This window comes from Myotis yumanensis, unplaced genomic scaffold (genome assembly GCF_028538775.1).
Source record: "Myotis yumanensis isolate MYYU_CA2020_CCGP unplaced genomic scaffold, mMyoYum1.0.hap1 SCAF_10, whole genome shotgun sequence".
Taxonomy (NCBI): domain Eukaryota; kingdom Metazoa; phylum Chordata; class Mammalia; order Chiroptera; family Vespertilionidae; genus Myotis; species Myotis yumanensis.
In genome coordinates this window covers 7,721,017-7,787,601 of record NW_027223761.1, presented here as the reverse complement: position 1 = coordinate 7,787,601, position 66,585 = coordinate 7,721,017, and the positions used below count along the sequence as shown (strand labels likewise).

The 66,585-nt window shown below is 56.8% G+C and overlaps 3 protein-coding genes and 1 pseudogene across 4 annotated transcripts in view; 3 read left to right on the top strand and 1 right to left on the bottom strand.

Annotated features, from left to right (window-relative positions):
• The first annotated feature begins 22,453 nt into the window (after positions 1–22,453).
• Positions 22,454–23,005, top strand: LOC139017677 (ferritin light chain pseudogene; annotated as a pseudogene).
• A 4,385-nt stretch (positions 23,006–27,390) lies between these two features.
• Positions 27,391–31,047, top strand: FGF19 (fibroblast growth factor 19). Its single transcript, XM_070426287.1, has 3 exons — positions 27,391–27,631; positions 28,039–28,142; positions 30,733–31,047. The coding sequence occupies exons 1-3, from the start codon at positions 27,391–27,393 to the stop codon at positions 31,045–31,047; spliced, it is 660 nt and encodes a 219-aa protein (XP_070282388.1).
• A 16,717-nt stretch (positions 31,048–47,764) lies between these two features.
• On the top strand, positions 47,765–55,321 carry LTO1 (LTO1 maturation factor of ABCE1). The gene is made up of 5 exons (XM_070427709.1): positions 47,765–47,928; positions 49,230–49,335; positions 50,357–50,427; positions 53,696–53,813; positions 54,009–55,321. Exons 1-5 carry the CDS (start codon positions 47,879–47,881, stop codon positions 54,075–54,077), a joined length of 414 nt encoding a protein of 137 aa, XP_070283810.1. The 5' UTR covers positions 47,765–47,878; the 3' UTR covers positions 54,078–55,321.
• A 4,349-nt stretch (positions 55,322–59,670) lies between these two features.
• CCND1 (cyclin D1) overlaps positions 59,671–66,585 on the bottom strand; it is a 10,961-nt gene continuing 4,046 nt past the window's right edge. For both annotated transcript variants that reach the window (XM_070427707.1, XM_070427708.1), the window contains exons 4-5: positions 64,378–64,526; positions 59,671–62,727 (exon numbers count right to left, since the gene is read on the bottom strand). In XM_070427707.1, coding sequence (XP_070283808.1) covers positions 62,563–62,727; positions 64,378–64,526 — 314 coding nt within the window. In that variant the 3' untranslated portion in view covers positions 59,671–62,562. The remainder of the gene's footprint in view (positions 62,728–64,377; positions 64,527–66,585) is intronic.

The following is a 66,585-nucleotide window of genomic DNA, read 5'->3' as shown; positions in this document are numbered from 1 at the left end:
GGAACTCTGCTCCTCCGCCGCGTGACCTGCCGTGGTCCACGGGACAGGAGCCCACGCGATGCCAGCACGGGCCTGGGCAGCGGCCGGAGCTTGCTGTTTCCTGCTGCTCCTGGGAACCAGTGGCTTCACCAGGAAGCCCAGGCAGGCCTGCGCGAGAGTGAGACACATGCTCCAGCTATGCCGGCCCTGTCCTGACAGCTTGCCCACTGCCAGACACCCACGCGTGGCAGTGAGGCCACCTTCGGTCATCGTCCAGGGAAGTGCACAGGCGTCTACACAGAGGCCGGGCCGCGGAAGCCTGTCTTTCTCCCTGTTGGGGGTGTCCTGGAACACAGTGACACTTCCCAGGGAGGCTCCTGGCCTCTTCCCAGCCACTTGACACCAGCCCCGGAGGCTGTGGGTTCCCAGAGAGGGGCAAATAGTGCCCTAGAAAACCCTGGAGCCCACAAGCCCCTGGCTCTTTGAAACCGGCTCCCAGCCGGCCTGATTTGTACTTCAGAGCTAATGTGATTAGGGGCACGTTTGTCGCCACAATATGCTAATGGCTCACACAGCCCCCATCACCCTTCCTGGTGCTGCCCAGGGTGACCAGAGCCCAGAGCCCAGCCCGGCCGCCATCCCCAGAGCACAGGACTTTGCTGAGATCCTTGCTTTGGGGGCATCTGGAGGGACCCTGCTGCCCCATGAGGTGGGCGCAGTGGCCACCTCATGTCACAGGTGAGAAAAGTCAGGTCAAAGGCAAGCTTCCTGTGTGAGCTCACCCAGCAGGTGGAGGGGGCACCCTGAGCCCCAAGTCCCTGTAAGCTTAGACGCTCTTAGGCACCTTCTCCCAGGGAGAGGCCGTCCAGGGACGATCAGGAGGCTCACATGTGTTTGGGCCTCATCGTCAGTGGTCACGTCAAAGAGAGGCCAAAGGTGGCGTGTGAGGTCCTGGGCTGCTGTGACGGATGAGGACACACTCAGTGGCTTAAGACAATAGACCTTTATCCTCTCCCAGGTATGGAGGCCAGAGTCTGAGATCAAGGTGCAGGCAGGCCGCGCTCCCCCCAAGGCTCCAGGGAGGAGTCCTTCTGCCTCTTCCAGCTTCTGGGGGCTCCAGGTGGTCCTGGGTGGTGGCCCCATCCCTCCAACCTCTGCCCCGTCGTCACCTGGCCTTCTCCGTGCTGTCTGCTTCTGTTTCTGGACCCTGTCTTCTCTTACCAGGACACCATCATTAGATTTAAGGTCCATTCTAAATCCAAAATGAGCTCATCTCGATAGCCTTACTTTCGCCACATCTGCAAAGACTTTCTTTCCACATAAGGTTTCACTCACAGGGACCAGGGGTCAGGACTTGGACAGATCTTTTGGGGGGCACCGTGGAATCCATTACAGGTGGGGAGGAGCAAGCCCATCCCCAGCTTGGCCAGTCTGGCTGGGCTGAGAGCCACCCTCCTGGACTCTGACCCCATCCAGTGCCACAGCCCAGACACCAGCCGATGGGGGAGCAAGCCCAGGAGGGGCAGGGTGAGCCCCTAAAGCAGAGACGGAATTTGGAGGAAGGACGGTCTTGCCAGCTATGGTCACTCAGCCCACAAGGTCCCTGCCACCTCCCCAGCCTCACCTCCCACCCTATTTGCCTGAACATGCCAAACCAACCAGCCCCAGGGCCTTTGCACTCGCTCTCCCTCAGCCTGGAGTGTTGCCCTGTATCTTCACAGGCGGGCTCCTTTATAGCCCCGACCCCAGCAAAATCTCCCTCCCACAGCCCGGCCTTGGTACCTTCCCAGCCCCTATTAGCAACCAAAAACATCAAGGTCACGTCTATTGCGTGTCCCCCACACGCTGAGCCCCTGAGAGCAGGTCTTTGTCCGTCTAGTCTGTCTCCGTCACCCTAGCGCCTAGAAGAGCGTCCGTATGCGGCAGGGACGGAACGATGCTTGTTTCTTTTCGAATGTTCGTTCTGGAATGTGACGATAGCTGACATACCATGCTCCGTGAGTTTCAGGTGTACCACACAGGGATCTGACATTTATGTCCTGAAGAAGTGGCCACCACGAGAAGTCTAGTCCCACCTGCCACCGTGCCAAGTCACACGATACTGTCCACTGTGTTCCCTATGCCGTACATTGCGTCCCGTGCTGTACATCTTAGGCTGACTTTTTAGGTTACAAATATGTACCCCTTAATCCCCTTGGCCTTTTTGCCCATCCCCCATGGCCCAACCCTCTGTGGCCACTGTCAGCTTGTAGCTAGGAGTCTGTTTGCTTTGTTCATTGGTTTAGTTTTCCAGATTCCACATCTAACGATACAGTATTTGTCTTTCTCGGACTTATGTCCCTGAGCACGATACCCTCTAGGTCCTTCCACAAACGTCAGTCTCACTCCCCTCTATGGCTGAGTCACAGGCCATTGCATAGATGCGCCCCCGCTTCATCCACTCGTCTATGGATGGACGCGTACGTAGGTGCTTCCATAGCTTGGCTGTGGTAAGTAACACTGCCCTGAACATAGGGGCGCGTGTATCTTTTCAAATTAGTGTTTTTGTGAGCAGCGGCCGGCCTGGGTTCCTCCACAGCCCTGAAGGTCTGCTTGCAGGCAGCAATCCGAGAGGGCCCCGCACTCCCAGACCCTCCTCTCTGCCCTGAGACACAGGGGCCATTTGGGGACCTGAGTATCCTGGCCCCCTGCAGGCTTGTTCCAGCCGGGTCTAACGGAGCCAGGTAGAGCCCTAGGAGGGCCCAGCCCCCTCCACACCTGGGGACAGGATCAGCCTGGCTGCTTGCTGGAACCTGTGCCACCGGACTTGGAGCCTTTTGGTGAGAAATGTGCATTTTGGTGGGCAAAATGGTTTCAGGAAATCTCGACCCATTCATGTGCAAATGCTGGGCTTCTGGGTCCTCAGCAGCTGGGGCTTTGACGAGCAAGGGTCGGTGGAAGTGAGGGGCTAAGGGACCTGAGGCCGCTCAGGGGCCAGGAGTCAAGGCCAGGCAGACACTCGGGCTGGGAGTCCAGAGGGCCCTGGGCCGCAGCCCCTTCCCCGTGGAGCCCTCCCTGCTGGGTGTGGGGATGAGGCTGCCACAGGCCCTGCCTCTGGCCCCTGTCATGCTAGACCTCTGTCCACACCCACTCCAGGCGGGGGGCTCCTGCCGAAAGAGCAGGGAGTCAGGACCCTGGCCAGTCAGCCCACCTCCCGGGCCTCAGTTTCCTCATCTGTAAAATGGTTGCTTCTGTTTGTTTCTGGCCCTGAAAGTTGCAGAATTTTAGGGCCGCCATCTGGTGCATAACACAGAATCCTTGAATACTCCCAGTGACGGGGCATTCACTCTTGAGACCGGACGGGCTGCATTCATGAGAAAGCGGGGAGAGCAAGGCTGTGCAGACATTTCCTGCTGCCCAGGATATGCTGGGCACTGCGGCAGTTTGGGGGGCAGACAACAAACAAAACAAATGAAACGCCATGCCTCGGGGAAGGCGAGGAGGAAGATGAGGAAGGAGGCAGGAGGGCCATGGGCATGCCGGGTGCGGGCAGGATGGGAGCTGCAGTTTTCCTCGAGTGGTGGAGAAAGGCCTTGCCGAGAAGAAAGTGGCCTTTGAGCACTGATGTGCGGGCGGAAGCCAGCGAGTGGACGCGTGAGGGTGTGTCAGCCAGGGGCCCGGCTGGGGCAGAGGCCAGCAGGCCGGACTGGAAGAGTAGGGAGGCCGTGGCTGCAGGAGCGGGTGAGGGAGGAGCAGGTGAGGCGGCAAAGGGCCTTGGGGGCCGTGGCAGGACGTGGGCTTTTACTGCGAGTGAAGTGGGGGCCATCGGGCAGTTTGGGGCGTTGCAGGAGCCGCTGTGACCTGCACTGTCAGGGGCCCACTCTGGCCGCTGGGCTGAGACCAGGCCACCCTGGGACATCACCCAGGCAGCAGGTGGGTGCCCGGACCGAGGGGAGCCGGCGCGGGGAAGAGGGCCGACCGGCTGGGCAGGGAGCTAGTGCTTTTCAGGCACCGGCCTGGCCCAGCTCACAGGGAAGGCCAGGTCGCCTCCGTGTCCTTCCCTTTGGTGACCACTGCCCTTCGTTTGTTTTTCTCCTTTTCAATGAATGATTTATTTTCCGGTTTATAAAATGCACCCACCACACTTGCTCATGAGCTCACAGACCCAAAGGAAGAATGTCAGGAATTTCCTAGCAGGAGGGGGGGCAATCTCCCTCCCTCCCCCCCACCCCCCAGCCAGGCATCTCTGCCGGCCCCCTCACCCCTGCCAGGCCAGCGCCCACAGGCCCCGAGCCAGTGACAGCCCTGCGGGGCCCCACAGGCCCATGGGAGCAGATTCCAGGTCCAAAGAGCCACCCTCGCCCCCGCCGCGGCATCCCGGAAAGGTCCCCTGCTCGCTCCTGTGGGCCGGCCGCTGGCAAGCTGGGGACAGCACGGATGCCCAGCCTTCGGGGCGCTGGGGCTCAGGGCCCACAGAACGAGACCCAACAAGAGGGAGATGCAGGCAGAGGCTGGAGAGGGTCTGCCCAGCGCTGCTGTGCAGTCTTGGACAAATCACTTAATCCCTCTGTTCTGTTCCCCATCCAGCTGCAAAACAGCACTTAGGAGGCCGGGCTGGGAGCCTTAATTACCCGGCTTGCAAAGGCCTCCCAACAGATGAAAGCGCCTATTGAAGTACAAAGTGTGTCTCCAGTGACAATCTCAGGCCCTGGCAGGAGTGGAAGCGGGGCAAGGGGAAGGGAGAGGCCCAGGTCATCTGGCCCGAACACTGACTGGGCACGCTCCCCTGGCCGGGGCGGGGTCTCTCGGCGGCAGGCCCTGAGGCCGCCCCTCTCCTGTCCTCCTCGCTGCTCCCACTGGGCAACACCGAGTCCCTGCAGCTTTCCCCGCAGGCCGTCCTAGGGCAAAGCTGCGGGAACTGAGCAGATGTTGGCGGACGCCTGCCTTGGCCTGGCACTCAGGGCTCTGGCACAAGGCCCCAGCCGGCCTGGGCCCTCTGTCCTGGATCAGGGCCCCCTCCATGTCGGCTCTTCTCCTGCCCAGATGTCCCTCTTCTCTCCTCCCTCCTCGTTCCTGCTCATCCTCCAGGGCCTGGTTCTGGGTGCTCGGGACCCCCTTCCCGGGCACATCAGCGCCGGCATTCCCTCCCCCACTCTGGGGTTCTCAGAATTTAAGTCCCTGGAGCCCACCAACTGCAGAAACGGGGCTGGATCCCCCGACTGCTGACCCGCCCATGCCCCCACCAAGCATCTTTCTACCCAGAAGCAACCCGTTCCCTCTGTGGGGAACACCCAAACTTCCCTCCTCACCTCTCTGCCCCTCGCTCCAGCCCAGGCCCCCAGACACTGCACTTGGCATCCTGAAATGCCTGCTGACATGACTCACCCCCTGGTGGCAATGGCCCCCATCCCGTCCCTCAGTCAGCACCAGGGGGAGGGGACCCTTCCCAGGCCTCCACAGCAGCCATCTAGAAAGGACCGCAGTTCTGGGTATGACCAGGGCTGCCCAGGAAGACTCTGCACAGAGGGCCCTCCCCGCCCCGATCCCAGGGGCCCTGACCAGGCCAGCCTCCCCCCTCCAGGCCCCCAGCCTGTGCCCTGAAGCAATGCGGCCTCTCCAGGTGGCCTCCAAAGGTGCCAGTGCCAGCCCAGACCCCCAGGCTGAACCGAGGTCCCCGAGAGGAGAGGATGTGCCCCTGTCACCAGGGCCATCCTTGTCTCCTCAAGGTGCCCGTCACCCAGGGGGCGCCGTAGGGACTGAGTGTGAACTGGAACAGCCTTCCCCGAGAGCACGGTGATGGTGCGAGAAGAAGCGTGTGCCCGTCCTCCACTCACCCTCCAGGCCGGTAGCCTGAAGGAAGGACTGGGGCCACCCACTGTCTCGCTCACACTAGAGGAAGCGTGGAATGGGCAGTTACTGTAGAAATAGTCTGGCAGCTCCTCAATAGGTTAAACAGAGTTACCATAGGACAGCAATTCCGCTCCTGGGTATATGCCCCAAAGAACCAAAAACGTAAGTTCACAACAAAAACCTGGACACAAATGTTCGTCCAGCACTAGTCACAGTAATAAAAACAACACAAAACAACCCAAATCCCAGAACGAGGAATGAATAAACGTATGTGGCCCGTCCATGCAGCGGAATGCTATGCTGCCATAAAAAAATGAATGAAAGCCGTGACTGGTTTGGCTCAGGGATAGAGTGTCGGCCTGTGGACTGAAAGGTCCCAGGTTCGATTCCAGTCAAGGGCATGTACCTTAGTTGCGGGCACATCCCCAGTGGGACGTGTGCAGGAGGCAGCTGATCGATGTTTCTCTCTCATCGATGTTTCTAACTCTCTATTCCTCTCCCTTCCTCTCTGCAAAAAATCAATAAAATATATAAAAATAAAATAAAATAAATAAAAAATGAATGAAGCTTGGACACATGCTACAGTGTGGATGAGCCCTGAAAACACTCTGCTGTGTAAAGGAAGCCCCACAAAAGGCTGCATAGTGTGTGATTCCATGTATACGAAATGTCCAGAACAGGAAAATCCGTAGACACAGAAAGCAGATTGGTAGCTGCCAGGAGCTTGGGGGACAAGGAGTGACTTGATTCCAGAAAATGTTCTGGAATTAAATAGTGGTGATGGTTGCACAATATTGTGTACGTTCTAAATACCACTGAACTGTGCGTTTTAAAATGGTTAAATCTTATGTTGCATGTATTTGCCACAATAAGAAAAACTGTTACACTCAGCCACCCCAGTGCCCACCAGGGGGGATGCTTAAATAACACGGAGTTCACATTTTGTGCCATTAAAAATGATGCAGAAAGATGCTCCCAAGATAGTAAGCAAAAAAAAGCAGGTTGTCAAAGGTTGGACTAGAAAGGTGTTTGAAAAATGTAAGTGTACTAGTATGTGACATGTACAGAAGTTGTGGAAGGCTAGACCCCACAGTGCCAACTGAGTATCTCTCAGTGATGGACGAGGGAGGGTGTGTGTGTGTGTGGCTGTGGGTGCACACATTCGTTCTCGGTTATTTCTAAAATGTCCACAACGGGAGAGATCAACCAAAGGCTTGTATACATGCATATCAGCATAACCAATGGACACAGACTCTAGGGGGGTGAGGGCATGAGCAGGGAGGTGGGGAGGCAATGGGGGTATAAGGACGCACATGTAATACCTTAATCCAGTGGTTCTCAACCTTCCTAATGCCGAGACCCTTTAATACAGTTCCTCATGTTGTGGTGACCCCCCACCATAAAATTATTTCGGTTGCTACTTCATAACTGTAATTTTGCTACTGTTATGAATCGTCATGTAAATATCTGATATGCAGGATGTATTGTCATTGTTACAAATTGAACATAATTAAAGCATAGTGATTAATCACAAAAACAATATGTAATATATATGTGTTTTCCGATGGTCTTAGGCGACCCCTGTGAAAGGGTCGTTCAACCCCCAAAGGGGTCGCGACCCACAGGTTGAGAACCGCTGCCTTAATCAATAAAGAAGATTTTTAAAAAGTGAAAAAAATAAAATAAAAATCTCTACATATAAAGAGCCAGGGTCCGTAACGTTCAAAATGACCAAATGGACAATCAAATGCCAGGCTGCGTGTGCAGCAGGCTTGGGTTGGTGGGGACTGGCGAGCGTGTTGAACTGCTGACTTCTCAGTCCTTCCCCCCACAGCTCCCACAGGTGCCGCAGTGACCCAGCACTGACTGCTGAGGGGGCTATGGGCCCCGGGACGCCACAACACTGCGGTGGGAGGGGGCTGTGGGCCCCGGCTAGCCAGGGCATGGTGGAATTCTGGGTCTTGCACAATCGGGGGCATGGCTGGCCTTCAAACCCGACCCTGGCAGGAGGGAAGAGGGAGCCCCATTCCTCGCAGAATTGGCTGTTGGATAGCTTGCTGTCAGTGGCCTGCCAGCCAGAAATCCCATTCACTTGCACCCTGGACCCCGGCGATCAAACAGGCAGAGGCAATTAGGGGTGATCAGGCTGGCAGGGGAGAGCAGTTAGGGGCGATCAGGCAGAGGCAGTTAGGGGCGATCAGACAGGCAGGCAGAGAGGTTAGGGGCAATCAGGCAGGCAGGCAGGTGAGTGGTTAGGAGCCAGCGGTCCCAGATTGAGAGAGGGATGTGGGATCTGGCCTAAACCGGCAGTCAGACATCCCCCAAGTGGTCCCTGATTGGAAAGGGGTGCAGTCTGGGCTGAGGGACCTCACCACCCCGTGCACGAATTTCATGCACCGGGCCACTAGTAAATAAATAAAATGCCCACAGCAAACTTTTGTCACCAGAAAACATTTTGGAGATGGAAAAGAAAGAAAGCAGCAAGATTTCTCTAAAGCCCCACCAGCCCATCACGGAATAGGGAAGTGTGGAGAGTCAGCACAAGCCAGCCCTCCTCCCAGGCCCTGTGGGCAATAAGTGAGGACAGGGTGGTCAGGGAAGCCCCTCCCCAGTCCAACTGACCCATGCATCTCCCAGCCACTGTCCCTTCCTGCCCAGGACAGCCAGAGGCCAAGGAGGGATTTGGAAGAAGCAGGGAGGGAAAGGTATTCCAGGGCCAGGAAAGACGAATGACTTTCCTCTGTGGACCAGTGGTATAGCATCCATTCATTCACTCATCCATCCATTCATTTGTTCACTCATCCATCCATTCACTCACTCATCCATCCATTCATTCATTCACTCACTCATCCATCCATTCACTCACTCACTCACTCATCCATTCATTCACTCATTCATTCATTCATTCATTCACTCACTCACTCATGCCTCTGTTGGGCCTAACAGTGCTGAGTGCCTGCTCAGGCCCCATGTGAGGGTCTGGGAAGCCCAGGAGGCTGGTTGAGGCAGAGAGGATGCAGGAATGGAAGGGGAGGATGGGAGGCCCGCTTCAGCCCTTTGCACCAGCCCCCATTCCCTCCAAATGCCGGGCAGTGTTCTGACCTCCTTGAAGGCAGTGGAGCTCGGGTCTGCCTGCCTGGACTGAGAGGGGATGGTGGCTGCATCCCCTCAGAGGGAGCCCTGGGCGTTCACCCAGGGAGAGGCTGGGTCTCCTCCAAACCAGCCACATTCTGCTCCCCAAACAGCATGGAGAACACCCCAGGCCCATTGGTGCCCTTGCAGTGGACTTGACTTTAATTTGTTAAATCGACAAGTGATGAAGCCCTACTGTGTGCCAGGCCCAGGGCTTGGTGCTGGGGCTTCACATAAAAGTCACACACGGGTCCTGCTAGGAGCTCCCGGTCTGATGGTGTTTTTTGGGAAAGACTTCTAAGAAACCAGATACAACCCTGGCCGGTGTTTCTCAATGGTTAGAGCAGGTTCAATTCCCGGACAAGGGTATGAATGTGGGTTTCAGGTTCAATCCCTGGCCTAGTCAGGGCATGTGCAGGAGGCAGCCAATCAATGTGTCTCTCTTACATCAGTGTTTCTCCCTCTCTCAGCCCCCCCCCCCTTTCTCTCTCAAACCAATCAATACATTAAATTTTTTTCTTTTAAAGAAACCAGATACAGGTAATATGCATAAAATGTACATTATTCTCCAACCCCAAACCTCCTTTGGTGCCCAACAAAACAAGTTCCACACACCCCGGTGGAATGGAGCCCTGTTGTGTTCACCAACTCCCTGTCCCACCTGCCCCCCCTCACTCACTACCCTCCAGACACACTGCCCTTTCAGGCTGGTTCTCCAATGCTCCAACCTCTTCTACCCCAGGGCCTTTGCACTTGCTGTTCCCATCACCTGACACATAGTAGATGCTTTATAAGCATTTGTTGAATTCATGAGTGATTAGAAAAATGGGGGTTGCTGATCCCCCAATTACTGCCTGAACTCCTGCAGTGGGGACCTTATCAGGTGGCTCTCTGGGCTTGACTGTGGGTTGTTGTTTTTTTAACTGTTGTGAGAACCTGCAGTAATCGCTGGGCTCAGCACTAATCCTGAATTAATGAGGCAACACTGGTTCTTTGGTGTTAATATTCTCTGAAGTTCCACTCGGAGAAAAACAAAAAGAAAGACACACACCCCCCTCGCCCTCCCACCCACCAAAGCAAGGCACAAGTGAGCATCCCAAAGTTTGGGGTGAATCAAAACCAAAGAAAAAAGCAGAGCCTGGCCCCGAAGTTTGGCCGGGCCGCCTTTGAGGGCCAGCTGTGCCCGGCGCGTTTGTAGTGCGGTGTGCAGCCTGCCAGATGTTCCCGGGACGACTGCCACTTCAAACGCTCCACTCAGCCCATTACCTGCGCAGCCTTTGTGTATTTCAAAGGAGAAGCCAGTTGAACTTTCCCTGTAATCATTAGGGCCCAACGTGCCTTTCGTGGACCATTAGGGAACACTGCAAGGAGACTCCCCGATCATTACCAGGTTTTGATGGCCTCGGAGCCCACCTGGAGAGGCCGCCGGCAGCCACCTGGAGTGCGAGCTTACAGCACCCTCTCTGGGGAAGGCCAGGCCCCCACCCAGCCGCAGCGTGGACGGGCAGCGCAGAGGTTCCCCTGATCTTGTGCATGGGCATGGGGTCCCGCTCCCGGGGCAAGAAGCCCGACTCTTCCACCTGCTGGCTGGACACCGGGGGCAGGTCCCTGAGCCAGGCCGTCTCACAAATGTAGGTTCAACTAATACTAGAACCCAGCTTGCAGGTTTGCTGGGAAGTGCCGGCATTTATGATAACAATACAGCAAACAAATATGTAGATGGTTGAATAGCGTCCATTCCCGCCCCCCCCCTCCGCCCCCCCCGCCCCTCCATGCATGTCCTAGATTAGGATGAGCCTGAACTCCAATGGCAGTGTCCTTACAAGAGACAGAGAGAAGACACAGAGGTAAGTCCATGTGCCGATGGAGGCTGGAGGGATGTGGCCACAGCCTGGCAGCTCCTGGAGCCCCAGGAGATGGAAGAGGCAGGAAGGACCCGCCCCAGAGCCTTTGGAGGGAGCATGGCCCCATGACACTGATTTCAGGCTCTGCCCTCCAGAACAGGGAGAGAACACACCCTGGTTTTTAAGCCTCCAAGTTTGCAGTAGTTTGACAGGGTAGCCCTGGGAAACAAATAAAAACTGTGAGTTATTGTTATTGTGGTTGTTTTTACGCTAAGGCATTCTCTGTGCAACTGTATGTCTCACCAGACACCCAAGCCTGCATCGGCAATGGCCTCTGTGGATGGGCAGTGAGGAAGGAGGGGCGGAGCCTAAGGGACAGAGATTTCGGAGTTGACAGGTCTGGGTTTGCAGTGTAGCTCCGTGCCTCTGCCCGGCTGTGGGCCTTTGACAAGTCACTACTCCTCTCTGAACCGCAGTCTCTTCATCTATGAAATGGGGACCATTATATTCACCTCCGGGGCCTCCGTGATGATGACACTATATCAGGATGTAAGTAAAGCATTCTGCACGTAGTAGGTGTTCAGTCAATAGAAAGGGTGTCTATTAGTTATTTATGCTGCAGGGCAAACTATCCCAAGGCTGTCTACCGTTCACAGTGAACAGGAGCTCTGCGTTGGAATATGGGAGAAGCTGAGCTGTTTCTGGCTCCAGGCCTCTTGAGAAGTGGGAGCCAAGCCATTGGCTGGGGCTGCGGTCTCATCTGAAGACTTGTCTGTGGCTGGGGGCTGTGCCTCCGAGGTGGTTTGCTCACCTGGCTGTTGGCTGTGAACCTTTCCGTGGGGCTATTTGGGTGGCCTCACAACATGGCGCCCACTTCCTCCAGAGTGTGTGGTCCGAGAGAGAACAAGGCGGGAGCAGCCGTGCCTTGAGAGTCATACACGGTCCCTCCTGCCACATTTTGCTGGTCACTCAGGTTAATGTGCTCCGATGTGGAAGGAGACAACACAAGGCCACAGATCTCAGGAAATGGGGTCATTGGGGACCATCTTGGAGGCTGGCTACCATGGTGCCTAAGAAGACCAAGATGTTCTTGGGATCACTGGACACTAAGAGGCTTCACTCTGCAGAATTGCCTTTCAGTCCAGCCTCCTGACGCTGGGCTGCAATTTTGTCTAACTCTCCTCCATATCTCGATGTGTCTCCCCCATAGGGCCACGCAAGGCCAGCATTTCCCTCCCCTTTTCCTAGGGTCATGGAGCTCATTATTGCAGGACTGCTGGCCCACGGCCCTAGTCAGCAGGCATCCGGGAGGCCTTACCCCTTCTCATGGGAGCTCGGCCTAAAGATTGGAGCTGCACCAGGCTCAGGGCCCTAAGATCGGAGACATTCCCGGGGCACCGGGCAGGCCTGAAGGCCCGACAGCAGCGCCACTGGAGTGTCCGTGTGCGTGCATGGTATGCACACGTGCATGCAGTCAACGTGTGCGCAGGTGCCAGTGTGCACGTGGGATTGATACATAGGCAACCAGAACTCGAGTTCCATGTGACCCAGGCCTGGCCAACCATGTGTCCCATTCCTCTGGCCACATGATTGGTTTAGAGATGACACGTGACCCGAGTTTGTCCAATCAGGGGGAACCCCGGGACTTGGAATGGTTTGTCACATAGTGAGAGACCACTGGAATGTCAGCCAGCCCGTGCACACCCCAAAAGTTTGGTCAAGAAATCAAAGAAGCTGTGATTTTGTCCTGCCCTGGACACCCTCCCCCTCCCACTGGTCAACTACACCGGCCTGATCCCCGTGAGCGCTGCCCCTGGTCGCTGCCCTGCCCCTGGACGCTGAGCCTGGGCCCACGAGGTTCACCTCCAAGGAGGGAGACCTGAGAGGGCCCCCAGCATGTGCCCCAGCCCAGGGGTCCCCAAACAGAGGCCTTTCCTCCCCAGACATCCCAACGGGAGGAAAAGGAAGTGGCTCTAGGGAAACCCCGGGAAAAGGCCCGGGAAAGAAGCAGAGCCCTGGGCGGCGAGAAGGGAGAATTTCTCCTGCAAAAGGTCACCGTCTTGTGCATTCCGGCCCTGCGCTTGCAGCCGCCAGGGAATCTATGAAAGTGCTCATTCTTCTTCCCGGCCCCACCCCAACAGTCCCGGCCGCAGTGGAGGGTGGACTCCAGGCCTGGGGAGAGGCCCAGCCTTCCTTTCTCTTCCTTTTCCCAATGGGCTTTGATGTTTGTTCAGAGTTCAGTGGGCACCAAGGCCAGGGTGTCACTCTCCGGAGAACGTCTCAGAGGGTCCACTGGTCCCCTGCCCCGGAGCCTGGAGGGGGTGGGGACCCATGGACGGGGCCCGGACACGCCCTGTCCTCCACTGAAGTCAGGGCTCCTCCCAGCGCTCAGATGACCTGCCTGGGAGGTGGCCCTGCTTCTGACACGTCTGGTCAACCCCCCATTCCCCCCCCCCCAACATACACACTCACACTCTTCACAGCCTCTTCTCACACTCTGCTCCCCATTCCCTTTGGAGCTGAGAAGATAGGGAGATGCTTGGGCTGTCAGATCCGGCCAGCGAGCCATGAGCCCGAGTCCCTGGACGACTCCGAGGCTGACACCCCCGGCACACACCTGGCACACATTCTCATGGTCTCGTGGTGGAGTACCCCTGACTCCAAGACCCTGCTCCAAGACCAGGTAGCTTCCATTCCCTCTCAGGTGACCTGGGCAGGTCCTCTCACTTCTCAGAGCCTCCGTTTCCTTATCTGTGAAGTGGGCACAAATTACTGTTGCTAAGAAGATTCAGAAGACACACCCCGGGCTCCAATTAGCAGGCATCTCACCCGGAGAGCCACAGAGGCCACCAGTCCCTTTCAGCCCCCCCCCCTTCCCCCCCCCCCCCTCCCCTGTCACAGGTGTCTGACACTCCAGCCTTCATTTACCCTAGAAAGTTTACTGCTGCCTGCAGGGGCTCCGGCCTGCCCTAACGGACACGGCCTGGGGGGTGGGGGTGGGGGTGGGAGGCCTGTCCTTTGAAGAGGGTCTTTATGGTAATTGATGGTAATGGTGAGTGGCCTTGGGGGGGCAGGGAGGAAGCCCCCCAGGGGATAACTGAATTAGCCTAGAAAACAAATGACTTTCAGCCAAAACACATTCAAGCACAGAGCAAAGGATAAGACCTCGGGGGTCAGCAGGGCTGAAGGGTCCACCCTGTCCCCAAGTGCTTGGGACACAGGCTGAGCACAGGCAGTGATGGGGGCGGGAGGGGGGGGGCTGGGGAGGTGGGCCCTGGGCCAAGTCCCAGCGGTGTTTTCCTGGCCGAGCTGTGGTTCAAGTGTTGACTGAGGGGTCCTCTCTATGGATGGGGATGGGCTGAGGGTGTTCCTCTCTGTGTGGATGTAGATGTTTCCAGAACACTCAGGCCCAGCCCTGGGCGGGGCTCTGACCCCTGGATGGTGACAGGAGAGCAATGAACCTCAATGGTTGTGTCACAAAAAGGGCAACTAACTCACCCTGGTCTTAGCGGTGGAAGTCCTCTGTCCTGGGGACCCCTCTGCCCCCAGATAGTTGGTCACCCGAGACAAAGTCACACAGCTACAGAGTGGCAGAGCTGGGGCAGGTCTGCTCCCTCTAAAACCAAGCCTACCTCTCCCCTGCTTTCATTCACTCACTCACTCACTCACTCGTTCATTCACTCAGGAGGCACCAGTGCACACACTGTGTGCACAGCCCGGTGCCAGGCTAGGCCAGATGGGTCAGCACCACGTGGCTCCTGCCCCCGGGACCCCGATGTGGGCAGGAGGGCCCGAGTGGCCCCAGCTGAGTCCGTGACCAGCTCTGACACGGCACTTCGGCTCTGCTTCATCTGTCTCTCCGGCTCATCTTCTGCTCCTCTGACTCTCAAATGGTCCCTTAATTGGCCATTTGGCCCCTAAATTAGGGGCGATTAGGATCAACCCCCAAGCAGCATTTCAGATGGCAGCCAGGGGTCTGAAGCCTCTTGTTGGGTCCCAGAGTCCTTCGAGTTGGTCACATAAAGGTCAGCCCTCTGGCCTGGCACGGGTGCCTGGGCAACCTCTGACCTTTGGCTCTTAAACGTGCCCCTGGCGATCAGACCCGAGACCCCGGTACTGACAGCGGGGTCGTCAGGGTGTGCGATGCAATGTGCAGGGGGCCCGCAGGAGCCTGCAGCTTCCAGAACTTCCCACGTGGCCAGCAGCCTGCTGGGTACCGTTTCCGTTTGCACCCCTGCAAACGGCAGCCCCGCATACAGACACCCATCTATGCACGTGCCCCACCATGGCCACGGCGCCCTCTGCCATGGGCGTGCAGCTCCGCTGGCAGGAGCCGCCGCTCCCCAGCTACTTAGACCTGGACAAGTTTGCCAACCCCTCCACACCTCAGTCTCCTTGTCTGAAAAACAAGGGCAGCCCCAGTGCCCCCAGTTCTGTCGTGTGGGAGAGTTCTCTCCCCACCCCTAGGCCGGCGACACAGCGGCTGGCGAGGCCGCGTGGCTCAGGGAGCTGCCAGCCACCATCGCTCTCACAGTCCTGTCGTGAGGTCACAGGCCCCGCTGAGGATCTGATGAAAGTGACGAGCGTGCACACACACGAGTGAACAATCGAGCACTAGGCCGGGCAGGTCTGCCTCGTAGAGCCAGGCGGGTGGTGCCCAGAACAAGGGGTGCTGCTGAAGCCCCCCCACCACGGAGCAGGGCTAGGGGTGCCTTTGCTTCCATTGCTGCTGGCTGTGGTGGAGGAGGGGGCCTTGGGTTCCAAGCCCCGCTCAGCCACAGCGTGGATATAGCCTTGGGTGAGCCAGGCTGGCTCTCTGGGCTTCATTTTCCCCCTCAGAACACGAGCTGGCAAGGCTCCCTCTACGGCTGAGCCGGCAGGACGGCCAACACGCAGCGCACCCAGGTGTCGGACAGCGCCCGGTGTTTCTGTCCACTCAACAGGCAGGCAGGGCAGGTGTCAGCGGTGCCTGCTCCGTTACCTCGGCAACAACAACAACAAAATGCTCCTGCTGGCTCCCCACACCTGGGAGGGCAGGTGCTTGATGTGGGCTCTGATGTGTGAATCGAAACCCCTTTGCTGCGGCCTCAGGAGCTGGCTCGAGCACCCAGGAAGGGCCCACCCTGCAGGTTCCGGGCCACAGCTCTCAGTCCTGCAGCACCTCAGGGCCCTCCCAGAGCCGAGATGAGAGCCATCCCTGTGGAATGCTACACCTCTGAGAGTTGCAGCCCCCAGTGAACTGGCCGCCATTGTTCCCGGCCTCCCAGCTGCCTCTCACCTGGGGCAATTTATGGGGTCACGAACCATCTCGAGGGTGCAATTCCCTGCCCTGGCACCAATTGGCCCCAAAGTGCTTTACAACCTGCTTATAGCACCAAGGATGGGAGCAGGCCCCCCAGGGACGGCTGAAGCCCTGGTGGCCCACCATTTGGCACCCAGGTGGGGGCAGGCAGGGACGCCCAGGTCCTGCCACCTGGAGCCCCAGCCCAGCCAGGCCACAGGCCACACTGGCTCCTTCCTCCTGCCTAGAGTTTTGTTCAGGCTCTAAAGGTGTGAAAAGCGGGTAATAAAAACTGCTTTTCAAAACTGTTGTGAGCATTCAATTAGATGACAGATGTCGAGTGCTCCGTGAATGGTTATGATTTTATTAACATGAAAGTGGAAATTACACAGGATCTCACCTTCCAGAGACAAGACTGCTGCTGGGTGGAGCCTCCCTGGGAGTGTGCGCCTCCCCGCTCTGTGGAAAAGAGCGCAGTCTCACCAATGATTTTACAGCAAAGACCTGCAGGCCCCACAGCCCGGCAGCAGACAGCCCTCCGGCCCGGGACCGCCGCCTCTCCCAGCGGAACCACCACTCTGACTTGCTCAACCTGCCTGAAGAATGCCGCTAAGCCTCTCTCTGCGTCTCGCCTTTCCCCCGTTCCTCACGGTCGTGGAATTTGTTCGTGTCGATGTGTGAACTTCCTGGTCACCCACTTTTCTCTGCTGTCTAATATTCCACGGTGTGAATGTGTTCCGGTTCCTTCCGTCATGCCCTGGCCGAAGGACACTGCCCATTCCGGTTTGGGGCTACAGGACACAGGGGGCTCAGAACAGATCCGTCACGAGGGGACGTCTGCTCCGCAGTGGAAATGGGAGTCTTGGCCTCACCCGCTGCTTCTTCAACTCTCTCCGTGGCGGGAGGGAGAGCCGGGCTGGGGGACACACAAGGCAGATTACCCCCGGGTCCTTGGGGACGCTGGGCTAGCCTGGAGCTCAGCCAAGCTTCCCTGTCTCCTTCTTCATCATCCCCCCCCCCCCCCCACACACACACACTTCATTCCTGCCGCCAGTATTTACTGAGCCACTACAGTGTGTCCACTGAGCACGGCGCCATGTGCTGGAGAAACAGGAGTGTTCAGGGGGCAAGGTCCCTGGCCCTGAGTCGTGTGCAGGGGAAGCACACAGAGTGAGCGAACACACAAATAAAGGCCTCGCTTCCGCTGTGCTGGGACCAGACGGCTCTTCTGGCGTCTGTCCCCTCCCCTCCCCACCCCGGGGTTGAGCCCCGCTACCTAGACAGGACCCTTCCCGCACTTCCTTAGGGTCAGAGGAACTGCCCTCTGGGATGGGGCGCCTCCTGCCTGGCCGCCTGCCTGCCCGCGGCTGCCTGGGCCACTGTGTCGTGGCCAAGGAGGCTTTTCACTCTTCAAATGCTTGGGCAGCTCCCATGGTGCCTTCTCCCGGGGGCTCCATGAAATTCTCAGAGACCCGTCAACCCTGGCGGGTGCAGCCGCAGCTCTTTGATTTACAGGACAGATGTTTGTCAGCTCACACTCGGAGGGGCCCGGGAAGGAGGGCGGCATTGAATAAGAATCAGGGTGTCAGCGTCCAAAAGGTGGCATTTCTCCGCTCTAATTCCTTGACGCCCAATATGGCTCAGAGCTGGGCTGTTAATGGGCAGGGGACAAATTGGGGGCTGCCACCTGTGGTTCTTCCAAGGGGAGGGAGGGAGACCGCCTTCACGGTTCAGGGACCGCGGGAAAGCGCGCGTGCTCCCGGGCCTGACATTGACCTGCTGGCGATGCTCCCTGGCCGCTGAGCCTCAGTTTCCCAGTTTGGGAAAGAAGGCCGCTCGGGGCAGTAGATGCAATGGTGCGTGCACACGCCCTGCTCGTTTCTAGGCCTGGCTCCCAGCCACCCAGCAGGGCCATTGCCCGGCTGGCGGTGCCCTGCCTGAGGGGTTCATCCTTGATGCTGGTGCTTCTGGGAGGAGGCCTGGGAGAGGGCCTGGGAGACACTGGGCCTCAGAAGCTTTGCTGATCAGTTTCCTGGTCTGTGAGTCGGAGGCCCAGCACAAGACTACTGTGCACAGCTCCACAGATCCTGGGCAGCCCTGTCTAGGTAACGGGGACTTACCCAAGGGTGGGGTGGGGAGGGGACAGATGCCAGAAGGGGCAGGTGCTGTGCGCTGGACAAAGGGGACCTGGGCAGTTGAAGAGAAGGGGAGAGAGGGAGGAGTGAGAGGAGGAACAGGGGCCGGGAGCGCCCTCCACCTCTTCTGCTGAGGGCCGGCTGATGTCCCTGTGCCTCAGTCTCCCCATCTGTAGAATGGAGCTGTGTACCCATAGATCCAGCACAGTCTGGGTCCTATAGACGGTGAGGAAATGGTCTAGAGCAGTTCTGGATGGGGCTTCAGAGAGAGGTCCCTCCTTGTCCCAGGCTAACCTCAGTGAGAGGTCTTGGTCGGGGTTAAGAGGACGCACCTTCCAGAGGTGCCCAGACCCTGTTGGCCTGGCTCACCCAGGGGCCCGGGAGCCTCCAGCCATTGCTGGAGCCCCTCGGTTCTCACACCACCCTCTGCAGCCAACCTCTCCCATTTCCTAGACAAGGAACCTGGGTCAAGCGCTTGGAAGGAACCTCCAGCCCCCTTGCTCTGAGGCAGGGGTGGTGAGAAACCCTAACCGGAACTGAGCTGGAGCATATGTTTAAACAAAAGTGCCTCTGGTGTCCGCTGACCTGCCGGGAAGGCTGGGCTGGAGGCCTCGGAGGCCAGGGACAGGTTTCCTGTCCTCCCTCCTCCTTCCCTCTCTCTCCTCTCTCCTTTGTCAGTTACAGGGCTGTGCTGGGTACAGTAGTGACCAAGACCTCCACACCCCGCCATGGAGCTTACAGACACCAGGCCCAGGGGGTTTGAACAAATTGCATGTCATCACTTTACGGCCGCCGTAATAAGTGCGACAAAGGAGGCCACGTCCTCTCAGCCCTCCCATTTACTCACCCGTGAGAGGGCGACAGGTGTGCTGGGAGTGAAGCCGGCTGAACCACCACGCTTACAAGGGGGACCTCGCTCGCTATCTTGCTGGAGTCACCACGGGGACTCAGATGATCCCTCTGGTCTTTCTTCTTTCTTTTTTTTCTTTCTTTCTGTCTTTCTTCTTGTCTTTCTTTCTTTTTAAAAATATAATGTAATGATTGAGGCTTATGACTTGAATTTCGACAGAACTGGGTTCAAATCCAGTTGATTAGCTTTGTGACTCTGGGCCAGGCAGTCACTGAGCCTTGCTTTCCCCATCTAAAAGGGGGCTGTGTGCCCTAACCGGTTTGGCTCAGTGGATAAAAGGGGGCTGTGAAATTGAGCGTGCTTACACACGCACTGCTGGGCACGGAAGAGGGCTTTGTAAGTGTCAGCCTCCCCCCTTCCATCATCGTCATCATCACGGTCCTGCCGGCACAGTGCCGGGCACACATCAAGCACTCAGCTCCCCGCGCTGGCCCAGCCTGCCTCAGGGCCGCCGGTCCTCCGAGGGCAGAAAGAGAAGATGCCCTGTGGAGCGGTGATTGTTTTGGAGAAAGGAAGTCACTCTGTGTACCAAGTTGGAAGGACAGTCAGCTGTGGCTGTGACTTCCCACAGCAGGGCAGGTTTCTGGTGGGGACAGGGGTCGGCAGTCACAGGCCAGGGGCTCCAGTACCTTCCAATTTCAATATTTTAATTCTACAGCTTTTAGCGAAGTCACTGTTAGCGCCATTCATGTTTTCTCATTGAGCTATTTTTGTTTTCCTTGACTAGGCCACACGGGCCGGTCAAAATAGTTCCCATCAGAACACACTGCTGTTCTGATGACGGACATCAGTCGGAAAAGAGAATTCACTTCACAGCCAGGTTGGCGGCACCTGTTATGACACTCGACTGGCCCAGAGAGTCTGAGGAAGTCCAGCGGCCCTCAGAATAGGCGGGGAACAGGGCAGTTTCCTGAATTCGGGAGAAAGGTGCACATCCTGCCCCGGGCCCGCATGTAGACCAGACCCACCTGGAGAAGAGGCCATGGGGGCCAGAGATTCCCGCTCTGAGAGTAGACAGGTGTGAGAGTGGACAGGTGAGAGAGTGGACAGGTGTGAGAGTGGACAGGTGAGAGAGTGGACAGGTGAGAGAGTGGGCAGGTGAGAGTGGACAAGTGTGAGAGTGGACAGGTGAGAGTGGACAGGTGTGAGAGTGGACAGGTGAGAGAGTGGACAGGTGAGAGTGGACAGGTGAAAGAGTGAACAGGTGAGAGAGTGGACAGGTGAGAGAGTGGACAGGCGTGAGTGTGGACTGGTGAGAGAGTGGACAGGTGTGAGAGTGGACAGGTGAGAGAGTGGACAGGTGAGAGAGTGGACAGGCGTGAGTGTGGACTGGTGAGAGAGTGGACAGGTGAGAGAGTGGACAGGTGAGAGAGTGGACAGGTGAGAGTGGACAGGTGTGAGAGTCGACAGGTGAGAGAGTGGACAGGTGTGAGAGTGGACAGGTGAGAGAGTGGACAGGTGAGAGAGTGGACAGGTGAGAGAGTGGACAGGTGAGAGTGGACAGGTGAAAGAGTGAACAGGTGAGAGAGTGGACAGGTGAGAGAGTGGACAGGCGTGAGTGTGGACTGGTGAGAGAGTGGACAGGTGAGAGAGTGGACAGGTGAGAGAGTGGACAGGTGAGAGTGGACAGGTGTGAGAGTGGACAGGCGTGAGTGTGGACTGGTGAGAGAGTGGACAGGTGTGAGAGTGGACAGGTGAGAGAGTGGACAGGTGAGAGAGTGGACAGGCGTGAGTGTGGACTGGTGAGAGAGTGGACAGGTGAGAGAGTGGACAGGTGAGAGAGTGGACAGGTGAGAGTGGACAGGTGTGAGAGTCGACAGGTGAGAGAGTGGACAGGTGTGAGAGTGGACAGGTGAGAGAGTGGACAGGTGAGAGTGGACAGGTGAAAGAGTGAACAGGTGAGAGAGTGGACAGGTGAGAGAGTGGACAGGCGTGAGTGTGGACTGGTGAGAGAGTGGACAGGTGAGAGAGTGGACAGGTGAGAGAGTGGACAGGTGAGAGTGGACAGGTGTGAGAGTGGACAGGTGAGAGTGGACAGGTGTGAGAGTGGACAGGTGAGAGAGTGGACAGGTGAGAGAGTGGACAAGTGTGAGAGTGGACGGGTGTGAGAGTGGACAGGTATGAGAGTGGACAGGTGAGAGAGTGGACAGGTGAGAGTGGACAGGTGTGAGAGTGGACAGGTGAGGGAGTGGACAGGTGAGAGAGTGGACAGGTGTGAGAGTGGGCAGGTAAGAGAGTGGACAGGTATGAGAGTGGACAGGTGTGAGAGTGGACAGGTGAGAGAGTGGACAAGTGAGAGAGTGGGCAGGTGAGAGTGGACAGGTGAGAGTGGACAGGTGAGAGAGTGGGCAGGTAAGAGAGTGGACAGGTGAGAGTGGACAGGTGAGAGTGGACAGGTGAGAGAGTGGACATGTGTGAGAGTGGACAGGTGAGAGAGTGGACAGGTGAGAGTGGACAGGTGAGAGAGTGGACAGGTGAGAGTGGACAGGTGAGAGAGTGGACAGGTGTGAGAGGCGTCTCCACGGGTATCTTCCCGGTGTGATGTGGGAGGGGACACTCTTAAGTGCCCAGCACTAGGGGGCAGACTGTCTACCCTAGAACCCCACTCAAATCTGCTGGTGTCCAGTGTGCCTTCGGAGGGCATTTCGTGCCATGGGAAATGTGTACAGCTATGTGGGGAGGGCGGTATAATTTGAATGTTTTTATTTTTTTAAGATACTTTTTTAAAACCTGAGAAAGAAATCTACCTAAACAGAAACTGGCTCATAATGTGGCCATGATATTCCAAGTTTTACCATTGTTTTTGTTCTGCTTCTCTGGGTTTTTCCAATTTTCTACCCTTGAAACAGTACCACTGTTGCAATGACAATGCCCAAAATCAACTTTATTGAGGTGTGATTGGAAATACAATTCACCCTGATGTTAACGGTACCCCTCAATGAGTTTGGACAAATGTCAGGGCCTGTTTATTCATCACCCCAAACAAAATACAGAGCATCCCCCTGTCCCCAGAGAGCACCCTTTGGGCCTTTCGAGATTCCCAACCCCATCCCCGGCCTCAGCCACCACCCATCAGCTTTCTGGCACCATACATTAGAGGTGTCTTTCTCTAGAGCTGCCATTGCATCTTAAAAAATAAAAATAAGGCAGTGCACTCAGAGGGCCCGGATCTGTCTCTGCTTCAACAGTGTTTGGACGGAACAGACCCAGGGACACCCCTCCTCCCAACCTCAGACCACTCTCCTGCATCTCAACCAGTCACCACCTTCAGAACCACCTCCGGGACCAGCCAACACACCATTTTGGTTTTTTTCCTACCTTAACTCCTTATTGCAGAACAACCATGAGCTCCCAAATTCATCCCAATTATTCCACCGAGGTGGAGGCTGCGGTCAACCGCCTGGCCAACCTGCATCTGCGCGCCTCCTACACCCACCTCTCTCTGGGCTCCTATTTCGACTGCGACGATGTGGCTCTGGAGGGCGCGGGCCACTCCTGCCACAAGATGGCGGAGAAGAAGCGCAAGGGCACTGAGCATCTCTTAAAGTTGCAAAACAAGTGTGGCGGCTGCATTCTCTTCCAGGACGCGCAGAAACCTTCCCAAGATGAGTGGGCAAAACTCAGGACGCCATGGAGGCTGCCCTGGCCTTGGAGAGGAACCTGAACCAGGCCCTTTCGGAGCTGCATGCCCTGGGTTCTACCCGTGCAGACCCTCATCTCTGCGACTTCCTGGAGAACCACTTCCTGGGTGAGGAGGTGAAACTGATCGAGAAGATGGATGACACCTGACTCACATCCGCAGGCTGGCCGGCCCCGGGCTGGGCCGGGTGAGTATTTCTTGGAAAGGCTCCCCCTCAAGCTCAACCAGGAGCCTTTGGAGCCCAGAGGTCTTTGAGGGGCCCCTCTGCATCCCCTGGTGTCTCTGGCTTTTACCTGAGCCTCTTCCCGAAACTACTAGCCATTCTTTTAACCACCCTAGAGCCCTCTCCCATGCATTGGACCAAATGAAACAATAAACAATAAAGTTTTTTGCAGCAATAAAAATAAAAAGTGTGGCAAAGATGGCCTTTAAATGAATAACAATAGCTACTCCTGCCGAAACCGGTTTGGCTCAGTGGATGGAGCGTCGGCCTGCGGACTGAAAGGTCCCAGGTTCGATTCCGGTCAAGGGCATGTACCTGGGTTGCGGGCACATCCCCAGTGGGAGATGTGCAGGAGGCAGCTGATCGATGTTTCTCTCTCATCGATGTTTCTATCTCTCTCCCTTCCTCTCTGTAAAAAATCAATAAAATATATTAAAAAAAAAAAAAAAACAATAGCTACTCCTCTGCTATACATCTCAGTATGCCAGGTGGTTCCTATATAATTGATCTCTTACCGTGGCCGGTGTGGCTCAGTTGATTGAGTGTTGTCCTGCGCACTGAAAGGTTGCTGGTTGGTCGGGGCGCATGCCCAGGTCGTGGGCTCAATCCCTGGTAGGGGGGGTGCAGGAGGCAGCCGATCCATGTTCCCTCTCACATCAATGTTTCTCTCTCTCCCTCTCCCTTCCCCTCTCTCTAAAAAACAATTTAAAAAAAAAAGAGAGAGAAAGGAGATGTGACCTGTTTAAGACAAAGTTTGACCTTTCCATTGATAACCTTTTCTAATTCTCACGTTAACCCTGAGAATTAGGTGCCTTTTTTGCTCTTTTACAAATAAGGAAATGGAGGCTCAGAGGAATGGTCCCTTTCCCACTCTGCCACGGCCCCTACTGTGTCCAGGCCAGTGGACAGCTTGTCCCCTCCCCCGAGACTCCACAGGCCTTGCTGTCCCAGTTCGCTATGGCAGTTCTCCTTTTTCTGATGAAGGTTTTCACCAGCACCCAGAGGCTCCTGCAGTTACAAAGCACTTCTCAACCATGGGTGGGGCAGGGGGCAGGGGGCAGGGGAGGGGTGTGGGGAAGTGCTTAAGAAGGCGCGTTTGATACTGTGATGCAAATGTCTAACCATAAAGTGAGAAGAAAAGCAATTATTTCCCTAATGCCAAGACTGGAAATGAAGCTGAACAACGGTTTCTTCACCGCGGGGACGTGGGTTAGAAACAATGACAGCCTCATTTGCCACCATCCCTAGGAGCAACCCCGACAAAGTTGGTTGAAGGAGGGCGGCCCCAAGTAAAGGGTCCAGGGCCATTAGAAAGAGCCCAGCGAACATCAAATCCAGAACAAAGCCACCAAGCCCAGCCCTTCTGGCCATCTCTGCCTGAGAGATGGGGCCGTGCCTGGTCTGACGGGGCATCTGGGATCACCAGGACCTGGCTGGCCTTGCCCATTCCACTCAATTAATGAAATCTCACCAGGTGAGTCAGCTAGCTCAGCCACCAGGACCAAATCAAGTGCAGCCTGGAAAGAGAAAAACCAGCCCAACCCAGCACCCTGGGGGCTGCAGGGGGCTGTGTGCTTTGAGAGGCTTGGGAAACTGGCCCTCACCTTCAACTTGGCAGCTCTCACCTGGACAGCCTTAGCCGCAGCGCCCCCTGCTGGCTAGCCACGCCTTGTCTCTGCCCTTCTTGACTTGAACCACGTGGACCAGGGGCGCCAACAATCCCACGCAGACTCCGCCCCGCAGCCCACAGGGCTGCAAACCCGTGCTGGTGCCTCGGCCTCCGTTTCCTCTCACGTAGCACAGATTGAGCCTCTAAGCCAGCGGTTCTCAACCTGTGGGTCGCGACCCCTTTGGCGGTCGAACGACCCTTTCACAGGGGTCGCCGAAGACCATCCTGCATATCAGATATTTACATGACGATTCATAACAGTAGCAACCTTACAGTTATGAAGTAGCAACGAAAATAATTTTATGGTTGGGTCACAACATGAGGAACTGTATTTAAAGGGCCAGAAGGTTGAGAACCACTGCAACTCTGAGCACTGCTGTGACTGTGAAATGCCTGGCACTCCAGACAGAGCTTCCGGGGACAGCCATCACTCTTCGTGAACCACACTCCGGGCACCTCATGTCCACTCTCCCATATGACCACAGCACAAGGCCGAACGCAGGCACGAGGAGGCCACGGGCCCAGCAGGTCCATGACCTGCCCAGGGGGAGGATCTGTGCCGCACAGGGTCTGACCCCAGAGCCCAAGGGAGCCCACAAGGCCTCCCCCAGAGGCCGCATGGCCTGGATTTACAAGCCCATCCGCCTGAGTTCAAATAACAGGTCCACCACTTAACATGGAGTGCATCCTGGGGCCACTCTCCCACTTTTCTAGGGCTCCCATCTGTTCAATGAGGGGCGGTGGGAGGGACAAGGTGTCATGGAGGGTACTTGTGGAGGGTTAAGCCTGTAAACACCCATAAAGTGCTTGTAACAGAATAGGAGGCTGCCTCCTCTGCCATCTTCCTGAGCTCCCAGATCAGGCCTGGGGGGGCGGAGGGCGGGGGGCGGGGCCCTCTTTTCCCACCACCGCGGGGGAGGGGCCGCAGGTGGGGGTGGAGCCAGAGGCTGGCGTCCCCCACCTCTCCCAGCCCGATAGGGGCACGTCCCCCGTGCAGACCTTGACATCCTCCCCAGGCCCCGCATTTATCCAAGATCTTTAAAAACGAAAGCTGCAGGGGAGGGTAATTAACTTTAATAGGAGCCGCCTTCGATTTAAAGCCACAGGGGGGAAGTAATTAGATTTAACAGAAGCCGAGGCTTTCTGAACCGAGACACCCGGCGTGGGGGTCCCCGCTCCAGAACGCCTTGGAGATGATGTCTTCTTTTGTAAAGACTTTGCCGGTGACATTTTCGGCGTGCTCCGTCATTAACGCCAGTCACCGACCGGGGTGTGAACGTGGCCTTGGCTCATTGAAATTCATTAGGCCTGGCACCGGGTTCCTTTCCGGAGTCCCCGCCGTTTGCCCTCCCCTCGCCTTTGCGCCGAGCGAGTGTAGCTCTTCCCCCAAACCAGCCTCCAGGGCCCCACACCCAGGAGTTGGGGGTGGAGAAGGGCTGGAGGAAAAATGAGAAAGAATCCGTGTTGAGCCACAGCCCCGGGGAGGACCCCTCTCTTTCCGCCAGGGCATGCCATCCCCTGGAGGTTGTCTGCATTCTCAGAGCATCCTTAGAGAAGGCCTCTGGTTTGCATGAGCCACTTCACTGGGTGGCCCCGATTTCCCCACCTGGTGCGGGCCCCCACCCCGGCAGCGTGCGTGTGGCTCTGCTGCCCCTCCGCACCAGGTAAGGAGCCCCCCCGACCTCTCCATCCGCGCTGCGCTCAGGGACCCAAGGACAGCACCAACGTCGGAAACAGAGGGGCCCCCTTTCTCCCAGCGCTCGGGCCCGAGCTGTAAGTCAGTTTCTAAATCTGAGCTTGCAAGCCCACCGAGCCCCAGAGGCCCCTGCACAACGACCGCGAGCGCGGCAGGCAGAGCCGAAACCCGGGCTGATGCGCCATCTAGCGGCGCCCGCGCGACGCCCTATTGTTCTCCGGGGGCGGGGTTCGAGCCCGGCCCCGCCCCCCCGTCGGGGTGCAATTTATGGTCATCAAGTAAAGGGGCCCGGGGTGGAGGAGGGGCAAGGATCTCGAGAACACAGGCTGGGAGAATGTAGAGGGTCCGCGCTGCAGGAGAAATGCCATCGCGCGGCTTTCCATCGGGGTGGGAGGGTCGGCACCGTCGCGGGAGGGAGCGAATGGGGCTTTTAAGGGGAGAGGGCCCTAAAGTCGAGGTATCGTTTCTCCGGACAGGGGGTGAGGGATGCAAAGCTCAGTGTTCCCCCTCCCCCAATCTCTAGTGCCTGCGTTCCAGCCCCAGCCCCAGATAGCGCCCCCGACGAGCGCATTCTCTGGGGAGCCGCAGCCGGAGGCGGGGCCCCGTCAAACTCGCCCAGTCAAGAGCGACCTGGCTGCCCACCCAGCCACCGAGTCGCGGGGAGGAGCTCCTCTGAGCACTGAATTGGGGCCTCCGCTCCCAGATCCGGCGACCTGGGCGGGATCACTGGGTAGGGCCCGGGGAGGGGGCTGGAACTGGAGGCGTGGTGTGAGTGGGTGTGTTGGGGGGCGGGGGCCTGATGCAATCCTGATAAGAAATGCTCGGGTGTCAGGGGCACCCACCCGCCGAGAGGGTAAGACGGGCTATATAAGGCCGCTAGCCTGGAGCCGCTGCGCCCTCGGAACAGCGCACGCAGAGTGCACGGCTGGCTGAAGTGCCCCGCGGACACCCCACCTCCTCACGCACAGCCCCGCAGGGCGTCCCAGCTGCCGCCCAGACTCCCGCACCCCCCAGCTGCCAGGAACTGCGCCCCGGAGCCTGAGAGAAGTGCCATGCAAAGCGCGTGGAGCCGACGCGTTGTGGCCCGAGCCCTGGTCTTGGCCAGCCTCGGGCTGGCCTCAGCCGGGGGGCCCCTCGGTCTTTCGGACGCTGGGCCGCACGTGCACTACGGCTGGGGGGAGTCCATCCGCCTGCGCCACCTGTACACCTCCGGCCCCCACGGCCCATCCAGCTGCTTCCTGCGCATCCGCGCTGACGGCGCAGTGGACTGCGCGCGGGGCCAGAGCGCGCACAGTGAGTGCCCGCCGGGTCCCCCTCCTGCCCAGGGTCCCCTCCTTCCTTCGCCTCCTTCTACTCCCGCGGGCTCCCCACTCCCGGCAACACCAGGTTTTAGCAGATCCTCGTTCTGTACCCTCCCTGGGTCCCCCGACAGCGTGAGGACTGGGGGAGGGGCACGGGTCCGTGGACCTACCACACCCATGGGTTACTCTCCCCTGATCGCCCCCCTCCTCCCTTTGGCTCCTACGGACCCTTCACTCGTGGGAATCCCAGGACTTGGCACCTCGGCGTTCCACTCCCTCCCTGGGCCCCCAACAGCGTGAGGAGATGGGGGAGGTGGGGGTAGGGTACGGGCACCAACCACGTCCACATATCGTGGGGCCCGCGGCCCCGGCTGCAGCTCTTTGCTTCTCTCGCATCAGGTTTGGTGGAAATCAGGGCCGTCGCCTTACGGAAAGTGGCCATCAAGGGCGTTCACAGCGCCCTGTACCTCTGCATGGGAGGCGACGGCAGGATGCTGGGGCTGGTAGGTGTCGCCAAGAGGCGGGAGGCGCTGGGACCGGGGCCTGCAGGGCGGGGGAGGGGCGCTGGATCTGATCCAGGGTTCCCCGGCTTCCTCCCGCTCGCGGGGCCCGGAGCTCCGAGGGGAAGGCTGGCTGCCAGAGCCGGATTAAGTTAACATCCGACGTCTTTCTGCGGAAGTTGAGGGCCCCGGCCAGTGACCCAGTGGCGGGAGAACGGGTCAAAGCCGCCTTTACGCTTACAGTTGAGCCAGAGGCCGCCGGCCCAGTCGGATGGAGGGTACCCGTTACTTGGCTGTCTGCTGTGAAACCGGAAAACCCACCTCGGGCCTTTTCAGGCTGGGCTTGCTCTTGGGTGGTCCTCCAATCGGCTCCCCTTCCCTCAGTATTTAAAAAAGAAAGAAAAAGAAAAAGGTGTGTCCACAATTCGGGTCTTTTTCAAAAGGTCACTCCTCAAACAACTCAGGGGAAAGTGATGTTCAGGATTGGAGGTATTTTTAAATTAATTTTTATCTACAAGAAAAAGGTTTTGCAGGCCCATCAGAATAATATTCCATGCGTTCTCTCCCTGGCGTCCATCCTGGTGTCCAGCTCACCTGTGCGGCAGATGCCTTTAGGGGTGGGATGGCCCAGCTACCCACCGAGTCTCGGGGCAGGAAGTGCCCGGAACAAAGACTGAGAGTTCAAAGGGAGCCCCCCTCCCCCGCCGTACGGGGGTGACTGTGTGTGTGGGCCGGGGGCTCCACTGGAGGCTCAGGGGCGGAGACTGCGTTCCCGGCCCTCCCACCCCCACCCCCGCAGCACTAATCTTTTCAGTTCCCAAAATTGTGCTGTGGCTTTGAGGGTTGTTTATTCCATTTATCCGGGGCCCTGTGTCGGGTTTTATGGCGGAGTCCTGAGTGAAAGGACACGAATGGAGGCCAAGAAAGGAGATCAGCGCCTGCTGAAAGTTGACACCCAAAGCCACGCAAACCCTTAGTTGCAACTGTAGTTATTGTGCCAATTACTTATGGGGGCGGGGGGGGGGGCGGAGGTTGGCGGGACAAAGAATGGCAGGAGGGCCTGCTGGAGCTAATGGGCCTAACCTACCATTCTCCTAATCCAAAAGGGGGTCGGGGGTTGGGGTCCACCTAAAATCCAACCTGCCTCTTGATCCCATGGGCATAGTTTAGCAAAAAATGAGGACTGGGGGGGGGGGGGGGGAGATATTCCACATTCTCCTAGAAACTTGAAATCTTTTCATTTGTCTGGAAAAGAAAATGAGATGCTAACTTCTCCCAAAGTAAAATAGTCCATCACTTGGTTTTATTTCCCTTGTTTATGTATCTATTTGTATTTACCTCTTCTGCTGTCTGTGGCTTTATCCCCGTGCCCGAGCTGCGGGCCTTATCAGGGCCTTATCAACACAGCGATCACCCACCTGCAGTTCAACGACCTTTGTAGGCTCGGGCAGGAATGAGACTGGGTGCCTCCTGGGGCTGTTTACTGCCCAGCCCTCCTGGCTCCCAGCCGTGGGCAGTCCTCTGGGTCCCCAAGGGGTAATGACACTGGTTGGCGTTGGAGACCGAACTTGCCCGCTGACACCTCCTCAATCAACTATGAATGGTCTGGGACCTGGCCCTGGTTTTCTTCCTCCCCCACACATTTCCGGCCACCCCCACCCCCTGCTGGGTGCAGGCGCTGTCCTAGGCCTGGGGTGGGGGGGAGGGGGGTGTCTTTATCTTGAGGATCCTGGCAGGCTGCCTGGATGGAACTGGAGGGGGCTGATGGTTCTCGCAGGGGCACCAGGCTGAAAGGCCTGAGGACCTACCTCTCAGTGATTTGGATCTAAATGGGGACTCGTCTTTAATCTGGGTCCCAGGTCAGATTATGTGTGATTCTTAATTAAAAGACCGAGGAATGGTTCAGCAGGGTTTCCCAAAGTGCCAGGGGACTGCAAGGGAGTTTTTAATGTCGATACTTAGATATATTTACTGTAAAGAGATATCATGCCTCTGATGTTATGGATGTTATTGCTCAGAACAAGACTAAGTTTAAAAAGTGACATTGCGTGGACAATGTAAAGGATCAATGCAAAGTATAGACAGATGTTGAGTAATCGTGAAATCTACCCGAAGTGTGTGTGTGTTTGCAGGTTGTAAATTATAAAGGTATAAAAAGTATAGGTGTAAATCTATATAAAGTACGTATACTTAGTATATACACTTAATGTATTTAACATATACATAACATTATAAATGTTACGGTACAGCATAGGGAATGCAGTCAGTAATATTGTAATTATGGTGCCAGATGAATGCTAGATCACTTTGTAAGTTATGTTAAAGATAAATCACTGTTGTACACCTGAAAACTAATACATTGTATGCCAACTGCAATTGAAAAATAAATAAAATGAAATGAAATGATAAAAATGCTACAAACGTATATTGAAATGCAATAAGCGTAAATCTCTATATAAAAATAGGTACTTGAAGTACCTTTGTATTTCATATCCTACTTGACAGCCTTTAGCCACACGCACACACAGGATCGACCGATGGAGAGCGGGGAGGGGTGCTCCCCGGAGCTCACGGTTGTCTGTTTTCTCCGCAGCCTCAGTTCTCGCCCGAGGACTGCGCTTTCGAGGAGGAGATCCGTCCCGACGGCTACAACGTGTACCGGTCCCAGAAGCACCAGCTGCCCGTCTCGCTGAGCAGTGCCCGGCAGAGGCAGCTGTTCAAGGCCCGGGGCTTCCTGCCGCTGTCCCACTTCCTGCCCATGCTGCCCAGCAGCCCCGCGGAACCCGTGCACCGAGAGCGCCCCTCGGAGCCGGACGCGTTCTCTTCGCCCCTGGAAACGGACAGCATGGACCCTTTTGGGATTGCCAACAACCTGAGGCTGGTGAAAAGTCCCAGCTTTCAGGAATAACCGAGGCTCCCGCCTCCTCCCAGGCCAGGAGCCGCGGCCTGTGGTGCCTGCAGGGTGGCCTTGGCCGTGTGCCTATAAGTACGCCCTGGGCCCATGTTCTATTTAGCTCTAGGAAGAAACATGTAGAACTTGTACATAGACAGTTTGACATTGGCTGTGCCCGTTTCTAGGGGATAGACTTGTATGATCATAAATTTGCAAGTCCTTCACCCACCCCCTCCCCCTCCACCTCCCAGGTGCTATCCCAGCTCCCTACCCTGAATTTGGTCATTGCTTTCCATGCAGTTCAGTTCTACTTGAATACCGCCACTGACGGGGAAACTCATTTTCTTTGGGGAAGTTCTGAAGCCAGGCTGAGGTTCTCTGCAGATTCCACCATCACCTCCGGCAGGGACAGCTAGGAGAAAAGTGCAGGTGGTCAGCTCTGACTGGCAGTGGAAATGACTCACGAGAGAATTGGTCCAGGTCTCAACGGCAAGCCCCTCAGGACAGAATTGACAGGGTGCAGGCGTGGCCCAGCAGGTTTCCGGAGCAGGGGGACCCCGGGACTCCCCTCCAGCAGGGGAGGACTTGAGAACTCCCCACACTGGCTGGTTCTGGATGGAGAACCTGCCAGGCTACTTGGCGGTTCACCTGCTTCCCCCGGCCCTCCCTACACACAGCCAGAGTACTTGCTCAGGTTCCCCCCTAAGACCGGCCATTCTGCCACCTGCTCTGCGACACAGTCCCCCCCGCCCTTCCGTGCCACAGTGACGAGTTTCATCTGATTCGATCAGGGAGTGAGTGGGTTTCACATGAGGGCCTTTGAGAGGGACCCTCCCCTTTCCTCAGCTGTCTCCCCTCCTCCTCCCCAGTTCGCCCATCACGTTGGGGCTCTGGCTCCTACCTGAGCGCTGTGGATATTGGCCTAAAAAAAAGCAGGCGCCAAAAGCTGCTTCCGTTTCCTGGCCCTTTTGCCCCAGCACCGGCACCGAGTCACTCCGCCTGGGGACTGGGCAGCTTCCAACCTTAGGTGAACCCCACGGTTCATTTGGAGGCCCCAGACCTGGCCAGTAGCTTGTGGAAGCAGCGATGACGTTGAGTTTTCCCAGCACTTAGCTGCCAACGTGATATTTATGACTAATTTATTTTGTTTGATAGGCACATCTCTTTATTTTCCTACTGTATTTATACCCCCAAATTGTATTTATGTGTACACACGAATTTGGGGTTTGTTTTTTGTTTTGTTTTTTTTTACAGTAAACCGGAGTTTGTATCAAGCGGTGCATTGTTACGGACCTGAGTGTTGGAGGAGGGAGGCGAAGGGGAGGAGATGGCGATGCCGTGTTTTTGCTGCGTCCAGTACTCTGCACCGCCCTTCTGCAAGCTTTCTTTTTCAATTGCAGTTGCTATTTGATATTTTATATCGGGCCCTGACCAGGGTGGCTCAGTTGGTTGGAGCGTGGTCCTGTGCACCGAAGGATCACGGGTTCGATTCCCCCAGATACCCCGCGTTTCGGGTTCAATCCCTGGCCGGAGTTTGTACGGGAGGCAACCGACTGATGTTCCTCGCATCCATGTTTTTCTCCCCATCTCTCTCTCCAAAGGCAATACAAACATATTTTTAAAAAGAAAACTTAAATATTTTATGTTGGTTTCAGGTGTACAGCATAGCTAGACATTGAGTTTCTGAAATGAGTCCCCTGATCAGTCTAGTGTCCACCTGGCACCGTACACAGTTATTACAATATGATCGACGACATTTGCTGGGCCGTGCTCTACAGCCCTGTGATTGCTCTAGAACTGGCAATTGGTACTTCTAAATCCCATCCCCTTTTCCACCCAGCCCCGCAGCAACCTCCCCTCCCCCTCGCCCCCGCCCCATCTGGCAACCATCAGTTTGTTCTTCGTATCTGTGATATGAGTAAGAGTCTGTTTCTGCTTTGTTTGTTCATTTATTGTGTTCTTTAGATTCCACATATAAGTGAAACCATACGGTATTTGTCTTTGTCTGACTTATTTCACTCAGCGACCCATCTAGGTCCACCCATGTTGTTGCAGATGGCAAGATTTCACTCTTTTTACTGCTGAGTAATATTCTGTTGTATATATGTACCACCTCTTCTTTATCCGCTCATCCGTCAATTAGATAATGCAAGTTGGGTTATGCTTCCCATAAGCCTCTGATTGCTTGCACCACCACTCAAAGCTGAGGGGGCGGGTTGATCAGCTAGTGGGGGAGGCACTGCCCTGCCTCCACTCCTCTTGGGAAGTTGGCCTTGCCCCTTGGCTGCGTCTCCCTCCCCTGCCCTAGGTACTGTGGTCAAGTTTAGCAAACATAACATGCCCCTTTACATTTGAATTTCAAATAAGCAATGCATTTTTTTTTTTAGTGTAAATATTTCCCATGCGATTTTTGAGACCTACTGAAAAAAAAAATTACCCATTGTTCATCTGAAATTCAAATTGAGCTGGTGTCCTGTGTTTGCTCTGGCAGCCCTAGCTTTAGAGCCAAATCATGGGGCCAAGTGATGAGGGAGGGCAGGGCAGCGAGGGGCTCAGCTGCACTCACCTCTAATGAGCTGGGTAGGCAGAGGCTGGGTGGCTGGACCATGGCTGGTGAGCAGTCTGGGGCGGTCAGTCCCAGGACTGGCTTTGACAATTGCCCCTCAGGAGCCGGCCCAGAGCCTCAGTGAGTCATGTTGGTGAAATCCATCTCTGAGGCCTGTTTTAAGAGTTACAAGTGATAACCTAAGAAAAGGGTCTGACTCACAGTGAGTCCTTATCATCATTATCACAGCGCGAGTGGGGAAATGAAGGTTCAAGAGAAGAATGTTCTAGCAGCTGTGGAAGGGCAGCAAGGAGTGGATGACCAGGAGCAGAGATCGGATGGCAGCCGGATGGCAGCCGTGGTGGCGGTGTGAGTGGGGCAGGAGCCAGTCCAAAGCACAATGGCGCTCCTGGGTGACACGGGTGCTGGCTCTGGCAGGAGGTGGCTCTGGGCATGGTCCCACCTGGCCTGGTGCGCGGGCTCATCCCATGGTTGATCAGCTGCCAACTACCCACCCACTTTGGCGGACAAGCTACCCAGGAGCCATAGAACCTCAGATACAGGACCCTGGGGGAGGGGGGTGTGAGAAGGGGGAGGAAGGCTCGCGCCATCCCTCTGCAGCCTGACATTAAAATGTATCAGGAATTTATTATATAATATTTATTCATGTCTTTATTCCGCCTCCCACATGCCAGGATACTCATCCTCCCGTTTCACAGATGGGCAAACTGAGGCCCCAGAGGACTCCCACTCATGCCCACATGGTGAGCCCGCCTCTCAGGAGCCCAAGAAGCTGGTGAGCTGGACCAGCACCTCCCACCAAGTGATGAGGGTACTTCCTAGTCAGGGACCCCACGTGGGTTCTGTGGTGACTAGCAAGAGCCCCAGACAGGTCGTCTGGATGTTGCCCTCTAACTGGGGAGCGGGTATTCGGGGCAGGAGGAGGAAGTGGCAACACTCCACTGGTCTGGCTCCCAGAAGGAGCCCAGCAGGGGAGAGGAGGGAGCTCCTGCAGGAAGGGGCAGAGTGTGTGTGTATGGGGGGGGGGGGGGGGAGAAGCGGGCGGGCAAGAGGGAAGGGGTAGCCCAGAGTGGGGTCCAGGCCAGAGGAGGACACAGCTCTGGGAAGGCAGACACTGAAGAAAGGAAGGGGTGTCTCCCAGGTGGGAACCCTCAGAGCCTCTGCAAGGTGTCCAGGGAGGAGCAGACCTGGGTCCTGCCTCCACCCCCTCTTTGAGGAGGACGGGAGGAAGGGCAGCCAGGCCTGGACGGTCATTGCCCTTCCTCTTCCTCAGCCATACACCGAGGGACACGCACCCAGCTCTGGTCCCGTTTTGTAAAAGGCCTTAGAGCTCTGGAAAGCAACGCCTTTATCTGGTCACCCCATCCGTGGGGATGACTGGGGGCTGTAGGCAAACCGCCATGCTGGCCTCAGGCCCTCCTCCTCCCAGGGGTGGGGGTGTCTGTGCCACCACCTGCCACCTGGGTTCTTTTTTTTAATGTATGTTTTTATTGATTTCAGAGAGGAAGGGAGAGGGAGAGAGAGATAGAAACATCAATGATGAGAGAGAATCATTGATCAGCGGCCTCTTGCCCACCCCACACTGGGGATCTAGCCCGCAGCCCAGGCACGTGCCCTGACGGGGAATCCACTGGCAACCCTTGGTGCACTGGCCCGTGCTCAACCAACTGAGCCACTCCGACAGGGCAGGGAACCCTCGATTTTGCGGACCTCGATTTATCGGAAATCGGGCTTAATGGCCAAATTTCCAGTCCGTGTGTCATATGCGAACATTAACACCCTGTTAATTTTAAAATGCTTTTAACCAAGATTTGCTTATAATTAAACCGGTTATTTTTTGTTGTGAATTCACTGTTATTTTAAACAAATTTTAGTAAATAGGCCATATGTTGGGGGAAAAAGACACTAGTAATTTCGCCGACATAAAGAAATATTACTTATCTACAACTACAGTCTACATACTTAAACCCAAGAGTCAGCGCTTGCAAACAGTGTTCGGCGCATGATCAGCACACGATCACACCGCATCGCGCAGTAACTGGTCCTGTCGCTGCGGGGCTGAGTTGCTGTAGCTCTAGTAACGCGAACAGGAGCCCATGTCCCCCCCGCCCCACCCCCACCCCCAGGACCTTTCGCACCGCTGTTCCCAGGTGCGCTCAGCCCGCCCCGCTGCTGAGCCGCGAGCATTTGCTGATTGGAGGTGAGTGGCGAACGCACGCATTCACTAGACCAGTGGTCGGCAAACTGCGGCTCACGAGCCACCTGTGGCTCTTTGGCCCCTTGAGTGTGGCTCTTCCACAAAATACCACGTACGGGCGCGCACGTACAGTGCAATTGAAACTTCGTGGCCCATGCGCAGAAGTCGGTATTTTGTGGAAGAGCCACACTCAAGGGGCCAATGAGCCGCACGTGGCTCGCGAGCCGCAGTTTGCCGACCACTGCACTAGACCTATTCGGTATACATTTAAAATTACGGTGATACATGTAGAAAACTCCTGCGAAATCGAACTTCTCATACACATTTAATTTTAATCACACAAACGTGTCTCCATAAGTAAAAAGAGGTAAAGGAACTAATTTGCCAACCTTTTAACATATGCCATTGGAAAACCTACTTTATTGTCTAACGGACTTCGGGCTTTAATAGACACCCTCCCTCCTGAATGAGTCGGTGATGCCGAGGCTGTACAGTACACGTTTTCATGCCCGGGAGTTTTATCCCGTAATTGGCCTCGTTTCCCTCCACCATGAATATCTGTTTTCCTAAGCCCAAGGAGGTAGCGTATTTCATTTTCTCTCAGCTGATACAGTTTATGGTCAAAGAATGCATTTTATAATCATAAGAGTTCCCTTATTTCAAACGTGTTTGTAATATAATGTTAAGTGGGCAGCAGGACATAAAATTGTACACATCGGGTGGGGCAAAAGTAGGCTTAGAGTTGTGAGTATGGGAAACACACTTTCTTCTTCTTTTTTTCTTAAGCAAAAGGGAAGCGACATTTATTACGGCAAAAGTAACAAAGCTCTCGGCACGCTAGAGGGGTCCTGAACAGGGTTGCCCCAGAGTTTATTCCTGTATTATTAGTCATTAATTATTGCATTATTTTCCATATGAACAGCTGTATCGGCACTTTGGTGCACCCCCCACCCCATTATTTTTATGTGAAAACTCAAAGGAAACAATGCAACAAAATTAGCAAAAATGCATCGATGGCCAGAGCGGTGGGAGAACCGATTTGTTTGCTTGTTTTTGCCCTTTTGTCCACATTCAAAATGTTTTGTGATTGTTGTTGGATTAAATTAAGGAAACAAAATCAGCTAAAAATGAAGAGGCGTTGTAAGAACAAAATAATACAAAGCCTGTTTAGTTTTATCTTCCAAAAAATATCTTTTACTGGACTTTTTTATGCTCCTAAGAGAAACTCATATTCACTGTACAAACAGGGGCTACTCAGAAAAATAGAAAAGAAAGCATCTGGATAAAGTCAATGTTAGCACGTTAACAATGTTAACATACTTGCGTTGGGGTTTCTTTGGTTTATTTTGGTACCAAATTACTTTATCTGAAGGGATGGGGCAGTGAAAGACATGACATGTGGCTGATTTGGTGCAAGTTACGGGAAAGGGAAAGGTAACGCCAACAAGCACGTATGGTCGGTGACCATGGAGTCACCCCGGGGCCCCGGGCAGCCCGCCCCAGGCTGCACGCATCCCTGTCTCCTGGGCCGCGGCCAGAGGTGCCCCACTGGGCCGGGTTGCCCCGCGACCGCCACCCAGTTCTTGGGTGCATTTCGCTGCTCCTCCAGGGAGTGCGTCTCCGTGACGTCACACAACGAGGTGGCTTTTGTCAGGGGCAGTTTGTGCGCGTCCAGGACAGTCCCATTTTTTCCCACGCACACGCACACTCCGCGGACCAGCCCTCCTCCAGGTGTCAGGGCTGCTGTCTTTCTGTTGTTGCTGGGAACCTTCACGAGAGGACATTTTTTCCTCTGATTTTTAGAGAGAGTGGAAGGGAGGGGGAGAAACAGAGAGAGGAGCATCCATGTGAGAGAGGCACAGGGATTGGCCACCTCCCACCTGCGCCTGGGCCAGGGCCAGGGATGGAGCCAGCAAGGGAGGTAGGTGCCCTCGACTGGAATCGCATCGAGAGCCCTCCGTCCGCGGGCCGACACCCCGACCACTGCGCCCACCCGGCCAGCGGGTCTGGCTCCTGGAGGCCCTGCAGGAAGGCTCGGCCCGCGGCGGGGCTGCAGCGTCACCAGTTCTCAGCGCGTTCCCGCTCCTCGGGAGGCTGCGAAGACACTATTTGGCAAAGTTCTTCAAAGCCCTGTCATGGCGGTCAAATAGTCAGACACGGACAGGCAGGCGGACGGGCAGACGCGGGAAGCATGGAGCTGCAGGCTGAGCCGGCGGCGGATGGCGGCCTCCGAGTCTGAGTAGGAGTTCGAGCCCGCTGGCGAGCTGGGTGCGGTGGTCGTCCCTGTCACCATGGGCGTATCGCCGCCATTGCGGTCATCATCGTCATCATGGGCGTCATTGCCAAGCCCTCTTCATCCTGGTTGCGTGGTCATCATGGTGGGCGGCTACGTGGCACTGTGATGGTGGCGATGGGACGGGGGCACTGGGACGGGGGCGCAGGAACTAGGGGGCTGGGACGGTGGTGCTGCGACGGTGGTGGCGGTGGTGGCGGCGAGGGTGGTGGCATTGGGACGGGGGCAGTAGGACGGGGCGGTGGCGCTGAGACGGTGATGGCGGTGGCGGGGCCTCGGGGCTGTCCGAGGCTGCATCTGGGCGGCCGGCTGGGGTGGGTGAGCGCCGGGTTCGCCCAAGCTCTGTTGACGTGGGTACCATGGCACTCTCTGCGAAGACTGTCCCTTTCATTATTAAAAAGATTTTTAAAATTGATTTTTAGAGCGAGTGGAAGGGAGGGGGAGATAGAAACATCGGTGTGAGAGACACGGGTTGCCTCCACTGGTTGCCTCCCGCACTCACCCCGACCAGGGGATGGAGCCTGCAACCAGGGTACGTGCCCTTGGCCAGAATCGAACCCGAAACCCCTCGGTCCGTGCAATTAAACCTGAAATCCCTCAGTTCGTGGAATTGAACCTGCGACCCCTCGGTCCGTGGGATCGAACACGTGAGCCCTCCATCCGCGGGCCGACGCCCCGACCACTGGGCCCATCCGGCCAGCGGGTCTGGCTCCTGGAGGCCCTGCAGGAAGGCTCGCTCCGCGGCGAGGCTGCAGCGTCACCAGTTCTCAGCATGCTCCCGTTCCTCAGGAGGCTGTGAAGACGATATTTGGCAAAGTTCTTCAAAGCCCCGTCATGGTGGTCAAATAGTCAGACACGGGCAGGCAGGCAGACGGGCAGACGCGGGAAGCGTGGAGCTGCAGGCTGGGGGGGCTGCGGATGGCGGCCTCCGAGTCCGGGTAGCAGTCCTGGTGCCTGGGAGGTGGATGCGGAGATGGTCGCTGTCGCCGAGGTCCATTGCCGCCATTACCGGGCTGTCCTCACCGTGGTCACCATTGCCGCGCCGTCATCACCGTGGTCGGCATTGCCGCGCCGTCATCACCGTGGTAGGCATTGCCGCACCGTCATCACCGTGGTCGGCATTGCCAGGCTGTCCTCACCGTGGTCGGCATTGCCGCGCCGTCATCACCGTGGTCGGCATTGCCGCGCTGTCCTCCTCCTCGTTGCGTGGTCACATCATCTGTTCAAAGTAGTGAGACGCAGACAGGCAGACAGACAGGCAGACGCGGGAAGCGTGGAGCTGCGGCTGATATGGCTGCGGATGGTGGCCTCCGAGTGCGGGTAGCGGGAGCCCGCAGGCGAGGGGGAGGTGGTGGTCGTCTGCGCCTGTCCTTATCGCCGCCATTGCTGCCATCATCGTGGTCGTCATTGCCGTGCAGTCATCGTCCTCCTTGTGTAGTCACCATGGTGGGCAGCTAAGGAGAGGCCGCTGAGTGGCGCTGGGACGGGGGTGGTGGTGGGACGGGGACACTGGGACGGGGACACTGGGACAGGGGTGGTGGCAGTGGCGGTGGCGAGGGTGGTGGCGCTGGGACAGTGGTGCTGGGACGGGGGCAGTAGGGTGGGGCGATGGCGCTGGGATGGAAGCGGTGGCGGGGCCTCGGGGCTGTCCGAGGCTCTGTGAGGAGGTGGTGAGGCTGCACCTGGGCTGCTGGCTGGGGTGGGTGAGCGCCGGGTTCGCCCAAGCTCTGTTGACGTGGGTAACCATGGACACTCTCCGAGAAGCCTGTCCCTGTCATTCTTTAAAAATTTTTAATTGGTTTTTAGATCGAGTGGAAGGGAGGGGGAGGTAGAAAGAGAAACATCAGTGTGAGAAACACGGGTTGCCTCCCCCACTCACCCCCAACCAGGGGATGGAGCCTGCAACTGGGGTACGTGCTCTTGGCCAGAATCGAATCCGAAACCCCTCGGTCCGTGGGATCAAACATGAAACCCCTCAGTCCGTGGAATTGAACCCGTGACCCCTTGGTCCGTGGAACTGAACCCGTGACCCCTTGGTCCGTGGGACTGAACCTGTGACCACTCGGTCCGTGGAATTGAACACGTGGTCCCTTGGTCCGTGGGATTGAACCCGTGACACCTAAGTCCGTGGGACTGAACCCGTGACCCCTCGGTCCGTGGAACTGAACCCGTGACCCCTCGGTCCGTGGGATTGAACCCGTGGTCCCTCGATCCGTGGGATTGAACCTGTGACACCTAGGTCCGTGGAACTGAACCTGTGACCCCTCGGTCCGTGGAACTGAACCCGTGACCCCTCGGTCCGTGGGATTGAACCCGTGGTCCCTCGGTCCGTGGGATTGAACCCGTGACCCCTCGGTCCGTGGGATTGAACCCGTGGTCCCCCGGTCCGTGGGATTGAACCCGTGACCCCTCGGTCCATGGGATTGAACCCGTGACCCCTCGGTCCGTGGGATTGAACCCGTGGTCCCTCGGTCCGTGGGATCAAACACGCGAGCCCTCCGTCCACGGGCCGACGCCCCGACCACTGCGCCCACCCGGCCAGCAGGTCTGGCTCCTAGAGGCCCTGCAGGAAGGCTTGGCCCACAGCGGGGCTGCAGCGTCACCAGTTCTCAGCGCGCTCCCGCTCCTCAGGAGGCTGCGAAGACACTATTTGCCGAAGTTCTTCAAAGCCCCGTCACGGCGGTCAAATAGTCAGACACGGGCAGGCAGGCGGACAGGCAGACGCGGGAAGCGTGGAGCTGCGGCTGAGCTGGCGGTGGTTGGCGGCCTCCGAGCCCGGGTAGCGGGAGCCCGCTGGTGAGGTGGAGGTGGTGGTCGTCCGCGCCTGTCCTTATCGCCGCCATTGCGGCCATCATCGTGGTCGTCATTGCCGTGCAGTCATCGTCCTCTTGTGTAGTCACCGTGGTGGGCAGCTAAGGAGAGGCCGCTGTGTGGCGCTGGGACGGTGGTGGTGGTGGGACGGTGGCACTGGCCGGGGGCGGTGGCGGTGGCGGTGGCGGTGGCAGTGGCGATAGTGGTGGCGCTGGGATGGTGGCACTGAGACGGGGGCACTGGGACGGTGGTGGTGGTGGTGGCGGTGGCGAGGGCGAGGGCGGTGGCGCTGGGACGGGGCTGTAGGACAGGGCGGTGGCGCTGGGATGGAAGCGGTGGCGGGGCCTCGGGGCTGTCCGAGGCGCTGTGAGGAGGTGGTGAGGCTGCACCTGGGCTGCTGGCTGGGGTGGGTGAGCCCCGGGTTCGCCCAAGCTCTGTTGACGTGGGTAACCATGGACACTCTCCGCGAAGACTATCCCTGTCATTCTTTTAAAAATTTTTTCATTGGTTTTTAGAGCGAGTGGAAGGGAGGGGGAGGTAGAAAGAGAAACATCGGTGTGAGAGACACGGGTTGCCTCCACTGGTTGCCTCCCGCACTCACCCCGACCAGGGGATGGAGCCTGCAACCAGGATACGTGCCCTTGGCCAGAATCAAACCCGCCACCCCTCGGTTCATGGAATTGAACCCGAAACCCCTCAGTTCGTGGAATTGAACCTGCGGCCTCTCGGTCCGTGGGATCGAACACGTGAGCCCTCCGTCCGCGGGCCGACACCCCGACCACTGCGCCCACCCGGCCAGCGGGTCTGGCTCCTGGAGGCCCTGCAGGAAGGCTCGCTCCGCGGCGGGGCTGCAGCGTCACCAGTTCTCAGCGTGCTCCCGTTCCTCAGGAGGCTGTGAAGACGATATTTGGCAAAGTTCTTCAAAGCCCCGTCATGGCGGTCAAATAGTCAGACACGGGCAGGCAGGCAGACGGGCAGACGCAGGAAGCGTGGAGCTGCAGGCTGGCGGGGCGGCGGATGGCGGCCTCTGGGTCTGGGTTGTAGTCCTGGTGCCTGCGAGGTGGACGCGGAGATGGTCGCTGTTGCCGCGGTCCATTGCCCCCATTGCCACGCCGTCGTCACCGTGGTCGCCATTGCCGCGCCGTCGTCACCGTGGTCTTCATCCTCGTTGCGTGGTCACATCATCGCAGTGAAAGTAGTGAGACGCGGACAGGCAGACAGACAGGCAGATGCGGGAAGCGTGGAGCTGCAGGCTGAGCTGGCGGCCTCTGAGTCTGAGTAGGAGTTCGAGCCCCCTGGTGAGCTGGGTGTGGTGGTAGTCCCTGTCACCATGGTTGTCATCATGGGTGTCATTGACGAGCCCTCTTCATCCTGGTGGCATGGTCATCATGGTGGGCAGCTATGTGGCGCTAGGACGGGGCGCTGGGACGGGGGTGCTGGGACGGGGGCGCTGGAACAGGGGCACTGGGACGGGGGCGCTGGGATGGTAGCGGTGGGACGGTAGCGGTGGGACAGGGGCGCTGGGACGGTAGCGGTGTGATGGGGGCACTGGGACAGTAGCGGTGTGATGGGGGTGCTGGGACGGTGGCGCTGAGACGGTGGCGCTAGGACGGGGGCGCTGGGACGGTGGCGCTGAGACGGTGGCGCTAGGACGGGGGCGCTGGGACCGGGACGCTGGGACGGTGGCGGTGGGACGGGGGCGCTGGGATGGTAGCGGTGTGATGGGGGCGCTGGGACGGTGGCGCTGAGACGGTGGCGCTGGGACGGTGGCGCTAGGATGGGGACGCTGGGACGGTGGCGGTGGGACAGGGGCGCTGGGACGGTGGTGCTGAGACGGTGGCGCTAGGAGGGGCGCTGGGACTGGGACGCTGGGAGGGGGGCGCTGGGACGGGGGTGCTGGGACGGTAGCGGTGGGACGGGGATGCTGGGAGGGGGGCGCTGGGACGGGGGCACTGGGACGGGGGCACTGGGACGGGGACGCTGGGAGGGGGGCGCTGGAACGGGGCACTGGGACGGGGACGCTGGGACAGGGGCGCTGGGACGGGGGCGGTGGGACGGTAGCGGTGGGACTGGGGCGGTGGCGGGGCCTTGGGGCTGTCAGAGGCCCTGTGAGGAGGTGGCAAAGGCTGCATCTGGGCGGCTGGCTGGGGTGGGTGAGCGCCGGGTTCGTCCAAGCTCTGTTGCGTGGTCATCATGGTGGGCGGCTAAGGAGAAGCAGCTACATGGCGCTGGGATGGCGGCCAGTGGGGCGGGGGTGCTAGGTGAGGGGTGTTGGGATGGTGGCGCTGGGATGGCGGTGGCGGTGGTGGTGGCGCTGGGACAGTGGCCTTAGGGCTGTCCGAGGTGGCGAAGGCTGCATCTGGGCAGCTGACTGGGATGGATGAGCGCCGAGTTCGTCCGAGCTCTGTTGACGCGGGAAACCATGGCAGCTCCACGAAGACTGTCCCTTTCATTGTTTTTTTAAAAATATACTTCCAAGTGAATTTTAGATCGAGAGGAAGGGAGAGGGAGATAGAAAGAGAAACACTGATGTGAGAGAGGCACATTGATTGGTTGCCTCTTGCACTCCCAACCAGGGGATGGAGCCTGCAACGGAGGTAGGTGGCCTTGACTGGAATCGCACCGCGAGCCCTCCGTCCATGGGATTGACCCGTGATCCCTCTGTCCGCGGGCCATCACCCCAACCACTGCGCCCACCCAGCCAGGCAGGTCTGGCTTCTGGAGACCCTGCAGGAAGGCTCGCCCCTCGGCGGGGCTGCAGCGTCACCAGTTGCTCAGCGCGTTCCCGCTCCGCAGGAGGCTGGGGAAGAACGTATTTGGCAAAGTTCTTCAAAGCCACGTCCTGGCGGTCAAAGTAGTCAGACACGGACAGGCAGACAGACAGGCGTAGGAAGCGTGGAGCTGCAGGCTGACCTGGCGGTTGATGGCGGCCTCCGAGTCTGGGCTGTCGTTCTGCGAGATGTGGTGGAAGTCCCTGTCGCTGTGGTCGTCATTGCCGCCATCGTTGTTGCGTAGTCATCATGGTGGGCGGCTAAGGAGAGGCGGCTGCGTGGTGCTGGGATGGTCGCGGTAGCAGGGCCTTGGGGAGGCGGTGGCAGAGGCCTGGTGGGGCAGCGAAGGCTGCATCTGGGCGGCTGGCGGGGATGGGGACAGCCCCGGGTTTGTCCAAGCTCTGTTGTAGCAGAAAACCACGGCCACTCTCCACAAAGACTGTCACTTTCATTATTTTAAAAAATTTTCTTAATTGGGCTTTAGAGAGAGAGAGCGAGAGAGCGAGAGCGAGTGCGCGCGAGCACTAGAAAGAGAAACATCAATGTGAGAGACACGTTGATGGATTGCCTCTCGCACTCACCCCTACCAGGGATGGAGCCTGCCAGGCCTGCCACCAGGCAGGAGCCCTTGACCGGAATCAAACCCAGGACCCTTTGGTCAGCAGGCCATCGCTCTATCCACTGAGCCAAACCGGCCAGGGTTGGCAACATTCTTCAGAGCCATGTCACTGCAGTCAAAGTAGTGAGACAGGGACAAGCAGACGTAAGACGCGTGGACTCCAGGTTAATTTGCTGGTTGATGGCGCCTCCAAATCTCGATAGTAGTTCTGGCGCACTCGCGAGGTGGATGTGGTGGTCGTCGCTGTCGCCATGGCCAGCATCGCTGTCATTGTGGTTGCCGTGGTCTTGGTCCTCGTGGTGTGGTCCTCGTGGTGTGGTCCTCGTGGTGGGCCGCTGCGTGGCGCGGGACGGTGGTGGCCATGGCGGGGCCTTGGGGCTGTCCGAGGCCCTGTGAGGAGGTGGCGAAGGCTGCATCTGGGTGGCTGGCTGGGATGGGTGAGCGCCGGGTTCGTCCAAGCTCTGTTGAAGTGGGAAACCACGTCGACTCTCTGAGAAGACGTTCACCTTCATTATTTTAAAAATATACTTAAAAAAATCCTCACCTGAGGATATTTTCCCATTGATTTTTAGAGAGAAGGAAATACAGAGAAATATCAATGAAGAGAAACACATCGATTGGCTGTTTCCTGCAAGAGCCCTGACCAGGGCCTGGGCCAGGGAGGAGCCCCCAAACGAGGTACATGCTCTTGACCAGAATCGAGCCTCAATTGTTATTCCTTCAGTCTGCAGGCTGATACTCTATCCACTGAGCCAAAACAGCTAGTGCTAAAATATAGTTTTTAATCTAGTTTGAGAGAGAGAGAGAGAGAGAGAGAGAGAGAGAGAGAGAGAGGAAGGGAGAGGGAGATAGAAAGAGAAACATCCATATGAGAGAGAAACATCTATGGACTGCTCCCCATGCGCTCAAACCAGGGATCGAGCTGGCAACCTCGGCATGTGCCCTGATGGGGAATCAGACCAACCTTTTGGTGAGACGACGCCCAACCAATCGAGCCACACGGGCCAGGGCTTACTTTCCTTATTTTTAAAAACGTGATTGTGTAGCCCTGGTCCGTGTGGCTTGCTTGGTTAGAGCAGCCTCCGTGCACCAGGGGACTGCGGGGAGGTGCTATCGGTTTACCATTGGGTCACCGTAAACGGTTTCTAACTCCTGGCATTTACAGATGGCGCTGCACTGGACATCATTGTACAAAAAACTCACTTTTTCCCTGGTTATTTCCTCGAGATGAAGTCCTAGACCTGGAATTACTAGGTCAAAGTTAAAAACATTTAAAACGCCCTTACTATCTTTCTACATTGTCAGAATGAAAGGTGGCTTAATTTATGCATCTTCGGGCAATGATACGATCTTTCCCTTCTAAAAAAGAATTTCCTCTTAACTATTGTAAAAGGTAATGGCAGCATCCTATTTTCCTTTCTATGCACGCCTGCGCCCACTCCTAAGGCGGTCCTTGCTTCCCGGTGCTTTTCTGTGAATTAGGCCCGGTTTTTTTCCCCTGCGAGGATGCTTTTATTTCTTATTCACTTGCACAAGTTCTTTATAAACCAGAAATAGTATGCCGTTAGTTAACATATTTATGACAAATGTATCCCCAGATTGTCTTTTGGTTTCTAATTTTATTACCACTTCTGAGGTGCAGAAGTTTGCATCACAGTTTTTTTGTGTGTGTGATTTTATCCACGGCTTTTTATATATTACAAACGCATCTCCAGACTCACCTGAATGTTCCACCAGATTATTACATGTCCTTTTTTAAAAAAAGAAGTCTTTAATTTGTCTGCAACTATTTTAACGAATGCTGTGAGATATAAATGGAACTGGACTTTTCCCAAACAGCCAATTTTTCCATTAACGTAACTGCTTCACATTTATTTTCCCCATTAGTTTGTGCTTCTTTTTATCATATATCATACGAGAATCCCTTTCTGGGCCATTCTACTCTATTTCATTCATCTGGTTTCTTCATGAACTAATGTGAAACTTTCTATTTTTCATATCTGGTATGGCAAGTTCTCCATATCATTCTTTTAAAAAAAACCATAGTTATTCTTATCAGTTTATTCATCCAGATGACATTTAGAATTTTGACACATTTCCCCCAGATCATGTGGAATTTTGGCTGCAATTGTTCCCACCAAGGATCAGGGTGTGGCTGTAGTTTTCTTCACATAGATTCTGCTCAATTGTTATTCCTAAGCAATTTATTGTGACTATTGAGAGTGGATTTCCCCACCCTCCATGCCCTGGCTACTACTCATTATTGTTAGAATAACAGAAAGCAAGTGATTTTTTCTTTTTTCTTTTTGCTGCTACCAATTCTGAGACTGTCTTAAACGCTTATTTTGGGGTCTCTAGTTGGGCCATCACACATACAAATAATGGCACTTTGGTGTCTTCTTTCTGACATTTCGGCGGCCTTCTTGCTGTTCCCGCGTCACTGCCTCCCTGAGGCCTGCAGAGAGTGTTTAATGGGCTTGTGATGAAAGCCTACATGCTTTAGGCTTATTTTTTTCCTTGAAAATGCTTCCAGCGCTCATGTCTATATTCCACTGATAGTCTGAAGCACCTTTTAAAATGTCGTGCTCAGAAAGTCTCTTTCCCGGAAACGACAAATGGGAGAAGTAAAACTAGATACTGATTTTTAAAGTGTGTGTGTGTGGGGGGGGGGGGGGCAGGGAGGGTGCCTCTGGGTGCAGTGGGGGCGCCCGCTGCTCTCACACACCCTCCTGTACAACTGGATCGGGACTCTGCCCGAATTATGAATTACTCTGCTTCTGCTTTAAAATCAAGCAACGGCAAGGGGGGGAAAGGACACAGAAATTTCTCTTTCCAGTTTTCAAATAACTTAAAAGTTCGAGAGGGGATGCCAACATTTATATGACTGCCTTTCCCAGCGAGTGTGAGGCCGGCCAGGCTGCTGCTCAGCCACCTCGCCAGCCAGCCTTGCGTTTCCGGAACCAAGGCCCGCAGACCCTGGGCTCCGGCTACCGTGGACCTGGTGGGGTCTGAGGTCCAACGTCCTGCTGGACGGTGTCCCCCGCTGTGAGTCGGGTCAGCGAGAGGTGGGAGGGGGTGGGAGAAGGGGGGAGGGTCGGGTCCTGTGACCACCCGGAATGGCCCTTCCTGGAACTTTTCACCCCAACCCCCCGGGGCAGAGCCTCACTTTCCCAGTTTCTTCCCAGTAATTCAGTCCCATCTGTTCGCTTTTGTAAAACCTAAAACACGTGCCACGCCCCCACCCCGCGGCGAGGTCGATGCTCCCTGCTGGGCCCTACAAGCCCATTGTGGAGCTGGGGGGCGGGGCTGTGGGAGCCGGGGGCGGGGTTAGGGGATCAGGGGCGGGGCTTCGTCCCTGCGCAGCGCCGCCCCTCGCCGCCCGACGCTGTCCCCGCGCACGCGTTCGGCCGCGCGCTGGCACTGCTGGACCCTCTGGCGTGCCGTCCTTTCCCGGCCTGCTCCGCGCAACCGAACCCGGAAGTAGGGTTCGCCTACTCCGTAGAGATGCGTCGGTTCCCGAGCCTCGCGCGGTGGTGGTAGCAGCGCCGGGTGGCGCAGCTCGCGGGCAGGGGCTGGTTGGGCTGCCGCCATGGCCGGGGGCCAGGACCTGTTTGACGCTATCGTGATGGCGGACAACAGGTGGGTCCCCGTCCTATCGGGTCCGCTCTCAGCTACTGGGGTGCAGTAGCCGCTCGGGCCTGGTGTCCCGCGGGCGTGGGCCTCGGAGGAGCGCTCTGTGGCCCTAGAAGCAGCGGACACGTGTGGGGCCGAGCTACTGCTGATTCTCCTTTACTCCTCGGCCGCTGGGGCGGGGCGGGCCCCACGTGCCCAGCTGCTCCTCCAAACCCGCCTCCGCGTGCGGGGCTGCCCCAGGCATCTGCTCGGTCTGTTGACTGCCTTCCTCCAGGAACGCCCCGTCCGCGGCTGGGACAGATCTCTGCCATCTGGGCACTGCCCCCTTCTCTTGTCCCTCCGTGGTAGGACATAAGGCAGCATTCATGGACGTGCTGATGAATGTGTCAGACGTCATCCCTGACCCTCCAGATCCTCCGGGGGCGCCTGGGGCTGTGACGAGAGGAGCTGTGAATTGCTTTGTGCCTCTGAGACGGCAATAGATGTCAGTCAGTCGCTGCTGACTTTTATATCGAGCTTATTGTGAATCTGACACCGACCGGATCGTTGCAAACCCCCGCCCCGTTATCTGTTTTAGCAGATTCTGTTATTCGCCCCGTCTTACAGATGAGGCAGGGTCGCTGTCCAGGGTCACACCACCCAAACAGGCCAGACCTACATACCCTGCCTCATTAGGGGCTCCGACAAGCACCTTTCCTCTTTGGTGACTGGGGGTTAAAGGGTGCCATTTCTGCTGTTGAGCCCTCGGAGTCAGAGCTGGTATTATACCCCAGGCCCCACGGGCACTTGGTGGCGACCCAGTGGCATTTTCCTCTGCCAGTCTACTCCGATGTGGTGGGAAACCCTGTGTATTTCTCAGAGTTCTTTGAAACGGTTGGCTGAGTGTGTATCTTTCAGACTCAGAGGACTTGGGCAGCAGACCAGCGTCACCTAGGAGGTGTCGGAAAGCAGATTCCCAAGTCGTACCCCAGACTCAGTGAATATTGGGGCGAGGCTCTTGCATTGGCATCTTTGGAGTTTCCCTGCGTGTGCCTGGTGTTCCGCCAGGCGTGGGACTCACTGACGAGGCCACGCTCCCCATCGCAGAAGGGGCCAGTTGGGCTTCAGGAGGTCCCGTGACTTGCCAGAGGACAGACGTAGGAAGGGGTACAGCGGGGATTGGAAGCCAAGCCTCCTGACTTAAAGTCTGCACTTTATCTACTCTTCTCTGCGTTGTCTTGCTGGGTCTGGGCATTATGGGAGAGAAGTGTTTCCAGGAAAAATGCCCTCCCTCCTGTTTGCTCAAACCCGCTTCTCCTCTGTCGCAGGTTCCACGGGGAAGGGTACCAGGAAGGCTATGAAGAAGGCAGTAGTTTGGGCATCATAGAGGGAAGACAGCATGGCACGGTGTACGGAGCAAAAATTGGGTCTGAGGTAAGTGGCCGTCCCCACGCAGCCCTGGATCCTGCTCATGGACCGTTGGGAGCTTACTTTGAGGGTCAGTCTGATCGAGCCAGCACTTCAGGCCTCTGACCATGGCTCTGACTAGGCAGGATGTTGGTGGAGAAATATTCTTAGCACAGAACTGGCAGCACGTATTGCTGATGGAGATAATGCTCTGTGCGTGTGGCTGGGGAGTGAGAAGAGCAGTCCGCAGCCACCTCCATGGCTGGCGAGGGTCACGGTGCCACCTCGTGTCTTTAGCCACCTGAGTCCTTACTCAGAATAACTGCTCTGTGTCATGTGGGAACACTGCATTTTCATTGAGGTGGAAACTCCATGGTTTTCCTTCTCTTTACCCTTGGCCCTCACAGACATCTGGCCCTGAACGCTAAGTCGAGGCAGGCATGACCGTGAGATAGATATCTGCTGCTGCAGAAAGAGTCAGCACAAAACGTGTGGACTGAGGTCAGCAAACACTGGTTCTCACCAGCTTCTGAGGGTCAGCAGGCCAGGAGCAGCTGAGTTGGGTGCTCATGGCTCGGGGTCTCCTGATGATGGTGTCAGACCAGCCAGGGCTCCACTGGGGCAGGAGGAGCCACTTGTGAGATGGCTGGCACGGCAGCTCTTCTCGCCGGTGGGCCTGTCTGTGGGTCTGTTGTAATGTCCTCGTGACACTTGAGTGAGTGAGTGATCCAAAACAGCAAGGTACAGGTGACGTTGTCTGTGTGTCTAGCCTCAGAAGTCATGTGTGCCCTTTCCTCCAGGTTCTGGTTATACTGGCCACCCTGGTGCAGTCGGAGGGGGTGGGGTCCATGGGCCCAGCTTGGAGACTGGCCGCCCCACTGATGAATTCACCTAACTCCCCGTCCTGATGCTCGACACCTAATCCCAGAATAGAAATACAAGAAGCACCACTGCCCTCCGCCCCCCTCTTGTTTAGAGGGCTTGATCATGAAATCGAGTGTAGCCAGTTGCATATTAATTTTACTCTTAAATATTTGTGAATTCGCAGATTGGCTGCTACCAAGGTTTTGCGTTTGCTTGGAGATGTCTCCTGCACAGCCGTGCAACTGAGAAAGACAGGTAAGTTCGAGACTCCTTTCTTTTCCAGTGTATGGACCAAGAGTTCTGGTTCCGTAGCTTGCTATGACCTTGGGCACTTAATGTCTCAGTCTTCTCATCTGCAAAATGGAGGAAATAATCAGGCCGAACTTGAATGTTGTTGTGAAATTAATAGGAAATAGTATGGTAATTCTCCTTTATCTGCAGTTTCAGCCATCTGTAGTCTGAAAATATTAAATGGAAAGTCCCAGAAATAAACAGCTCACAAGTTTTAAATTGTGCGCCCTGGTGAGTGGTGTGACGAAACCTCATGCCGTTCTGCTCTGTTCCACCCGGGACACAGCTGGTCCCCGTGTCCAGCGAATCCACGCTGCAGACACTGCCGGCGGGCTAGTCACTTAGCAGCCACCTTGGTGATCAGATCGACTGTCCTGACATCGCAGTGCTTGTGTGAGGCCCCCCTTACTTTACTTCATCGTGGCCCCAAAGTGCAAGAGTGGTGGTGCCGGCAATCAGGATACGCCATGGAGAAGCATGAGTGTGTTCTTTAAGTGAAGAGGTGTGTGTGTGTATGTGTGTGTGTGTGTGTGTGTGTAGGAAGAACCAATATACGTAGCATCGGGTATTATTCATGGTTTCAGGTGTCCACTGGGGGTCTTGGACTGTATCCCCGAGGTAAGGGGAGATTACCATAATAGTCCTGGGCACATTCTCAGTGTCTGATGAATACCAGTTGTTACTACTTCTCAGGAGTTCTCATGTCCTTGGCCTTCAGATACCCTGCCAGTAAAATAATGTTGAAGTTGATTGTATCCTCTCCCTCACCTGTACCTGAATGTCTAACAAAGTACAGTAGTCACGGTACGACTAGGGCTCGGAAATGGTGGCTTCACTGTCACCAGTTTTTTAACGTAGCCAAGCAGATCCAATGAGATAGGCATTCAGTGTGTGTAACAGGCGTCTGCACTTGGAAGCACCATGCTGTTGGCTGTCACAGGCGTTTTAAACTGTTCTCACGGTGTGACCCGTAGCATCTGTCTTCATTCCGATGCCTGGCGGCCTTGCCTGGCCTGGGAGGGGCGTGAGGGGAGTGGGTGACAGCGCAGGGAAGGTGGCATTCCCGTCTCAGTGACTCGTCATATGTGAGATATTTTGAGTTTCTGGAGCTTGGCCCCCCTGTATTCGGATGTAAGAACAGGATGCTTTCGGCTGAGTGGTTGGTTCTAAGTTGCTTGCCTTCTGGCTGGTCTGCTCACCAGCCATCCATTTGCATGGAGAGCTGGAAACTGACCAGGTTCTGGCGCCTCTGCAGGGATTTTCCCCTGAGGAGTCAGCGGGCACGCGGGGTGGCTGGTGATCTGGTTGGAACAGTGGCTGGCAGCCTGGGGCACCACTGGGTGGCAGTCACAGCTGAGCTTGGCTCTCCACTGCGATCCATGAAGGGACGAGGGGAGGTGCGTTCCTGGAGTTCTCCACGAGTCTCCCCAGTGCCAGGTCTGCTGGCGGGTGGAGGCATGTTGCCCTGGACCCACACCCAGGGCTCCAATCTTTGCCCAGAGCAGGGGTTCCCTGTGCCTAGTCTGTCAGAGAGCAGGAACTGCAGCTTTGGCACCGGCAGGCGGATGTCCGCAGCCCACCCTGCGGCCGCCCCCACCCTGCCAGCAGTGCCTGAGGGTCTCAGAAGCATAACCTAGATGCCTCTGTTTCAGTGCCCTGGCCGGGGGAATTGCTGGTGGAACGGCCGGCAGCTTTTGGCTCTTGTAGGTCAGCACAATTTTGAAAAAATGATAGAAAGCTGATAGAGGATCTTCTGCTTCTTTATGTCCCAAATGAGGGCGCTGAGAGAGAAACACCTGCGTCCGAATCAGCACGCAGTGGGACTGGGCTCTTTACGACAGAGGAGCCACGGATGGCAGTATCTCAGACTGAGGATGGTGCTTTACGCCTGGTGGCCGTAGCTCTTCCATAAACTTAGAGCTGCTGCTTTGCCCCTGTGAGCAGCCTGGTGAAGCCTCACACAGACCAATGCTGGGCTGAGGCTGAGCGGGGGTGGCTGTGAGCGGTCCACGCCCTCTTGGCACACACTGAAGTTGCTGGGTGTGTTCGGAGCAGTGTCACTGACCAGGGAAGAATAAGTCGCTGCTTGCAAAGTTGGAAATGGTGGTGTTCTTCGTATCATGTTCGAATACGACTGTTTCCCACATGCTGGCCTCTGCCTGCGATCTCCCTGGAAACCAAGTGCTTTGTTGCTTTAATTAACTTGCTTTGACCTTTCACCGTGCTGCACTTTCTCAGAGAGGTGGCCACCATGGTCCTGGTCCAGAGATTCGCTTGGCAGACTCCCTCGCGCCTGTATCTAAAGCCAGCGATGCAGCAGGCATGCAGGCGGTCTTGGTTGCTTCGAATTGCTGTTGATTCACCTCCAGGATAAATTCTTTGAAATTCCCATTAATCAGATACTAGCATACTCTTGACACGCAGATGCTCAGATGTGGTCCAGGGGCGGTGCCCATCAGGATCCCTTGTGGCACGTTACCCAGACGCGCACACTTATGGCTGTTTTCACCCTGAGCTTCCCCAGGTGGGGCCCCGGCCTCCAGGGTCTGGTGGAAGCGAGGACACTAAACTTATTGAGCACCTACTTTGTACTAGGTTCTGCATTTTCCGTAGATTATCTGTGGCCTCGAAAGCCGGTAGGGTCACTGTGAACGCCCCGTTTTACCGATGAGGACACTGAGGCTCAGGGTTAAGTAACTGAGCTCCTTGGAGCGGTCGCTCAGGGCTGCTCTTCCTGCAGACCCACCCGCCCAGAGCTCTGTCTTCCTGGGAACGGGAGCTGGACTCACACACCAGACACCGCGCCTGCCCTTTGCAGGGAGGGGCTTGCTGGTTCACCTGCCACTGAACTCTGGGAGCCAGGTGTCTAGGTCCCAGAAACCCCCCAGGTCCAGAGCAGGCTCCATCGTGCCGGCGCTCTGTCCTGCCTGGTTTGATCTGTCCACGTCTCTGGTCGGGTGCTTGTTGGGGGCTGTCCCAGTCCCCCGGCTCCACTCCTGGGATGGAGGCATATTGTCCGCTTAGTGCACTTGATGTGGAGGCGTGGGAGTGGGCAAGAGCACGTTGCTAGGTAAACAAATATTGTTTAGTGTAATAAGAAAATGAATCATCCAGCTTCTGAACTCGGCCCATTAGCACGCCTGTTACTTTTAAGTGAGTGATGGCCGTATGTTACACAATCTGAGCCTGTTGTGTACAAAGGACTAAAAGTCTTTATCTCTGTACTTTACAGCAGAAAGATGAAGGTCTTAGAATCCTTGATCAGCATGATTCAGAAGTTCCCTTACGGTGACCCTACTTATGCCAACCTTCACGAAGACTTAGACAGAATTAGAGGGAAATTTAAACAGGTTTGTCCACCGTGTGTTTCTTTGGGGCAGGAGCGGTGCAGGCCCTGGGGGCTGTTTGGACCGATGAGGGGTCTGTGTGGACTTGGTGAGGGCCTGTGACGGAGACAGAAGCTGCAGCTAGAGGTAGTCATGCTCCAATTGTGCGTCAAAATACACAAGATTATAAAAACCCTCTCTTCTCTTTTGTGTTTTCAGCTTTGTTCATTACTAAACGTTCAGCCGGACTTTAAAATCAGTGCGGAAGGTTCTGGACTTTCATTTTGAGGATGACAGATGAACAAAGATGAAACACGAAGGAACAGATGTCCGAATGCTAAGTGCTTAAAACTGATGAAAGGAAAACAATGATGGGGCATTCATTGTTCTCGAGGGAGGGTTCCTCCCTGAACCTGCCTGTGTCGCCTCGGTGCCCCCACAGCCTGCACAGGCCTGAGCCCGTCTGCCCTGTAGTCTGAGCGAGGCCCTGGTGGAGCCCTCCTGTCTGCCTGGAGTTGGCTGGCCTCACTGGTCCTGCCCGGCGGGCGGGCCCTGCTGCTTCTAGACCCAGCGGCTTCCCCGGGCTGGACTCGGCGCTCAGGAACCGTTTTACAGAAACGAGAGCCTCGGGTTGCCATGTAGTGAGTGCACGGGAAGTGGTGACGTGTGCGGTAACATTTACTGAACCTTGGCCCGGGCCGGCACTGTGTGGCGTGCCTCCCTGTTGCATTTGGTCCCTTCTTTAGCCCTCCAGGTGGGTCATTCCCGTTTTCCAGGTGGGGGGCTGAGACCTGTGGCGCCGGGCCGAGAGGAGAGGCCAGCGGGACTTCGGAGCCGGCCGTGCTGGGTGTTGCAGGTGGGGCGGGGCTTTGCAGCATTAAAAGTGGTTAAGGGGGAGCGTGTTAAACTGGAGACGAAATGACGGGCTACGCTGTGTGGAAGACACAGGTCCTTTGGGTCGGAGTCCTCCTGTTTGTCTCACATAGAGGGTATCGTGCACAGGGAGAGGCCCGGGCCAGGCCTCCCTGAGCTGAATGGTTTCTCCACGTTTCTCTGTGCTTCTGCGTGTCTCCCCGCCAGCCCCCCCCCCCGCATCCCCACGTGCCCAGGCAGATGCCATGCCGTTCCCATCTGCTCCTGTTGGAGGGAGCACCTCTGAAGCTGGGAGCACGGTGAATAAAAAGGTGCCCAGGAGTCTGCTCCAGGCTTGCCGTCCATCCACAACGTCTTGTGAACTCCATCCTGGGCGTGGGGACCGGGGCCGGGAGTCCCTGCGGGGCTGACAGGCATTTTCTTCCCACTTCGTGCCCTTGCCGAGGGCTGGGAGAGAGGGGCGGGGAGGGGGAGGCAGACCTGCCGTGCTGCCCTGGCACTGTCTTCTGCTGGTCCTTGGGGCGCACACCCCACCCGGGCTCTCCAGGTGGTGGGCGGCAGGGTTTCTACCGCTTTCCTTGGTGGATTTTGTGTCTTCTGTTATCTGCTTTTATAATGTATTATTTTTACAATTGGAGGAAAAAAAATAAACAGTGTATTTTAAAGCAAAAGGCCGTCTGGGACTATTTATAACTCGACATCCAGCCAGTACTTCCTGGGGTACTGGGGTCTAGGTACAGAGGAAGGCGCAGCGTTCTGTCCACCTGTTTCATCGGCACATGTAGAAAGAAACTGTTACTGGGAAAGAATGGTGCCCGTGATGCTCAGGCAAGGGTCAGTTCCCCCGGCACCCCGTGACCCCGCCCGGCCGCCTGTCAGCAGTTACTGGTCCTCCTGCCCGCGTCCCTCCTCTCCCTCCCCCTCAAGCTCAGCCTCTCCCATCCAGGTGTTAGTGTGAGCGTGGGCAGCCACTTCCTCTCTGTTCCCATCACACGGGGCTGAGCTGCCTCAGCGATCCTCAGGGTCTCCAGACACTGGACTTGACTGTGCCTGCCTAGCCCCTTCTTGGAGAGCTAGACCGAGTTTCTAGGAACCCTTGTCGCTGGTCAGGGGTAAGCACGCCCCTCTTCTGGCCTCTCTGTCCTGTGATCAGTCATACCAGCTCAGTGACTCAGTCCCCCGGGTCCCAGACCAGTTCCTCTCTTCATTCATTAAGGACCTGAATGACTGGAAATTGGGAGGTCCTGGCCTGTTAATCATAGTTTTTGATATCTCTAAATTACAGTGGTGTTCTCAGTGGTGTTCTCAGGGTCACATGAAAACTCACAAAGCTAGTTGTGCGATGGTCACCTCCTCCAGGAAGCCGTCCCTGCCCTCTTCCCACTCCCTCATTCCCCAGCTCCGTGAAGACAGACCACAGGGGAAAGATGGCCACGAGGACACGGAGGCCATGATCAGAGCAATGAGCTAGCCAAGGACTTGGGGGGTGTGCCCGCAGCCGCCGGGAGCGGGAGGGAGCAGGGACCCGACACCTTGATTTCAGACGATCACCCTCGAGAACTGTGAGAGAACTGCTGCTGTTTGAAGCCACCCAGTTTGTGGTCATTTGTTACGGCAGCCCCAGGACACGGACAAGGCCCCTTTCTCAGTCTGGGCTGCAGTGTGCGCTGGCGTTGGGTGGAGTCAGATGCAGGCTTTGTGCATTTTCAAGCCCACTGTTGAAGGCCGCGCCCTTTCTTCTCCGAGGCAGCCCAGGGTGGACAGGAGTGCAGGCTCCCGAGACCGCCCTGGCCCCGGACGCATTCCCGGCTGTGTGACCCTGGCTCGGTGACTTCGCCTCTCCTCTGCCACAGGAACCAGAAAGCCAACCCCCTCAGCCCATACTCAGCCTGCTGCCCGTTTGGCGGAGAAGGCTCGCCTGGCCGCAGCCATACTCATTCGTTTGCCATGGCCTGCGGTGCTCTGCTCAGCGGCTGAGGTTGGACAGACCGGGTGGCCAGTAAAGCCTATCTGCTGACCCTTGACCTGGAAAAGGGGAGTTACACCTGTGGGAAGGGGGGCTCCGGAGGGCCCACTCACCAGTGTGCCCCCTGCCTGTCACCTACCCTGGGAGGGTTGTTTCAAGATTTAGGGAGAAACCTTACGTTGGACACTAACCCGTGCCTGGTGCCCAGTCTGCTCAATGAACGTGAGCAGTTCTCTTCCCGTGATGGCAGCTGGGAAGGGAAACCGGCCCTCGGGCTCCAGGGTGGGGGTCCTGGGGTCAGACCATTGGGCTCTCAGGAGCCTGCGGTGGAGACGTGTCCCAGCTGCCTTAGCTGAGGTAGAAAAGGATTGATGGTCGCTGCTGTCTTTGACAGGCTCAGGGCTAACGGCAGCGACAGTGGAGGGCTGCAGAGTTCTCTTCCCCATCCTCCTCGAGAGTGGAGAGTGGCGGGGACAGTGCCCCCAGATGTGGGCCTCAAGGCCCGAGCCTGGAGCTGCCCGCCCCCCGCCCTCTGGCTATTGTGTGCTGGGCCCTGGTGTGGCTCAGGGCTGGGGGCCAGCGCTGGGACTGTGGGAACGGATTAGAGGCCCTGCTCTGCTTCCCCTCAGTGTAAACCTGATCAAAGACATTCCTGGGATGACAGAGCCCTGTGTGCTCAGAGGCTGCCCGGCCTGCGGGATGCACCCCCACGCAGCAGAGCCCGCTGGTGGGACTGATGGTCTGCAGGACGGGCTCCGAGGGGTGTGGGGGGCTCGGCACTGCAGCCGCCCCCAGGGGCCTCACGGCTGTGATCTCAGCTGGAGCTGCCTGCTCTGGGCCCCACCTCTCCCCTCCATGGCCCCAGCAAGGAACTGTCCGTCCTTATCGCGTAGCCCCGCTATCTATAGCCCCGCTGGATCCTGGGGCCTCCTGGTTCTGCTGGGTCCCTGGAGAACCCCCTGCCCCCACCTCCTCACAAGGCTGGGTCTGTCCTCCACCCCCACCCCCACCCTCACCCCCGCCAGCTGGGTCAGGCAGGGCCGTCTCTTTCTCTAACTCACAAGGCATCTGGGTGACCTGTGGGACACTCGCGCCCCTTCCATTCAGCTCCCACTTCTCAGTACCCACTGTGTTTGCCAGGTTGGCATTGGGGGCAGAGCATCGGCGGGATGCCTGTCCTGAGGCTCACACCCAGGGCACACGTGGTGGGGTCTGGCAGGAGCCTGGAGAGGGAGCAGAGGGGAAGCTCCTTGGGCTCAGAAGTGGAGGCAGGAGGCTTGGGCGGAAACAGGCTAGGGAAGATGGAGGAGGGAGCTAGATGGGGAGTAAGGGGGGAGAAGGGCCAGGTGTTAGGACCTTGGATGGAGCCAGAGGAGCCAGCAGCCCCAGGAGGGGTTAGCAGGGAGCTGGGTTGGGAGGCCAGAGAGGCCCAGGTGAGGGCAGTGGGGCTGCAGCAGGGGCAGTGAAGTCCCTAACAGTTGAGTTTTTATTTTCGCCATAGGCACGGGCCTTCACTGCCATCACATGAGTGTGCGTGGGCACCTGAGGGGCTGTGGGTGGCTTGAAAGGTCAGGGCCCAAGGCATCACCCAGAAGAAGAGCCTTCTAGACACCTCCCATGGGGGCTTCCCAGAGGAGCCAGGGCTGTGGGGGACACGGGACCCCCCTTGCTCAGCCCAGACCTCTGTGCTTTTAGTTATGCAGCCCGTCAGGGGCTGTGTCTGGTTCCTGCCTCTGCCTTCCACTCTGTCCACCAGGCAGCCCTCACACACCCTCTGCACAGGGACACTGAACGCCACATGCGTTGCAGCCCCGCTCCAGGCCTTCACCCGTGCAGGGCGCTCTCCCTCTTCCTCTCTCTCCCAGTTCCTGCTGGGACTCAACACTCAGACTATTGCCCCTCCCCCAGGACTGCTCCTCAACATGCCCTGGGCTCTGGTGGTGTCAGAGCCACTGCTCAGCCCCCTGTACACATGTGGAGGCCACAGATGTCCCTGGGCCCCCTGCGTCGACATGCCTAGCTCGTCCCGGGCTGAGCCGCCACGATGGTGTGGCCCTGGACCTGACCTTCAAGGCGCCTTCTCCGGACTTGACTGTCCCTTGGCCTCCTGCCACCTGGGATCCCCTTTTGGAGCACCCTGCAGGTTCCCGAGGCAGCCTGGCCTCATGTCCCGTCCCACCCAGCAATTCCAGCCCCTCCACACCACACCTCCTCCCAGAAGCCCCAGTGCCCTGCCAGCCTCGTGGGTGCCCACGGGGAGCCCCGAGGAGAGCCCTCCTGGGCAGGGCAGGGCAGTTCACACAGGCCGCAGTGAGTTGACAAGTAGTGACATCCTTGACAGGTAACCTGGGCTAGAACTGTTCTCCAGCACTCACTGAATTATCTGACAGCCAGGGGCACGGACACTCAGGGGACCCCCACCTCCGGGAAGCTGGGACCAAGGCCTGCTGACACCCGCCCAGTGCGCTGACACCGAGGTAGCTGCCACAGGTGTCCACAGTCCGTGTGAACGGCCACCGGAGCACAGCCTGGACACAGTGCTGTGCTCTCCAGGAGCCTGGGCCTCAGAACCATGACTCACCGAGAGCAAACAGCCATTTGCTCCAGGAGAGGGGTAATGAAGGCTGGACCTGTTTATTTTCCTATCTGCAAACAGCCTGGGAGGGCGAACTGGCGAAATGCAGCTGGAAGACGGTCTTGACCACCAGGCAGTCACACCACCCGGCCAGAAGCAATTGCTTCCCTAAAGTCTTCTTGGGGCCCAAGTGCACCCCCCAACCCCTGTGCTGTGAGCTTCACCCATTCCTGGACAACTGGGGGCAGCTGGCAACATCAGAGACGTTTCTGTTGTCACAACTGGGGAGGTGCCATCATCTGGTGGGCAGAGGTGAAGGATGCAGCTACACACTCCACAGTGCACAGGGCAGCCCCCCACAAAGAGGACCTGGCATCCTGCCTGCCTGTCACCCCCAGCCCAGGAGCCCTCAGCACCAGGCTCTGTGCCCCTGGCTCCCCGCCTGCCCCAGGAAACAGGCACCACGATGGGGTTTTTACTAATTTTATTTCTAGACTTTTCATGTTTGTCTTGTTTTCCGCTGGAAATGTGCTGGTTACATGTCCATGCTGGGAAACGCCGCCGTGTGCAACCAAAACCACACACAGGCCAAGTGCCCACCTGCCAGACCCTCACAGATTTGATGGCCACAGGACAGACTCCGCGGTGCCCCTGACCCGCCACTGGGACAGACCTAGGACGGGCCGTCCTCAAGGACCCGGTTTGGTTCAGACACAGATGCTGCAGCCAGAAGAGTTGAGGTAAGCGGAAGCTGGGGTCCTGCAGAGCGGGGCCTCGGAGCACACGGCCATCCCTTTGGGCAGGGCCACCAAGGGTGCAGGTTCTTTTGGTTCGGCAGCGTGCTAGGCAGCTCGGGCACACAGCACCACGGGCTGGCTCCCGCGAGATCTGCAGCCTCTGTAGTTAGCATCATGCGGCCCTGAACAGAACAGAGAGCACTGGGACATGACAGCTTCCACAGCCCGGAAACAGCGACTCCAGAGGCCGGGACCAGTCCAGGGCACAGCACCACCACGGCACACAAGACATACTTGTTACAATAATAATAATAATGCAAGTTTCATAGCTATATGCAAACAACACAGCCGTAAAAGCTACTAGGATGGTCGATGCTAGGGCAGATGGAGAGTCCAGCGCAACGGGCGCAGGGAAGGACGCGGACACGGACACTGGCTGGTCCTCAGACGCCGGGTGGCCGCCTGCACGAAACCCGGCGCCCGTCCCCACCAGGCCCGTCGGGGATCTCGTCTGAGTGTCTGTTTGCCGAAGCAGGAGGCCATGGGGCCAGACGGGGCCTGACCGCTGGTCTACACATGGCTAAGTGAAGCATGAGGTATCGTGGAACGGGAACCTTTTTGGAATAGAGCAGTAATCACATTACATCAAAGTTGATCACTTAAAAAAAAAAAAGTCTACCAAAAAAAGAAAAAGGCATCCGTAATACATTTTTCTATGAGAAAATTAAAACTAGAACATGGCAGTATATGACGTCGTAAAACAGGAAAACTGATCCTCCGATAGCAGCAAAACAATGTGAGAGATACAAAGAAGCGTGGTGAGTCTGTTTCCAAACACGCTGGGAAGTCATCGATAGCAGCGAATAAGAAACGGGGTGCGCAGCCTGTCCCTCCGTGGTCCCGCCTGCCTCCCCTCCCGCACTTCCTCCCTCACATCCTCTCCCAGCACCAGCTGGGCGCTCTCGCCTCCTCCCTCAACACGCACCACTTAGTCATTACTCAAAGGTCCAGAGCCAAGATGTGCATTGTCTACTGGTTGCTAACATTTCTTTAAAGGAGGGGTGGGGGTGAGACGATGCTCAAACAGCTTGATTCAGGGACCCTAACTCTCCTGTACCTGAAGCCTCTCAGATGGGCTCACGCCGGGGAACACCAAACAGGCTGGATCAACGTGTCTGTGTTGTTTTTTTCCTGGGGAGTTTCCCCCTTCTCCTATGAAAAGACCTAACTTCTCTAAGCGGTATCAAGCCTGCCACAGAAAGGCAGCAGGCTGTGTGTTTGAATCAAGGGGAGAGTGCATTTACTTGAGAAATCATACTGGCCTTACGAACATCCTCTGCAATAAATACTCTTTTTAGCCTTAACTATAAATTACATATTTTAGTGTTTAATAACCTTCCTAACCCTTAAACTACACGTCCTTTAGGTAAACCTTTCAGGCTCCTACTTTCAAACACCAGTTGGCACCAAAGGATTCCTAAACTTGAACCTCTCTACGGGAAAAGGAACGTCACATCCTGGCAACGTGAGAACGCACACTTTCTCCTGGACTGGAACCTCGGCTTCCACAGCACCCCCTCGCGAACTCCGTGGCGACTTGCACGGGCCTTGCGATCCTGTCTGCGCACACGCACACGTGGATATCCCAACCATTCCACTGGGAACCACCCCCCTCTCCACCCATGAACAAGAGACCTTCCCCAGAACTGCCGGACCCAAAGTGCTTTGAAATGGAATGGGTTTAGAACATTGAGAAGGAGACAAACAAGCGGGCTGTGGGTTTCACCTGGATCTGAGCAGGCTGCAGGCCTGGCGGCCGACAGCGCCTCCTCAGCAGGTAACTACAAAAATGCGAGGATTAAAAAAATAGAATCTGTGACGCTGCTATTTCGGCTTCTCTTGTAAGAGCGTACGCGCTGGCCGGCGCCCGACGCCCGCTCAGGTGGCCGGTCCACGGGAAGAAAGAGGATTAGCACTCGGTGATGCTCAACTGCACTACTCTACCGGATAGGTTACATCAGCCATGGACAAGGTGAAGAGGCTACATACATGCCTACCTACGAAATAAACACGCAATGACTTATAAAGTGACTACATGCATGAGCAAGCAAGATACAGGATGCCTACAACCGCCTTAAAGCCGTGCCCCTCAGGAAAGCACAAGAATACATTTTTCTATCTAAAAACCCTCCTCTACTTTAAACATGGTTTGTTGAATTTTTTTAGAACGTTTTTATGCTTTTTTTTGCTTTAAACACATCAATCAAATCTAAGCCCCCCTGCTGACTCGCTCCTTGTGTTAATGCCTACCCTTACAACGCAGACACAAACAGTCCTACAAAACTAGTCGATTATGGGCTATAAAGTCCTCTATTTTTGTAGCACAACCCTCCCTCCCCCCCTAGAGCTTGGGGTTATGCAACTACTATTTTTTTCTTATTTTTTTAAACGACAGTTTTGGGTACTTTTTTTTCTCTCTTGCTTAAGTCAGAGACAGAAAGGAGAAAGAGCAAAGGAAAAAAACAACAGAAGATGGAAGCTTTCCCTTCTGGCGTGGCCCGTCCGGGAGGGGCGCATCCAGCAGGGGAGCCCCGGGGCCGGCTCCTCCCTCCGCCAGCCCCCTCAGATGTCCACGTCGCGCACGTCGGTGGGTGTGCAGGCCAGGTCCACCTCCTCCTCCTCCTCTTCCTCCTCCTCCACGGCCTTGGGGTCCAGGCTCTGCTGGGCCTGGCGCAGGCTGGACTCCAGCAGGGCTTCGATCTGCTCCTGGCAGGCCCGGAGGCAGTCCTAGGGGGTAGCGGGCAGGGGGACAGGGCCTCAGGAGGAGGCCCACGGGGAGGGCCCATCCCCCACACACCATAACCTGGATGGTGATTTAGCAGTGAGGCTGACTTGAAGTTGCTGCCCCCCCCCCCCCGCCCCCCAGGACAGACCCTCATGGGCCTGTGTCCAGCAGCTGCCAGCCTGAGGAGCCCACATGCCAGCCGGGCAGTGATGGTCCCACTCAGGACCGAGGACCACAGGGCTGCTGGCCATCATCTGTGAACGGAGATGCGCCTGTCCTGCGCCCCTCCCCTCCCCCGGCCTGCCCCTGTGTGCCCAGCAGCAGGGCCCTGGCCTCTCGCTGGAATCCCATTGCCGGGCTCTGGTCTCTGGCCCCGCTGTTGCCACTGGCCCCGCCACTGTCCATGGTGAATCCAGCCGTTCCATCCAGGGCAGGGAGGCCTTCTGAGCCCTGCTTTTTGGACTTAACCTCTGCTGTCAGCCCCACGGTGGACCCAGCCTTCGGTGGTGAATGGCCATCAAAGGCATTAACTGTGCCTGACTGTGAATGACTGTTGGGTGGCCTGGGACCCTTTATACGGTTCGGCCTGCATCCTGGATGATGCACCGGCCTTGCGTAGTGCCCACCTGGACCTCAGCCCCACCCTGCAATGAGCACTTTGGTCCCTGAGGTCCAGCTTTGGAGAAAGGCAGACAACCCAGGTGGGCCCCCCCCTCCTCCCCAACCAGACTGACACATTTCAGCCTCAACTGATTCCCCGCCCACCCACTATTGGTGGCATTTCTAGTGAGCATGCTCCCCGCCCCCTCCCTTGGCTGTTGGAGAGTGAAGAGTGAAGTGAGCGTGCGCCAAGAGGCAGAGGGGAGTCCATCTCTATAGACAAGAATGAGCCGCCTGGGGACACAACCCTCCTAGTGCCACTGGCCAGAGGACAGGCAGGTGTCTGTCTCACACCCTTCCTCTCCTTCCCTGAGTGGTACGGGTGAGGTGGCACCTGCCTGGGGGCCAGAGCCTCCCAAACGCTCCAGGGTGGGCCACAGGAAGGCATCCCAAGCCAGACCTGGACTGGGGAAAACGGTCACTCACTCCCACCAAACCACTCTGGCCTAACTTGGTAAATGCCATAAACCCTTGTAATTGTTATTTTAATTCTTTAAGGAAAGCAATAAAGTGGGAATAAAACAATGGCACTTATAAAGACATCACCGCCGCCTCTGGCTCTAACTGCAGCAGCTCCCTGAGGGCCCACGGTCACGACCTCAGACCTCACAGGAGCCCTTTCACAGCAGCTGTTTACTGGCATCTACACTGTGGCCCAGACAAAGCTCGCCTGGGCCCACCGCACACCCATGAGGGTGCGCATCACTGCCGGCCCGGCCCCTCTTCCCGGAGGCCTCAATGGCTCCCGAGGGCCTGTCTGCAAGTTCTGGGAGGTGCTTCTTCCAAAGGAGTCCCCAGGAGAGGTGGGTGAAGCTGGCGCTGTCGGCCTGTGACTGGCCCTGTGCCCCCAGCCCGTCCTCTCGGGGACCTCGGCACTAGCTCAAGCATTCCCCTTGAGCGAACTGTGGCTGCAGCACCCAGCACCGGGTATCCCATCCCCGGGACCAGCAGGTCCGCCCCTGCCTGTGCAGGAGGGGTGCCCGATCACTTACTGGGTCGCACTTGATCACTTTGGAGAGGAATCGTGTGAGGCGGTGATAGGACAGGAAGCTGTTGGAGCTTCCCAGGTGCAGGCCTTGCGCTGCGGCCACCACGCTCCCGGCAGCCACCATGGAGGGCGGGTTGGAAATGAACTTCACGTCTGCAGCAGAGGGAGAGGCAAGGGGCCGTGAGTGGGGACACGGCAGGATCCCTGTGATCTGTGCCCCTGTCAGGGCCTGTCCCAGCAAACAGCTGCCTGGGTGTTCACTCGAGGGTCTGGCTGAGGAAGTGTGGGAGTCCCTGCAACCCAGCTCTTCTTCCCACCCGGGGCCCAGAAAAGGCGCTGGGGCTCCGGATGGGCCTCAGGTGGGAGCTGGTGCCCTTCACTCACTAACGGAGCCCTGAAGCAGACCCACTGTCTGAAACCAACAGCAGAGGCCTGGTCAGGGCACTTGGTGACAGCGAACACCCCGTCTCGTCCTGTCAGCATGAGCCTTTTGAACACGGAGCCCATTTACACAAGTGAACAGTGACAAGCCCGCCAGGGAGCAGAGGTGTCGCCTCTAAGTGACTGCACCGGAACAGGGACGGAGACCTGCCGTCCGCTAGAACAGTGGTTCCCAGCGTAGGGCATGCACCCACAGGGGGGCGGTTCGAGAAGGAGTTAACAGTGATTTTTTTGCATTTCTTATGGCTCTAGGGGCCTCAGGTACAGTATATAAATATATATTGTGACATATTTATTCATTTCAGTTCTCTATTATATGTTTTGAAACTTTATTTGCTTTTTTTCCATATCATTTCATATTATTTTTAAGAATTCCTCAGTGATTTCTTCCTCAGTACTTCAACTGTCCTTTTGTTCTTTTATTTTTCTCTTTCATGGATGCCATGCTCTTTGGAAGCTTGTTTAGACCAAATTAATGGCCTTTTAGGCTTCCTCCACATGAATAGGAGCTCACTTTTTGAATAATAAGAATTATATGTCACGGGGGGGGGGGGGGGCATCAGGATTTGAGAGATGCTTAGGTGGGGCGTGGCCAAAAAAGGTTGGGAACCACTGCTCTAGGGTCCTCACCTGCACCGGCTGAGCCTCCTCCAGATCCAGGGGTGCCTCCCCTCTCCCTGCAACCCTCAAACTTCCACCTGCGAGGCCCGACCCAGGCACAGCCAGCATGCGAAATCTGTGCTCGTCCCCACTTCATCTTCCCTGGAGTCAGCTTGTTCCCTCCCCAAACTGTAGGGAAATTCTCCACCGGGTAGGGTAGGGCAGGCCCCCGTCCTCCCCCCTCCCCTCTCCCTGAGCCCCTAGAGCTGGGACTGTCACAGAGGAGGGAGTCAGTACGGGCACCTAAGTAGCACCAGCTATGGCCAAGGCTGCCTTTTTGTCGCACCTGGATTATTGGTGGAGAGAGGGGACTGATTTCAGCATCTTAATGGGGGAATTGGGGACCCTGAGCCTGGAGCTGGTGCTGGGTGTGGCATCTTCGCCATCCAGTACAGCAAGAGGAAAGGCTCCAGCCCCGGCTGGATTGGCTCAGTGGATAGAACGTCAGCCCACGGACTGAAGGGTCCCAGGTCGATTCTGGTCAAGGGCATGTACCCTGGTTGCAGGTTCCACAGCCCTGGTCAGAGCGCGTGCAGGAGGCAACCAATCGAGGTGTCTCCTTCACACCGATGTCTCTCTGTCTCTCCCTCTCCCTTCCACTCTCTCTAAAAATCAATGGAAAAATATCCTCGGGTGAAGATTAACCAAAAAGAAAAAAATAGGAAAGGCTCCAGTGTACATGCACGTACACGTTTAAGGAAAAGCCAGGCGGTGGCGTGTGCACACGTGCAGGGACTCAGGAAGCCGGGTCTCCGGGTGTAGAGAGAGCAGAGCCCCCCCCCCCCCCCCACTCCACCCCGACCCCATGGCACCTTTCAGTGGGGCCCTTGCTCACGCCCACCTCACATAACATGTTTGTTTTTGAGCTCAATGACGTCACTCCCATCTGAGAGGCCCCTTTGTGACTAAGGGCACGACTGCATCTCAGTCACCTCCAAACTGTGGGGGCACAGTCAGGACCAGGGCCCTGAGCGTTTGCCGAGGGACCTGGCTGGTTGCTGCTCCCTCTGGGGCCCCGCCCTGGAGTTAATGGTTGCAACAACCTGGGTCACCGCAGGTATCTGAGCAGAAGGCCCGGGTGCCTGCTGGGCCCCACGTGGGCAGCTAGGGA

Bases quoted from the DNA above. Each gene is read 5' to 3' on its own strand.
- FGF19 (XM_070426287.1), top strand. From the start codon at position 27,391: ATGCAAAGCGCGTGGAGCCGACGCGTTGTGGCCCGAGCCCTGGTCTTG. The intron at 27,632-28,038 runs GTGAGTGCCCGC...CTCTCGCATCAG, and splicing joins GCGGGGCCAGAGCGCGCACA to GTTTGGTGGAAATCAGGGCC. The intron at 28,143-30,732 runs GTAGGTGTCGCC...TTTTCTCCGCAG, and splicing joins ACGGCAGGATGCTGGGGCTG to CCTCAGTTCTCGCCCGAGGA.
- LTO1 (XM_070427709.1), top strand. From the start codon at position 47,879: ATGGCCGGGGGCCAGGACCTGTTTGACGCTATCGTGATGGCGGACAAC. The intron at 47,929-49,229 runs GTGGGTCCCCGT...CCTCTGTCGCAG, and splicing joins ATCGTGATGGCGGACAACAG to GTTCCACGGGGAAGGGTACC. The intron at 50,428-53,695 runs GTAAGTTCGAGA...TGTACTTTACAG, and splicing joins CGTGCAACTGAGAAAGACAG to CAGAAAGATGAAGGTCTTAG.